Source organism: Lygodium microphyllum, chromosome 15, assembly GCF_053477565.2.
Source record: "Lygodium microphyllum isolate KBCC chromosome 15, Lygodium_microphyllum_v1.1.10, whole genome shotgun sequence".
NCBI classification, from domain to species: Eukaryota; Viridiplantae; Streptophyta; class Polypodiopsida; order Schizaeales; family Lygodiaceae; genus Lygodium; species Lygodium microphyllum.
The window spans coordinates 26,893,908-26,965,996 of NC_141149.1; the positions used below are offsets into that span (position 1 = coordinate 26,893,908).

The 72,089-nt window shown below is 39.8% G+C and overlaps 1 protein-coding gene across 1 annotated transcript; it reads left to right on the forward strand.

The window, feature by feature from the left end:
* Nucleotides 1–4,246: 4,246 nt before the first annotated feature.
* On the forward strand, nucleotides 4,247–35,427 carry LOC148024371 (heterogeneous nuclear ribonucleoprotein Q-like). Its single transcript, XM_087694001.1, has 8 exons — nucleotides 4,247–4,916; nucleotides 5,215–5,331; nucleotides 5,417–5,557; nucleotides 33,129–33,305; nucleotides 34,356–34,563; nucleotides 34,661–34,848; nucleotides 34,942–35,027; nucleotides 35,135–35,427. Exons 1-8 carry the CDS (start codon nucleotides 4,395–4,397, stop codon nucleotides 35,256–35,258), a joined length of 1,563 nt encoding a protein of 520 aa, XP_087550127.1. The 5' UTR covers nucleotides 4,247–4,394; the 3' UTR covers nucleotides 35,259–35,427.
* The last annotated feature ends 36,662 nt before the right edge of the window (nucleotides 35,428–72,089 follow it).

Here is a 72,089-nt window from a genome sequence, read left to right on the forward strand (position 1 = left end):
TGATGAGATCCTCTCACCAATAGTAAAGATGACCACTCTTTGCAATCTTTAGGGCTATTACTCTTAAGCTTAGCTCCTTCATTGATCTTGGCTTTTCCCTTTGGTTCACCGATCAAACTTGATGTTGCATGTGTAGAGGCAACATATCTTATTATTTGTAGATGTAATGTCCCCCCCCCCCTCTGACCCCCGTACTATTCCCAATTTTTAATTCCCCCTCTCTCTCCTCGCCGACAGCACGTCAGGGAGAGAGAGAGGGAGTGATGTGATAGTTAAGGGGGCATGCAGCCCCCAGCAGGTGGGAGAGGTGGCAGCCATGCCACCCACCTCCTCCCCCTCCTATAAAAGGAGTTTTCCCCCCTACTACAACACGGCCCCCCCTTCGTCTTCTGTGCAGGCGCCGCCCCCCTGGCTGTGACGTACAACGCCCCCCCCTCCGTTGTGGACTGCAACAGCGCCCCTCCTGGGCTCCGACAGAGAAACCCCCCCCCCCCCCCCCCCTCTTTGTCATCTGAAACCCCCCCGGCATCCTGATTGACAGCCCCCCGTGGATCATCGTGAAGGAGAGGAAGAGAGAACAGAGAGAAGGAGAAAAAGAGGGAGAGAGAGAAGGAGAAGAAGGGGAGAGAGAGAGAGAGAGAGAGAGAGAGAGAGAGAGAGAGAGAGAGAGAAGGAGAGGAGGAAGAGGAAGAAGGAGAGAAGAGAGGGAAGGAGAGGAAGAGGAGAGAGAGTAGGAGAAGGAGAGAAGAAAAGAAGAAGAGGAAGAAGAAGAAGAAGAAGAAGAAGAAGAAGAGGAAGAAGGAGAGAAGAGAAAGAAGGAGAGAAGAGAGGGAAGGAGAGGAAGAGGAGAAGAGAGAGAAGAAGAGAAGGAGAGGGAGAGGGAGAGGGAGTAGGAGAAGAAGAAGAAGAGGGAGAGAGAGAATAGGAGAAGGAGAGAAGAAAAGAAGAGGAAGAAGAGAGAGAGAAGGAGAGGAGGAAGAAGAAGAAGAAGAAGAGGAGAGAAAGTGAAGGAGAAGAAGGGTAGAAGAAGAAGAAGAGGAAGGGAGAGAGAGAAGGAGAAGAAGAGGGAGGGAGAGGAGAAGAAGAAGAAGGTGAGAAAGAAGAGAACTTGAAGGGAAATCAGAAGACGACATTGACCACTCCCCCTCGAAAATGGTGTCCTCTAACCCTCCTACTATTCTTGTTGCTTATTGTTCATGGTTTCTCTTCTATACTTAAAGTGCATGATTATGAAAACTCAAGTGTGTGAGTTGCATGAAATATTGACTAGCCTAGTACATGAAATATTGTTACACGAAATCTTGCAAATACGGGATGATTGCATGGGAGTCAAGGGGACAAATAGAATGGAATCTGCATGGATTGACGCACATGAAATGATAAAGTTTCCATAAAATTTTACGTAAATTGATAGACCTTCGCGTAGAGCAATTCCTAAATTAACCAATAAAAATCACAATTTGCATCTGCATAAAAATTAAACACATGGAATGTTAGTTTCCGTTCATAGGATTCAATTGCACCGATGGATAAAAACCTAGACCTTCATGAGATCTGGTGCATTAGGAATAAGTATAATTGCCTATGAATTGTTTTATCGATCTTGCTATGGACTGTCGCAAATGGATACACTCCTAGCTTAATTGAAGCTGGTGACCTAACCCTAAATGGATTGTTGACCCAAGTTATGCTTGGTTGTTTAAAAAGGTTGTAAATCCCTTGAGCAAGTGTTTTGATACATCCAAGTTAAATTTTGGTTGTGCATGCAATGGGATTGTGATGCCTTGAAGCAAGAGGTTGTGCATTCAACTGTTTGTTAATGTGGTTTTGGATGTTAACCCAAGTAGGGTGTGGTTGATGATTTCATGGCCGGGTCTGTGATGATTGATTGCCATGGGAACAAAAGGATGTTTTTCTAGTTAAAGGATGCTAGGCTGGTTGTTCCAGCTTGATTATTCCCGAAAGGATACTTAAGGATTGGTTGTGGTTTTGGATGAATATCCAAGTGATTATATTTTCATGGCGGGAATTGTAATGATAAATTGCCATGGGAACAAAAGGGATGTTTTCCCTAGTAAATGTTATTAGGCTGGTTGCTTGAGCTGTGGTTGATTTCCTAAAGGGTTAATTAAGGAAGGATGGCGCTAGCTACCCCCCGGGAACCACCAAACCCTAACCAAGGGGGTTATGAAATTGTGTCGAGAATGTGGACCGAACCCACAGCGAGAGGTCTCTCCATGGAAATTACTTGGTATAGGAGGACGCTTGGGTACTAGTGGGGGCTCTGGCCGTAAATCCCGATGCCTCCGGACCCTACACAAGTGTTCTACATGACTTGAGATGGGATCTCGAGGCCTTGATACTAGTTACAAGGCGGAATCTTGGTAGGATAAACCTTCGGGTTTTATTGCCGGGAGACGGAATGATTTTTCTGTGGAGGGAGAAAGGAACACTTAATTCTCCTGTATGGGCGGGAGACAAACATTAATCTGAAGATAAGTTAAGGAAGTGTTTGATCTTGTTATCTTGTCTTCTTGTCAGTGCCCTAAATTACGTAAACGAACCTGTGATTAACGGGTTAATTAAGGAAGCTACTTTTATGTTTCAAATATAATGTGGTAGGTAATTAGATAACTAAAACAACCCCTGTGGGAAGTGTGGTGGATGTGACCAATGGGTCTATCCTACGGAAGGGTGGTCTCGGTTAGCCGAGAGCTTTTCTCAATGGAATTTATTTGAAGCGAACGTTAGTTAGACAAGGACCTTGGAACTTGTAAGTTGAAACCTTGATTCATACTGTTTTAGGGGACCGGAATGGAACTATGCCCTATGGGCAGAGAGGTTGAGCGATGCCTCCCTCTCGTTTCCCATTCTCTTTGAACCAAGTGTGGTATGAGTTTGCTTGGGTCCAGTTGTATCTACGCAAAGTGGAGCGGCTGTTGATGACTGACGCTAGAAGGTTGTTAGGAAGACTTGACTGCTAGGAACCCGGACTTCAGGTCGATCCTAGTGGGAACGGCCGGATAAGTTCTGTTGCGAGGCAGACTCGAGAGACCCTAGTTGGCAAACCCCATGTCATTCCTTGCGAGTGCCATGCAGCGTCTTCTAGATTGATCTCTCGATGGGCTGCTAAGACGTGTCCCGCAATTTGAGGAGTGGACACATTACAATAGAAGTTTCCCATGGTTCCTTTTTAAATTGCACAAAGAGAGAAATCCAAATGCACTTGCCTCGTTATTTAGTTCTATAGATGGATACTTATTTGTTAGGCCTTTCATAGGCTACAGCAAGTTAAACATACAGGCTGAGATGTGAGCAAACCATGTTCTCCTTCTTTTACCTTAAACATCTAGTCTCCTGCCCATTATTGGGGTATTTGTAATGTACGACCAAAAGCCACCAGGACATTGATAAGGAGACTTTAGAGCACATGGAAAAGAAAATCTGTAAGAGATGAAGGCAAGAAGTAGTAGAAATCCAAGAGACAAACAAAATCCAATTATAGAGTATATTTATCATGTAAGAGCTTGTGGTGGTCAATCCCTATACAATAGATACATCCACATAAAGACCATAAAATCGAGGCTATGGCTTAGTGAAAAACCAATTTAATTTAGCTCGTATGATTTAATGTTTTCCATACATGAGATCAAGCATCAAACAATATGTTTGAGGCTCAAAAACATGCCTAAACATGCATTAGAATAGTTCGGTATGTAGCCCACATAGACCCCCTATCAATTACACCTCGTTGTTGTAGGTGCCTAATTCTGCCCCCAATTTGCGTGCAAAAAGTGGGTGCGTAGCTTAGAGTATTTAGACAGTCAAAGCACTCCAAAATCTAATCGAGGCTCACTAGTTTGGCCACATTGTTGTCAAAGAACAAGTGCTTGACACTTTGCATACAAAGGGAGGTTTAAAATCAACTCCAGCTTCATGATATAGATGACCATATATGGTATAAATTCAGCATAGACATCGATAGAGCAATCCCATAGGCATAGAAGGAAAATATTGTCTCTATCAGATTTCTTGTAAGTTTTCAATTGCTGGGAATAGAACGACACGACACTGTGTGGAGAAGCTACATCTTTGTGTATTTGCTTGTTTAGAAAAGGGCCCATGAGAAGCCTCGCTTGGACCTTTAAAAATTATTAGCTAGGCCACTATGTTTTCCAGTTCATCGTGTATTTCCTCAAATGCCCTTGTGATCGAATGACTTAAAAATACTTCCTCGTTTAAGAATTCGTACTTTTAGACCACTCTTTGTTGTCCATGTATTTCAACATCAGATGAGCTGTCGTTTGCTGCAGAAGAGCAAGTAAGTCTTTGGGAGGGAGTGTGAGCTTTCTGGAGGTGCGGGGCGTGTATATTCTAGCAGATTTGCAATTGCAATGTCAGAGTCAGGGACATCACCGGAGGTCTCACATGAAGATCAGGATGAAGAGCAGCACAGTGACGATGAGCAGGTGGAGCAGGAGCCCCTTCACATTGCAGACGACGAACCTGAAGATGCCGCAGCAGAAGAAGTTGAAGCTGAAGAGGACGTCGAAGTGGAGGAGAAGGCGCACGGCCAAGAAGGCCTTGATCTAGACATGGCCGATGAAGATGGCATCGGCTATCAGGACGAACCAGATAATGAGCCGGATGGTAAGCTTGCTGAAGGGGATGAAGAAGTTTACATGGGAGATGAAAATGATCCAAAACCAGGCGATGGTAAAGAAGCTGCTGCCTCGCAAGAGGAGGAGAGTCCTTCTGAACAAAAGGAAGAGAGGGAGGACAAAGGTGCAGAGAAGAAGGAAGATCCCTTCTCTCTTCCTCCCCATGGTTCCGAAGTTTTCGTCGGGGGGATTACCAGGGATACAGTGGAAGACGATTTGAAAGAAATGTGTTCATCTTGCGGTGAGATCTTTGAGGTCAGTTTTGCTCTTCAAGCTGCCATGATTGCTACGTTTCTCGACATATAAAGAAAAAAAATATCATTTTCCTTCTCTCAATAGAAATGAGAGGGTGGAAATGGTTCAAATTTTTGATTTAAAAACAGTTTTCAATTTTCTGGTTGCATTTACTGGCTCCGGAAAATCACTTAGTTTATTATATATCAGGATTAGGCACCTAATACATACCTTTGCCATATGTTTCGTGGATTATTCAGTAGACCAGTTGGAAATGTTCTCTCAGCAACAGTTTGTGCAATATCTGCAACTTGTGCAGGTCCGTATCATGAGGGACAAGGACAAAGGTGAGAACAAGGGTTTTGCCTTTGTGACCTTCGCAAACAAGGAAAGTGCAGATAAGGCAATTGAAACATTGAATGAACACGAACTGAAGGTAAAATTTGATACGCAGTGTTCTCCATTAGTATCTCTAGCCATAACAGGGCTGATCTCAGTATTGCAGGTTTGCTGGTTTGTAGGGAAGGAAACTTCGCTTTTCAGCATCACAGTCAAAAAATAAACTTTTCGTAGGCAATATTCCTAAAGTTTGGGACAAGGATGAACTTCAAAACACTCTAGCAGAAAGGGGATCAGGAATAGTAAACATTGAGTTACTGAAGGTATGTGACAACCCAGGCCTGTCAGTACTATTTATATTGCACTTGGCGTGTTGTGTGCAGTAATATGAACCTTGGCCAGATATCTAGACTGTGCATTGATTTTATGTGTATAGGAAAAATTAAAGTCTGCTACACGTAGCTTTTCATAACGGTTCATATAATTACTGAGCTAGAGCTACTAATACGATAAGTACTGTAGCTGCAGCTATGTTCACGATAAGTATCTAGCTGCAGATAAGCAAGTTCTGCTTTGTGTCAGTTATCTGGTTATATAACTAGACTACTGTAGTCTGTGACCACCAGACTTACTGGGTAGTCTTGGTATCAGCTAAGTAAGGGGACATTATGTGCTTCTTTCATAAGTGCAATTGATGTGGAAACCAGTTCTGGCTGCCCATGGTGGGGCTAATACATTCTTCCAGTTGAACAATATAAACACTCAGCCCCAGGAATCCATATTATTAAGAAATCTCTATAGTAAAGAAAGAATAGCTGGAACTACTGCTGTATTCTTTATTGCAAACCTCAATAAATGCAGCTGTGCACGTGCGAGACTGTTTCATGCATACCAAATAGTCAAAAGCAAAAATTAAGGTCTATTCTGGGTGAAAGCCCGGCCTTCTTCCTCACATGCAAGTTAAATTTGATGACAACAGTAAGTAGGGAACAGCTAGATCAGGTAATCACTCCAGCCTTATTGCAGATGTTTTTAAACTCCTGCACTATTCAAAATAGACTAGGGTCTGCACAACTTTTGAATTGCTTGACTTGCTTTATCTTGCCATGTTGGTTTTTGAGGTTGTGTCTTCTGTTGTTTGTATAAATTCTTAACATTTGGAATTTGGACAATTGTGTATTTCTGCATTTAGCAGTTCATGGTAAAACTATCAATGTGATCAAAGTAATGTAATCACTATTATGTGTTTGAGTATTTTGTTTGTTTATAACTTTTCATGTCCCTTGATTTTTTCTCACAGCATCTTCCAGGTGGCACCACTGGTGGAGATTGTGCCCCGAATTTGGAGAGCATCTATTTAAATGGTCCCTGTTGTTGCTCGGCTGTGCCAATCATAGAAATTACCTTGCTAGCTTTGAATATCCAGAATTTCCAAATCCAATCCACATCTTGCAGCATCCAAGCTTCTGTATCATCACTTAGATGAAATCCTCTATGCATGTTTTTCTTCATTACCTTTCCAGTCAATTGATCGCATTGAATCCTTCTCTATACAATCTTTTATCAGAGTACCTGATTTCTTTGAAACTGTTTTTCCTTCAAGGTTCTCCATAATCAAGGCAACATAGCATTTATCACTGCCCTTTACCGTTTCTATCACCAGACCTGTAAGTAGTGGCTGTCCAGCAGTTCTGGTGATGATACCTTCATTGTTAAAATATACAATCATTTACAGCAAATGGCACCCTGAATACAGCGGAGGGGAAGGTGTCAAGGCAAGCCATCATTATCAAAAGTCCAGTCATGGCAACAGAGTTCTGAGACAGAAGTTGCGTTTCTGCTGCGATGAATACAGGAGACTCGAATCTGATTTATCCTTACCTTATGCGGTAGGTTCCAATCTATTTTGGATACAGGGAAAATCAGAAATATTTCGAGTCTGCGGGAAATTTTTTATCTGGCCATGGTCTCAGGGAACTTGTGTTGGATATTGAACATATGGGATGCTGTTTATCGCTTCTTAATTGCTTGCAAAGAGTTCTTATTGCTGCTTCTTAATTGGCTTGCAAAGAGTTCATATTGTGGGCTGTGACATGACATTGCATACTCTGGGTCCTGTTTATGCTAACATGCCTAGTTTGGCATGCCTATTAGGAATTTCTTCCCATCATCAAGCTACAACTGCCTGGCTTGTTTCAGAGGGTTCTTCCTAAATTTCCTCCTCAAAGATGTCATCTGTCAGTTCCTTCAGATTTCAGAAGGCAATTCCCATTGTCATGCCAAGTCTTGAACTTAGCATGCTCTCAAGTTACGTTTCTTGAATTCCTTTGCCAGAATCCAATTAATCACCAATATTAGCCTAAAGTGGCTTTCCCCCAAATTTCCATCATCAGAGTCTTCATGCTAGTGCTATCCATAAACGATCATTTAGCTTCTCTCTCTTCCTTTCAAGGAAGCTCCTGTAGCATTTTCCTCTGATGTCCTTTCTTATCCTAGGTTGCCATATGGCAACTCACTTGATGAGCACCTTCTCCAGGTTTGTTGTATGTGGTGCACCATGAACTCTCTGTGTGTTAAATCCTGTTGCATGCTTGCTTATGTCTGTGTATCAATTTTAATCATCTCATGCATGAGATGAAATGAATAATGATATTACTCCTTACAAGGGATTGCTTGTTTAGTAATCTGAGAGCAATTGTTGCACTAATTATTTGATTGTGAAATTTGTCAACCTTGTGAAATAATAAAGTAAGTGTTGTGACTCATGAAAAGTTTTTATGGCATATTGATTGTATTGCTTGTACTGCTTGTATAACCATAGAAGCTAAACCAGGATATCACCACACTGTGGTCTGAATCACCACCTTCCATGTAGAACGTTTTTATTACTTAATTGAATCAAGAGAGCTCCATCTTTTTGACACACTAAAGCACTGTCTAATGAGGTGTCAAATTTTGTGTGCATTGGTTAACTGGATGGTGCAAGCCATACAAGGACACTGACTGACTCTAGAAAGTTGCATACATATGCAGTTTGTAAACTAGTGCAAGGAACGGGAACCAAATCTGCCACTGACATGGGTTTTGGTGCTAGATTAAATGAACAGTGTGAGTGGAATGTTAACTAATGAGCACAGTGTGGTCCATGAATTTGAATTAGCTACACCATTTCATGCTCTTAGAACTTCAAGGTGATGGCTGAAGGTGATGGGTACACTAGTTCTAAGCTAGTTTGTCTGCATGGCTGGGAGAATAAAAATGGCTAAGTGTTTGGACTGTTTTTAAGCATGTGGATATGTGTAAATGTGATGGAGTGATTCAACTCTAAACATTAAGATGCTCTATCATGTTGAGCCGTCTAAATCTGGGAGTTGGTCTAATACGAGTAAGAAATGTATCGTTCTAAATGCTCCATTTAGCAGTCTTCATGTGGACACTAGAATTTATATTAATATCTGCTGTACTTAGAAAGAAAAGTGGCACTCTCAATCCTAGCCATTGTTAGCATGAACCTTTTGAATGCCATAGGTGCCTCCTAACTTGCAGTTTAGGTTCTGGTAGGAAATGTAAGGTACCTGCGTGGTAGCAAATGCAAGCTACCTGCTGATGTATACTTAGTGCACAGCAAATCTGTTAGGACTCTATATACTGCATCCTCGCTTCACCATGAGATGCAGATATGGAGAGAGATGAGCTAGGATGATGCCTTTTCTCTTATATATAGGCTTCCATCAATATACTCTAGCAGTTGCTCATGTGATTCTGCTAGAGCTTTTATATGTATTCAGGTTAATGCCCAGGAGCTCTGTGTAGATTTCTTTGTCACCAGGTTAGTGGGTTGTCTAGTTTGGGGTTTTAGAAAGGATGAGCATGGGTGCTGCATGTTTGAGCTCCCACCAATGCACTTCCAAGACTCAAGTTCATTGGGATCTCTTTGACCCCTTCACATTGCAGCTTCCAACATCACATACATGACATTGACACTCGAATTGATCAATGGAGTGAATACGTGCAAAATAGTAAGAAGTCAAGTGAGTTGTAACAAGTTTCTACTCAAATTCTATACTTTTGTGTACAAGGAGAGAGTGCAAGCAATCGACCAACTGTTTGATTGCACCTGCCTGACTTCATTTTTGTCAGCTGCCATAAGGCAAACTGGTATTGTTGCCACGACTGTTGACCAATCCACCTAGTTCTGGTGCCAGGTTATACTATATAGCAAGTTCCCAATATTTCCAATCCAAAGTCTCCTAGTATATGCTCTCCAAGGCCAAATGGCATAGCTAACACTTCTTGGCTTCTAACCCTTTGTCTTCTGGTCTGTCCAAACACTCTTCTCTAGCATATTCAATGCCTTTAGTTGAATGTTTCACATGTTGTGTGAAGCATTTTGTTGAGTGTTAGGGTCAACATGCTACATCTTCTGTTTGGCAGGCTGGACTTGCCAATAGGATTAATCTCAAGACCAAGCTATAACTAGCTCTCTATGGTAAATTCCTTGAACATAAAGGATCACAATGCACATCGTGTAAATGAAGGAAATCCAAGATGAGCTTGTATCCCTTGATTAGCAAGGTGCATTAAATGACAACTCTTTTGTTACATTTACTTCTTTGAAATACATGGTCTTTTGACTTCTCATTTGTGATACTAACACCTACACGGAGATATTCCCTATGGCACTTGAGCAAGATGCATGGCCTCAAGAGACGCAGTCAAGTGGAGCAAGATTCACTAGCCCTGCTTCAATGGTTGGCACACCATTAGAAAAGGACAAAAGAAGAAGAAGAAGAAAGGGAAGAAAATCAAATCGAAGTCTTCTTCTCACTTTAAATGTACCTAATGTCAATCTGATGGTCAAAGATGGCGCAAAGGCACTTGGGAATGAAAGTTGCCTAGTCAATTTAATTATTGGCTAGACAGATGATTTTTTTGGGTACCAAAATAATTATTAGATTAATTTTGAGTATTTAAAGATTGACAATTAATATTTAATTGATTAGATAATGCTAAAAATGAGATTAGAAAAGCAAGCTATTAGAGAGCAATGAGAGGTTGCTGATGTGATTTGTAGCACTAGAGATCAGTCCTACAGCATGTGATAGTAGTTTGGAGCCTTCTAGAAGCTAGTGATAGCAGCCCATGTCCTTTTGGTGGAGATCATAGCATATAGTGGTCCTAAGTTGTAGGTGACATCTTCCATGCTGTTTGATAGGGTGACAGCAGTAAATGACTGATCTTCTATAGTTCTTTGCGAAGAAAGTTTGAAGTTTCTCTCTCCTCAGCATTCTCTTTCATCTCCCAACCTTTCTACAGCCTTGTTCCGAAGATTACAACATTGAGATCACCAAAGGCTGAGAAATTTCAGATTTCTCTGTTGTAGATTCTAATTTGTAGCAGAAATTAGGGTTAGTAGCAGCCTTGAGAAGCATGCTAGAAATTGGAAGCTCCAAGAATTGGATTCAACAAGGCTAAAGCTGTTTTGAGTCAAATTCAAGTGGAGGGACCAACAAATCATTGAATTTGGAGCATTTTCCATCTCCATCAAAGTGAGTGAAGGCCCAAATGACTATATGAATCAAGGTGCAAATCAGATTGAAGACTTGCTGGTCATTTTGGACAGCAAGGGGAGTTGGAATACCGAAAGGGATTGGAAAAATCCCATCATACATCAATTTTTCTTAATTAAGTTAAAGAAATGCCGAAAGGGTTGTCAGTTTTGGGGCCAATAAGGTATCCGTTGTCCAAGATTGAGTTAATTTGCATTTCTTAGTTTTTTAATAAATGTTGTTGCTGTAACTATGTTGTGATCGAGGAATTACCACCCATCCATAGAAGGAAGGTTGGTTTTAGGAAGGATGAATGGATGGTGTATGGGAGGGAGCTATTCTTGTCCTGCAGCTTGATCGGCTCAGAAACTCTCGGTCTTTGCATTGATCCTTGTGATCCATTTTGACTACGATGATGTGTGTGATGATGCTTGGTAATCTTTGTGAGGATCCACATCATAACGGTCAGAATACCAGTTTTTACGGTCTTAATTGTCACTTTTGTGGTCCTTATAGTCTTCAACAAAATCCTTGTCTATCCCATCTTGCTAGTCATTGGTCTGCTATGATTATTCTTAAAAAAACCAGCAAAAAATCGATAAAAGAGACCTCATTTTGATGTGGATTGCCTTTGGGAGTGGAAAGTGTCAAAAGATGACGTACCGGCGAGACAGTGGGGTTGGCGGGGAGGAACACGGAGTGAACTCGGCAAACATGGAGAGGAGAAGAGAAGAGAAAAGAAACTTTGATGAATGGAATGATGAAGTTTTGATTCATGGAGTGAATGTGATACAAGGGAACAAGGGTGCCATAGCACAAGGAAGATGATGAAGACACCTACGAACCATGAACCACAATGTCCTCCTGAAGGAGTGTGAGGGTAGTGGAGAGGCTAGAGAGAAGAGGTGACGGATTGAATGAATTAGCCATGAGGAATGAATGAGAGAGTGGCCTATAAATAGGCAAAGTCAATCTAGGATGGCCCCTCTTTTTGGGGCTGCAAACCCTAAGTGCAAAACACAGAAACACAAAAACGCAAACTGTAGGTGAAGGGTTTCTCAACACACCCTCTCAGGCCCAAAAAGGGAAACAAGAGAAGAGTGAGGTGGAGATGCAATGCTACATGGTGAAGAATGCTCATGCAGCAGGTGCTATTTAGATAGTGTTCCTCGTGGAAAAATTGTTCACTTGCCCAAGCGCCCTAGTACAAAGATGATGAAAACATGCAATGTATAGGAGGAATATCGGACTTTGTGTGGTGCTGAGAACCATAAGAATATGCCCGTACTCGATCTCAGGAGGTGGCTCCATGCTAACCAAGTGACCAAGGCAAGAAGAGAAGAGGAGAAAGAAGATATAGAGGATCCTTAAGATCCAAGATTTCCACCGGAAAGGGAATTTGCAGTAAAGAATAGTAGACAAAGTGAATTGGAGAACCCGAAACTCAACCTCGGGAGAGAAGCCACTAGCTCCGTGCATCCATGTTGAAAGGAATATGAAGGCCTCGTCACCAAGTCGTGGTTGAACCTCCGAGGTCTCGATCTAGGTGGTACCTGAAGATCCCGGGTATCAGTAGAAGAGATGACTGGTTGAAGACAGCCACCCCACCCCAAGAAAGTAGAGGATAGGTGAAAAACTTCACGTGGAGTAGGTTTCCCCTATGAGGTGGGAGGTGGAGGGGCCCCTGTTGAAGTCAAAGAAGAAGTAGATGTCCCCTCTAAGGGCAAAGAAATAACATTCCTCTCTGAATCCCTCGCTAAAGTAGATAGGGAATCCAAAAACTCATGGATCACGGACTTCGAAATGTCTGATGACGAAAGAAGTGCCGCTAGTTGTGTATTTAGGGTGCCAAAGAGCTCCCAGAGGTAGCCTCTCGAACTTGAGTAGTCGAGGGTGGGGCTCAAAATGAGCAAGAGGTGGGCAACAGTCGCTGTCTCTTAGTGGAGCAAACTGGGTAGCCGAAGAAGAGGAAGGAGTCGAGCAGCCAGTGTCTCTCGAAGAAGCAGACTGACGAGGAGACGGTATCGAACAATCACTGTCTCTTGATGGAGCGGACTGTAAAACTGCGGGCCGTGGTAGCCACTGTACTAAAAAATAGGTGGGAGAAGACTGTTGCTGGCATTGCGACGATCTCCAAGAGGTCGTAGCGCCAATCGATCCTCCATGTGCTTGAAAGGACTTAGTGCGCATCGGATGCGTCTTGTTGCCTTGAGCATAGTACCGTGATAGCCGATGCAGAACGCTTTCTGTAGCCCAAAAAGGAGAGGTGGCACAAGGAGTGCCTAGGGAGCAAAGGTCGAAGTTGGCAAGCATCGGTGGTGTGTCCGGTGATGCCACAGTAGGAGCACCCAGTAGTCTGGTCATCTGTTGGTAAAGAAGCCATGGATACCAGTGTGCCTTGCTGAAGAAGGAAGAGGTCAGCCACCATGAACCACAAACCGCAATGTCCGCCCCAAGGGGTGTGAGGGCAGTGTGAAGCATAAACCGCCATGTCCGCCTCAAGGGGTGGGAGGGTAGTGGAAGGGCTGGAAGTGAGCGGCTAGTGGGAGGAGGATGTGACCAGTAGTAAGAGATTGCAACTAGTAGAAAAATGCAGGTGAGGAGAGAGAGAGGCTAAAAACGCAGGCAATAGGTGAGAGAAAGACTAAAAACGTAGGTAGGACAGCCTACAGGAGAGAGAAAGACTAAAAACGCGGGCATCAGGATTGTGATGACGTGGCAGGTTGTACGGCAACAGGTCTGCACAGGAACAGCAGTTGCCTGGCTGGAATCAGCTCCAAATCGGGTGAAGAGGGTTGCAAATCAGGTGCCAACTGATGGAGATAGCAATGGACAGCTTTTTTGAGATGTCCTCCGCGCACGGGGTGTGGGCAGCAAGCTGAAACACCTGAAATTTGCAAAAACGAGATTTTGATGCAGCGGAAGAAGAAGAGAAGTGGATGCTGAACCCGTCACCAGTCTTTGCCTTCACTGGAGTGGAGGATCTTCTCTGCTAGGTGAGGAGATCCAACTTTGATACCATGTCAAAAGATGACGTACCAGCGAGACAGTAGGGTTGGCGGGGAGGAACACGGAGTGAACTCGGCAAACATGGAGAGGAGAAGAGAAGAGAAGAGAGAAGAAACTCTGATGAATGGAATGATGAAGTTTTGAATCATGGAGTGAATGTGATACAAGGGAACAAGGGTGCCGTAGCACAAGGAAGATGATGAAGACAGCCACAAACCACGAACCACAATGTCCTCTTGAAGTGGTGACGAACTAAATGAATCAGCCGTGAGGAATGAATGAGAGAGTGGCCTATAAATAGGCATAGTCAGTCTAGGATGGTGTCTCTTTTTGGGGCTGCAAATCCTAAACACAAACCCTAAATGCAAAACACAGAAATGCAAAAGCGCAAACTGCAGGTGAAGGGTTTCTCAACAGAAAGTGACCTTTTCCTCGCTGCGTTTTGACATCAGCTGTCTCTTGGAGACAAAAAGACCTGTTGCCTGCTGCAAAAATTTTGTTTTGATGACAAGTGGCCCTTATGGATGAAGGCAACCTGCTGTATGGGAAGAAAGACTGCTGCAGATACCATTTTGATGAGGATATCCTGCTGGATGCTGAATGCTGATGCTTGCGTTTGGAGGAGAGATGACAGCTCCAAGGGCTTCAATATCAAGTCACCAAGCTGCAGGAGGTTAAAAGGCAGCAATTTGAGAGAAAAAACTCTGGGAGATTTAGGGCTCTTTGTGATTGCTTATGGTGATGATACCATGTGAAAGTGCGCAATGGTAGCAAATGGATATGAAGAGAAGAGGGAAACAGATGAAACACAAAATACAGACAAGGGAAACAGTTCGATCTGAATTTAATACAAGGCTGTGAACAGTTAGCCCTTGCACGTGTGTGATTCAGGTTAGTGAGTGTGCTGGTGTTGGCAGAAGTTGAGAATTTTACTGAGGATGCTGAAGAAGAATGATGGCTGGAGGAATGTCTTGGGGAGGCATGCAAGTGGCTACCTATTTATATCTATCATGCGTAAAACAACCGGACCTGACCAGCCAAATATGATATGCTGGTGGCATGTCAAATTGGCTCGCCATGAGAGTAATGCTTCCCAAGCTGCTTATGTTGCTATAATAAAGAATATACTCCACTAGTGTGATGTGAACAGGCTCAAAGTGATAGCGGGTGAAATGATCAATGCCTAGGGTTGATGGTTGGTTTTGATGGGGGTGAGGCCATTACCTTAGAGAAGCTTGTTCTGGTTGCCATCTCGGTTTGTGGGTGGGGGTAAATATAAAACTGTAGGGCTATTACTCCTGTTCCATGTTGGCCTTCTAAGGGACAACTCCTTGTGCTTAGGTGGCAAGGATTGCTTCAACTTGTTGTGGTTGAATTGGTGGATGTGTGGATTTAGGGCTGGTTGGGCTGGCAGGTGTGGGATGGAAAGCTAGGCAGATGAACAAGGGTAGGTCCAAGGAGTCTTGGGGTAGGTCAGAGGTGGGGTCGATAGGGAGAGGTATGTTGTAGAGGGCAGACAGACAAGTCTCTAAAGAAATGGTGGGGTTTGCAGGGAGAAAACACACAGTGCATGGCAAACACTGTGAGAATGAAACTCAAAGACACAACAGAAGAAGAAGAAGAAGAGTGAATGAACATTGAATCATGTTGATACAATGGAGCAAAGCTCTAAGATGACTGCATTTTCTTGGCTGATCCAGCGGCAGCACCTAAAGTGAATTTGCACAATGAAGGGAGCAAAATACAGTTTTCAGCAGGATATTGAATGCTGTAGAAGGAAGGACAGCCAGCTGTAGAGGGAGCGAAATGAAGTCCTCAGGGGCTGTCGGAGTGGAGAAGAGGATGATCAACGACCTAAATCAGATCCGAACAAATGTCAAACATCAGGGCAGCCTGTTGGGATGCAAAATGCTGATATGGCTGATGCAGATGGTCTATTGGCAGCAAAAATGCAGATACTGCTGATGAAAATGGCATCTCCAGGAGCAACGCTGCCAGTCCAAACAGAAACGCAGATGAAGGTTCCAAACAGAAACGCAGATGAAGGTGTGGCAGATGATGCAAACGCAGGTGGGAAGCAGTCCCTGACAGTGTTGCAGGCTTGCTAATAGATGATGGCAGCAGCTAGCTGAAGGAAGAGTGGATCTAATGGAGAGACACGAATGGAAGTGTGTGTAGAGTGTGCTAATGAATGAAGTTTGTGCCCTATTTATACGCAATGGATTGTCTAGGATAGAACCCCAAACTATTAGTGCCTAGTCTTTCTGGGATTGTAGGTGTGAAATCAAATGAGAATCAAGGAAAAGAAATGCACTTAATGAGTGTGATTTCTTGACACCATTCTTAGGCCCAAAAAGATGCCCTGGGAGGAGGGAGTGTGATGATCTATGCTATTATTTGAGTATTCCACCAGAAAGGTTTGTAATGAAGAAAAATAGATAGGATGTTTTGATGATGCCCAAAACTCGACTTGGGGAGAGAAGCCACAAGCCTCATGTCTCCATGCTGGTAAGAATGTGAAGGCCTAGTCATTGAGTCATGGCTAAAACATCCAAGGTCTCGAACTAGGAAGAACTTGCAGATCCTAGGTAAAAACCATGAACAAGGCTTTGGCAAGTTGTAACTTATTGCACAATAGTAGTTTATGCTATAACGCAATTGCTCTATCATTTGGCCATTTCAAAACCATACTTTGTGCAAATATGCAATTGCCAACATTGCAAATAGAAGCAACATCCTCAAGTGCATTCCATAAAGCATATCAATGGTCCACGAGCAAGAAACCCTCATACAGTCTGTTCTACGACAAGCTGTATGTGAGGTGACTCCCGATGTTGTAACAAAAGCCAAACGTATGGGTGGACAAGTGTCACATTAGAGTGACTTAAACCAAAGAGAAAACCATGCATGAAACCACATGCCACGCTAAGCACTATGCTTGACTAGATGTCTTAAGCACCTATAGTGGTTGACAAGATTATGCCCATAGCCATGGTTGCTTCAAAAGACTTAGGCCCTTAGCTATCCCTAGAGATCCATGCTACTTGACAAGACTTACAGTCATGGCCATCCTTAGAGATCCACATTGGTGACACATCTTAAGCATAAAAGCATTCCATTCAAGGTAAACAAACATGCATTTCATACCTTGCACTTTGTATATCAATCAAATACATTGACATGTAACAAAGAGTGGCATGAAGCAACATGTGCACTATTCTTGCCATATACATGTCCACAAGTTTAGTACAAATGATAGGTAAAAAGTATGAAACTCAGTGCCATTGTAAGCATCCATACGCAACTATTTAACAACATATGTAGAGTGTAGAACACTGTCACACCAATCATAGTAGGTCCCAAAGCAGATATACTGTTAGCATACAATGCTTGAGATATACTTAGTGCCATGGTAAGCAGGCCTACACAATTGCATAACAATACATAGTGTCTCTAGAACACCAATCATAATAGGTCCCAAAGCAAATATATTGTCAGCGTACAGTACCTTGGATGAACATAAAGAACACCAAGCGACCACTAGATATTTGAGCATATTTGGCCAAAAGGGTGGAAGCTTCACCTCCCTCTCGAGCAGAAGAAGCAATGCTCCAGATTTGCGCTTTGTTGAGATTGATGAAACTACAACCTAGGCTGGCTCTAATGCCTCGAGGTAAAGCTGCAACAACTAAGTTGACTTTGCTAAGTCACCCTCTTTCATCCACTTTGCATTCAATGGTGCATAGGTATTAAGCTTCATGAATAGACAATGGGAAAACTTCACCTTTAACCTTCCTTTCAATCACTCTTGCATTTGTATCAGCTACACCCATGTTTAGGTTATTAGGTCCAACCCCTAAACTTTGCATTTCATATTGCTTTGCAAGATTTCCCACATGTCCATACAAACCTAATTGCAACCTTGGTTGCATGCTAGTATCCATACACTCCATGTTGCACTAGTGGTTATGCACCACTAAAAATATTACCATGTAATTGCTGCAAACGAGACTGCAAACTAGCAACATAAGTTCCTTGCATGTTAGGATCATCAATGCATTGCCATCCATGGCCTAGAACATTGAATCACCCCCAAAGTAACCTGATGTGCAGATAGTTGTTTCATAGTTGGTTGCCTAAATGCATGCCGAAAATTATTCCCTTGTGCATGTATACTAGCACCATGCCAAGAGCTAGGGATACCAAAATTTTAAATTCATTTTAATTAAAAATCTTCATGAAGTTTAATTAAATCATTAAGTTCATTTCTCATTCGAGTGATAGGTGTCATGCTCTATAGAGTGTGGCTACCTAATTTGTTGTGACATTGGATGGTGTGGTGGTACTATTGTAGTGGTAGCTAAAAGGCGCGAGAGGAAGCACTTAGGTAGTGTGTGTGTCAATCGAGGTGTAATCAGTAGTGTAGTGCAGAGAGAGAGAGTGGAGAGTTGAGAGGTGGGTGTGTATCAGTGTGGTACACACAAAGAATAAAAGAATGTAATTATACTTAGGGTATGATACACTTATACCCGCAAGGGTGTGCTCACATGTCTAAATAAGTATATACACGGGAGTAGCGTAAGGGCCTTTACATCCAACAACCTCCCACTTAAAGGTCCTAAGCGAACCTTTAACCAACTCCAACTAGTCGAATGCAATGCTCATGTTGAGCCTTTGCAAGACTTTTAGTGAGAATATTTGTAGGGTTATCTTGTGTTTTGATCTTAGTCAGTGTGACTAGACCATCATCCAGGACTTATTTGATAAAGTGATACCGCACATCAATATGTTTCGTATGTGTATGAAACATGGCATTCTGAGCCAAGCGTACAACACTCTGGCTATCACATCCAAGTACAAGTGTTTTGTTGGGCAGCCCAAAATCCTTGATCAAATGACAAAGTCAAACAACTTCTTTCGAAGCTTCAATGGTGGAAATATATTCAATCTTAGTGATAGAAAGTGCTACTATCTTTTGCAATTTAGAGCACCAAGAAATCGCGCCACTAGACAAGGTAAATATATACCCGCTAGTAGACTTGCTAGTATCAAAGTCACCTGCTACGTCTGCATCACAATATCCCTGCAGATCTAACGTACTCTTTCCATAGCAAATACATTTTCTTTGTGTGGCCTTAAGGTACCAAAAGATGCATTTGACTGCTTTCCAATGTGCTTTGCTAGGATTTGACATAAACCTGCTCATAACTCCCATTGCATGAGCAATGCCAGGTCTAGTGGCAACCAAAGCATACATGAGTGATCCACAAGCTGAAGCATAAGGAACACCCTTCACAGAGTCGGTTGCCTTATCATCTTTTGGGCAATTTGCTTTGCTAAGCTTAAGGTATGGTGGTAAAGGAACACCAAGTGGCTTAGCATCTACCATAGAGAAAGGATTAAGTACTTCGTTGATGTATTTTTTTGTGAGAGAAATAAGAGCTGTTGCTCTCCATCTCTTGTCACATGCATGCCCAAAATATGTTTAGTTGCATCTAAGTTCTTCATGGAAAGGGTTGAATTGAGCTATTTTTCCAGTGCATTAACCTCGCTTTTATGCTTACTGGCAATAAGCATATCATCCACATAAAGCACAAGTATTATAAGGCTTCCATCATCAGCCTTCTTTATATATAAGCAGTGATATGCATTGCTTCTTTTAAACCCATGTGAGAGCATGAAGGTATCAAACTTTTTATGCCATTGTCTAAGAGCCTGTTTTAAACCATACAAGCTTCTCTTAAGCCTACGCACCGAGTGCTTCTTTCTTGGCATAACAAAGCCTTCTAGCTATTTCATATACAACTTTTTTTCTAAATCACTATGCAGAAATGAAGTTCTAACATCTATTTGATGAAGTTCAAGATCCATAGATGCTACGATAGCAAACAATACCCTTAGAGTGGTCATTTTAACAACAGGTGAAAAGACTTCTTGAAAGTCAATCCCCTCTTTCTGTGTATAGCCCTTAGCCACAAGCCTAGCTTTGTATTTGGGATTGCTATCCACACACTTGATTTTATAGACTCATTTTTGGTACAATGACTCACATGATAATGCCTCTTTATATGTGAGAGGTGCATCTGCATTTGTGAGTAAAATGCAGTCCAAAGAGGGATCAAACCTTTGTATAGGTCTCCTGACACGTGTAGACCTTCTCACCCAATGATTTGTGTTATCAAGTAATGGATCCACATCCAAAGGGATGTCAATGACCTCATTATTTGGCTGTTGAATTGCATTTTTAGGTTGTTGTAATACATGTTCAGTTTGCTATAGTTCATTTTCAGCATGCTGATTTTGTTGCCCAAGTTGATTTTCAGTCTCTTTGCTGCCCAATGCCATGTGGCTCAATGATGGTAGGCTGATTATCATAACCAACATCAAATGGAGCTGATTTTTCAATGGTTGATGATTGTTCAAGTAGCTGATTATGTTGAAATTTCACTTTCTTTTTGTTCAAATCACTAGATGTGGCATTTTAAGAAACTTTGACTCATTAAATACCACATCTCGGCTATGTAGCACCTTTTTCATGCTTGGAACCCAAACTCTATAGCCCATGAAGGTGCCTTTGTGGGATTTCATGTCAAGTTTGGTTTTGCTATCAATAGGTACATGTACATAGCATTCACAACCAAAGATCCTTAAGTGGTCATATGAAGCAGGTTTGCCAAACCAAACCTCTTTAGGGATGCTACTTTCAAGTACTTGATGTGGAGATCGGTTGCAAATATGCACCGCGGTTTTAAGTGCCTCTTCCCCAAACAATTGTGGGAGATTAGCTGTGGACAATATGCATTTAATCTTCTCACATAAAGTGTGATTCATTCACTCAGCCACACCATTAGATGACGGATTATAAGGAGTTGTAATCTCTTGTTTAATCCCATCGACATCACAAAATTTAGTGAATCCTTTAGATACATACTCTCCTCCACACATTGGAATGGACTAAATCCAAGATACATGCCTTACTAGAGGTTCCATGAGAGTATGAATGTTTTTCCAAAACACAGTCATCACAAAAGTCAAGCTTTGAGTTTTTCACATTAACTCTTCCAAGTGAAGAAAGTGCATGTAAACCCTTTTGGCTCATGTGTCCAAGACGCTTGTGCTATAACTCCATGTGTGACTGCACTTGTGTAACTGCAACAAACTTTTCAGGAAGTGCCTTGCAGTGAAGATAATATAGAGTTTCCTTTTTACCGCATCTAGTGACTAGCATAGATCCTTTCTATATCTTTCACATTCCACCGCAAAAGGTAGTGAAGTAACCCTTGTTGTCTAGCTATTCGATAGAAAGCAAGCTTTACTTAGTGCCAGGTATACACCCAACATCATGAAGACTCAATTCTTGACCAATTTCAAGAGCCAGGTGTATGGTGTCCATTCCTTCAATATCACATGCATGGTTATTCCCTAGGTGAACTTTTCCAAGGTTACCTACTGCATAAGAAGAAAAACACTCCAAAGATGGAGTTACATGAAATTAAGCACCACTGTCAACTATCCATGATTGTGACAAACCATCATGAGTAGACAATTAGGCATTTATCACATCCCTTTTAGTGATATACATATCTTCCATTGTCATAGCATGTGGATCTGAAGATGCAATGGGCAAATCAATATCTTTATCTTCTTCTATCTCCTCAATAACATCATTAGATACCACATTTGCCTTTTTTGCTTCTTTAGGGATAGAGATGCCGTCTTTCTCATTCTTTTTGCCTTTTGCATTAGTCTACTTCTTGTGTTCTTGCTTCTTTTCATAGTACTTGCAATTGGGCTTTTTATGCCCTTTGCATCCACACTGATAGCAAGTGACATCTTGCTGTTTTTTCTTGCTTTTGTTGCGATTTTTGTTTTAATTTGTAGCATTTGTTCTCTTTCAATTCTTGCTCTTACATTATAGGTTGATCCATAGTTTTTCCCACTTGCCTTACGTTTAATCTCCTTGAGAATAGAACCACGCACACCATCAAATGTCAAGTTGGGATTGTTGCTCAATGACACAACCAATGCTTCCCATGAAATTGACAAAGTCATGAGCAAGCAAGCTTGCATCCTGTAATTGACTCAAAATACTAGTGAAAGCATTTAAATACTCTAAGGTGGGCTTAGACTCATTAAGCTTCAAGTTGACTAACTTTCACATGAGATGTACCTGATTGACAAGAGTTGTATTTTCATACGTAGCCTTGAGTTTCTCCCAAACTGCATAAGTAGTGGTAAGTCCCTTGATATCAACTAAGATATCATCTTGTCAATATGACTAAGTGATCAGAGAGACAATAGGGTTTGTGAGGGAAAACACAGTGTGTACGGAAAACATTGAGAGAGAAAAGAAACACAAAAGATGATGAAAGATGAATCATGGTGATGAAGTGAATCTGATACAAGGGTGCGGTAGCACAAAGGAAGCCTTGGAGTGTAGGAAGATTGCCGAAGAAGCCTTTGAGTCAGTAAACCTAGGATGAGGTGTTGCCTGGAGCAGGGAGACTGTTGTCGAAGGGTGAGAAGCCTTTGAATCTGCAAACACAGGGATGAAGAGTGGTACCTATGAGTGGGGAGACAACTGATGAAGCCTCTGTCTGCAAATACAAGACTGATGAGGTGACACCGGTTGTTGGGAGTGACGCCAGGTGGTGAGGATGAGTGTGATGCTGAAAACACAGATGAAGACAGCCTTTGGGAGTGAAACGCCAGTTGTGGAGTGACGTTAGAAGGGTGGGAAGCAACCAAGAACCAAACGCAAGGTGCAATTGCCTTTGATGAAGGTGACGCTTGCTAGAGAGAGACACCAGATGGTGAGGAACCTCCCTAGTAGCCAAAATGCAAGAAGGTGGAGCCATGAGAAGGGTGGAGGATGACGCCAGATAGGGTGGATGTTGACGCCAGGAGAGTGTGGACTCCAAACGCAAGGTGTAGGAGCACAAAAGATGTTGCCAACAATGGAGGATGGATGCCGACTAAAGAGGAGTACACCGCTACCATAAATGCAGCCAACTAGAGATGAAGGATGTCGCTAGGAGAGTGTGGAGATGGTGGTAGGAGAGGAGAGAATGAATGAGAGAGTGGCCTATAAATAGGCACAATCAGTCTAGGGTGGCGCCCCAAAAACCTAAACACAAAACCCAGAAATGCAAAATGCAAACTGCGGGTGAAGGGTTTCTCAACACGTGTGATAGCCAGTTTAATGTAAGTAATGGCTTTCTTATGCATTTTAGCCCAATCCTTTGTTAGAGTGTAGCGATGCGGAAGCGTAGGACAAAGATTGAGAGAGAGTGAACACAGAGAGGAGAGAGAGAGAGAGAAAAGGAGATAATGTAAACGCAGAAAATCTGCAGTGTAGTATGCTGTATAAGAGTGCAGAAATACACAAGGGGACAGAGGAAATATTCTGCGTATATCTCGGACTTGATGACCTCGATCTCTGTCAGCCCGAGCTCAGTCTGTCTCAGCCAACAGATCTCAAGATCAGAATCTGAAATCACTGAATAATATATCAACAATGTGCTGGATGACTGCTATATAAAGCAGAAATAAAAAGCCATAAAATAACAGGTCGGCTGTAGCGACTGCAATAAAATAATGCCTAAAAACTGTCCAACTGCACTGCAGTCTGCCATGTGGCACCTGTGCAGTCTGCTGACGTGGCTGGCTGCTGATGTGGCACTGTATTATGTCTGCTGTCCGACTGCTGACGTGTCCTTTGTAATCTATCTGCTGTACCAAACCCTAACTCAGCCTGTCTAGGGGATGACTCAAATGCTAACATCCTCATCTGGCAAAGCAATAGGCTTATGCTCTGCCAAAGCATCATCACAATCCTTTAGAAAATGTATACCTTGCATACGATCTTTCCAAAGATCAAAGCCATTGCTATCAAGTTTACAGATCTCAAAAAGATTCGTTGTGTCAGATGTAGATGCACTACCAGCCATCGTCAACACTAAAAGACTGCAATTAAATGTTGAATACTTTCAGCCAATGGCAAGGTTGCTAAATCTAACAGCAAGTACACATACTTGTACTTCCAAGTGTCCAAGAAGCATATATTTTTCTGCAATTGCAGTCTCAAGAGCCGATTACAGCATGTATATGAATCAAATCTGATACATATGCATAAATGACAGCGCCCACTTCAATAATACATCACCATAATGCCCAAATGCAATAACCCAGTGCTGTATGTACCATTGTTTCACTTCATAATGAGCATTCAACAATACATGTACCAAGGGAAGCTGCCTTTTTACAACATTTGATACATCCCAAGTCCAAATTTCTCCCATTCAGCAGTGGATCTACTATAATTTCACAGTCAAAGCAGAAACCGGCTCAAAATGCATCACCAATGTGAAAAGGCTCCAAAAATTTTGCAATAAATCTACCCCACTTGCATTAATTCATCATCTTGAGTATCAAATCTGGGCAAATGTTGCAGAAATTTCACAAATTCTGCAAAACCCCCAAATTTCGAGATTCAAATGTGCATAAATGACAATGAAATTGGCTCAACTGTGCAAAATTTCACTTGTGTGAGAAAAGCCCCAAAATTTTGAAGCCCTTGCGCACAATGTCTACAATTTTTAGGTAAGATGTCACTGTTTTGCATGATTAGTATCAAATCTGGGAAAAGCCCCAAATTTTTAGGCATAAATTTGCATAGATTTGAGCCTTGTGCTTGCGTGTGTGAACTGCCCTTAAGGAAAGGGGGCTTGATTGTTGGAAGAAATTAAAAAATGTAAAAAAGATTAAAAAGAAATGTCAAACGGCCTAGCCGTTGATCTGTGATGTGTCACTTGCTGTTCGTGCTTGTTGGTTGCTCTTGACAACTGTTACCTATCTCACATGCATGTCACGACTGCGCCTGGCGTTCAATGTTGTTACCTAGTCAAAAGACACGTCTTGTGATTCACGCTAGTTGCGTCAATTGTGCCATTTGGTCAAACTAACCATTGACTGAGCTTGATTACCTGTCAGCCCACACTTACACACAGAGATCTGTCCAGTCCTCCAAGAATGCGGACACTCTTGCCGGATCTTTGATATCTGTTTGAAGGGTGTGACAGGAAGCACTCACGTAGTGTGCACGTCAATCAAGGTGTAGTCAATAGTGGAGTGTAGAGAGTGGAGAGTTGAGAGATGGGGGTGTGTACCGGTGTGGTACGCACACATGTGTAAATGTGTAAATAAATATATACACGGGAGTAGCGAAGGGCCTTTACACCCAATGGTAGCATTTGTAATATTAGCATGTAGAGTGCTAGCTCTAAAGCTAGTACGAAAAACTTTGTAAGAACCTCTTGGCTCGCTAACTTTGCCTTTATCTTTATCTTGCTCCTTAGAAGCTTCTCTTTATATGGTTGGATCTCAATTAAGAATAGTTCTAGTCTTTGTACTCCATCAACTTGTAGAGACTCGAGAGGCCCAAAGTGTCATGATGACGCATATTTTTAATGCTTAGCGTTGGCATTATTAAGTTGTGCACATATGAGATACACATGTAAAATGCAAGTCAATTAAGTGACATTGAGACCCTAGTAAAATTGATGATCAGCGGGGCGACATCGACAAAAGTTATAATAAGTTATGCTTGATAGATACCAGGTGCTAACCAGTGTCAAAACTTGGCCTAGAACATTTAATTGGCCATTAGTTATGCTTGATAGATACTAGGTGCTAACTAGTGTCAAAACTTGACCTAGAACATTTAATTGGCCATTAGTTTTTGTGGTGACACTAGGGAATCGACATCAATTGATTAATGCCAATTCTTGGCTAATGAGTGCTCCTGACCCCTTCTAATAAATTGTCCTAGAAAATTTAATTGGTTTTCCAAGTCTTTCCTTGTTGTTTTTGCCTCTTCTCAACTCTATTTTCAGTTCTGCCCCTCTTTTTAGCCTTTAAAAACTTCTTTGACGGCTCCTCATCATCATCTTGGAAGTCTAAACCCTTTCCACATAACAAAGCATCGGCTGCACTTGCCATATCTATGAGTTGTGACATGCTGGTCACATTGGTCTTTGTGCAAAAATCCCTAATTCCTTTAGGCAGCCCACAACAATAATTCTCCACTTGTTAATGAAGAGAGACAGCTTCATAAGTAATGGGCGACAATCCATCCTAAAACTTCTTATTGTATTGCTCTAAATTTTTGCATTGTGATGTATCCAACTTATTCCAAGCAATCATAATATCCACTTCAAAGGTGCTTTTCAACCAATTAGAAGCAGACATTTGCTTAAATTGTACCCATGTTGATAGTGCTCTATCCTGCATTAGAAGAGTAAACCACCACCTCAATGCATTTCTCTTCAAGAAAATGATTGCCTTTTGAATCTTAGAGGGTTTCATGAGGTTACCTCTCGAATTGTCTACATCAAATTGTTGAATGAAGGTCAAAGCTTTCAGACTATCTTATGCACCACTCAAGGCCTAAACTTCACCTCTTTTCAACCCTCATCATAGTCCTTTGCTGACCCCTTGGGATTCAAATTATCATTAACTTGCTACTACAAAAAGGATGCACTTATTGTCTTTGCATCATAACCAACACCATAAGAAGCATTTGCATGACCGGCATTCATTCCTTGAGGCCCCATATACACTAGAGGATGCAGATGCAATACCCTACGTGCCATTTTGTGCCCCAGGCATCATGCTAATACTATCATACATAGGGTTTTGCATTCCACTTGCTATACGGAATACTTTGGGCCTTGCATTCCATGAATTGGTTGTTGCATACCATAAGCAGTTGTACCATGCATCCCCATATGCGGTTCGTAACCCACCATAGCATAAAATATAGTACCATCCACAAAGCCCATACTTGCATGCGTCCCTTGCTGTCCAAAATCTATTGCATTGGCACTATCAAAATGGCCTTGCATTTGTGTGTTTTGCCCCACTGGCACTAATTACTCTTGCTCATTGTTGACAACATAAAGAGCAACTTGAGACGGTTTTGGCATTTCCTTCGGTACATCCTACTCTCCCAAAGCTCTAAAGGATGACTTTCTATTTTTACCCTTGCCATCCTCCTTGCAAGGATACAAAAACTGAGTAAATTGAGGATCTTTTGCCAATCATGCAAGTATATCAATTGCTCTCCTCAAATGATCTTTAAGCTGGTCATCAAATTCTCCATTTTATTGCCGATCGTCAACATTTAATGGCCTAGAGAGACCCACATCATGTCGTGAACCCACACTTTCTCCTTGCTGTGCACGTTGTGTGCCCATTCCAAGACTAGGCATTGCATTTCCTCCATTGCTTTGGGTACCTTCCGATCATGAAGCATCATCGTGACTTGAAACCAAACCATCATATGATGACATGCTTGCTTCTCGAAGAGGGTAGTAATTATCTCATTAATCAACAATTACAACAAGCATAGGATTCACATAAATTGAAAATACAAATCTTACCACTTAATCCTGGACAATGGATAGCTTGTTGGCCCCAAAACTAGTGCCCTTCGTAGTATTTCTTTATCTTTAATTGCAAATGAATGAAGTACAATTGAGATTCTCTAATCTCCTCTACTAATCCAAGTGCCTCTAGCTTTCATAAATGATCAGCTAGCTTTCAAACCAAATTTCCCCTTGGTTTGCTCAAGGATTGGCTTAAAGTTGTGCTCCTTGGGTGACAAATTCAGCCCCGAATGTTTGCTGGCTGCATGGCCACTTGAATCCCTTGAAATTCCTCCAATTTCAATGACTAAAACAATGGCTAACTTTACTGAAAATTGTTGAGGGAGAATGAGAATCGGCAAGAGGATGAAAGAGAATAAGAATTCAAACTTCCATCACAAAAAAATAGAAGAAATCAATTGCTATCCTGTTTAGACAGCCATGAAAGCTGTCTCCACCGATGGAACATCCCAAATATAATGTTGCTTAGCTGAAACATCCTCAAACTGTTGTCAGCTACTATTGCTATAGTCTCTTCTAGGCATGTCATCAGGTCTTGGAAGATCTCTTGCTAGCTGCGGATGGCATGTCAACTGTTGTAGCAACAATGGCAACCAGTTTTCCCCCCTCCTTCCCCCCCCCCCTCTCTCTCTCCATCTCAAAAACGTTTTCCCACTTGCACAGGAAAGTTTTGCCAACTGGCAGCCTTCCGAAACAATTTCCAACATCATCTAGCTTCATTAAAATACTTTTCAAATATTAATTTTGAAAATTAATTTAATAATTATTTATAGCTTAGAAAAATAATCTAATTGGCCAACTTGCACAATGCAAGGAGTTAATGATTTGCAAATAAATGTTTTGTATGTGAACAGGAGAGACACATAGGAATGGATTGTCCCAATAGGCAGCAAGTTGAAAAGAAGGAAGATTAGAGGTAAAGTTTCTAGGAGATACTTGGTGGAATTTCAGAATTATTCACCTCTAGTGATGGGCAGCTCTAGGATATAGGAGATCTTTATTGTATTCAACATGCATCCAGGGTACTTTTTGTTGACAATATGTTTGCTAGGAGATCACTATTCAATGTGCTAGTCACTGTAGTTGGTATGGTATGGTTTTCACAGTTCACAGTAGCTTTGAAATTGTACATTTGGATCTATGTATGATCATTAGAGATTGATTATCAATCGTAGTCACTAGAAACGTTTCATGTGTTTCATATTTTGAGGCTTCGTTTCACGTTTCGTTTCATTGGCCACCTCAAGGTTTCGAGGTCTTGAAAAATATTAATTATATTAATGATTCACAAATCATAGACTGCAATGTTCATACTACATGATTTGTGAATCTCAATATATGATAACGCGTGTATAATACATTTAAGGCAATGGAAAGTTCAAAGTAAATATGAAAATATCAAACGATAAAAGCACAATTTTGGTTTAGATGTTTCATGGCGGTGGAAGAACAATGTATGATCCCAAACATCTTGGATAAAATCCTTGTGAGGTGCCATGAAGTTCAGGCCTTAAGGTGGAGGATAATGAGATGGAGAAGCACAAAGCCGCAAGAAGAGTGTGGAGAACGATGAGAGAGAAAGAGAGAGAACTTGGAAGTGGACTTGGAAGAGAGAGAGATAGAGGAGGAGAAAGAGTAGAAAGAGGAAAAAGAGTAGAAAGCAATGGATTAGGAGGAGAAAAGAATGGAGTAAGAGTAAGAAGAAAATGATGGAGGAGGAGACAACTGTAGCCGAAACAGGGTTGGACAAGGTCATAAGGTGCTATCAAAACGGGTAATTGATGGGGGTTAGATGGGTGTAGGGTAACCCGAGAGAGAAGGAGATGCGATGGAAGCAAAACAAAGTGAAACATGCTTTGGATAGAACTGCAAGATGGTTCGGGACAAAATGTATCCCCATAAATGCCTTTTTTAAATTAAAAAGTCTTACCTTAGAAGTTTCGTTTTGTGACCCCGTTTTGCAAAACAAAACAAAATGTTTTGTTTGTTTCGGAGTTTCATGTTTTGCCAAGAGGAAATGTCTTCTTTGGTTACTATGTTATCAATTGCTGGTTTTCACTGCATGTTTATTTGTTTTCAATGGTATTGAGTTGGTTTTCATGGACAGTAGCATGTGAAGTAATGCCATTGATAGTGCATTGTTTATACTTAGTTTATGCCTTACTATGGTTGTTTCATTAGAACACTTTTGAGATAAAGTTAATGGATGCATCCACAATGGTTTTGACAGTAGTTGGAGTTTCTTTTTGGTTAGTTACAACTTACTTATGAGGGCTTGAAATTTCAGCATGAGTTGGGTAGTAGCATAGTAGAACAAAAGCATCCAATGTTCTTTGACTATGGTGCCCATTGCCTATACTTTTTCTAGGTCAGTATTAGTTTGCTTTTGTCACATGACAATGCAATTGAGGATGATTGCAAGGACATCAAGGGGGAGGTATGCCACGAGGACATATATTTTTAATGCTTAGGTTTGGTATTATTAAGTTGTTTACATGTGAGGTACATGTGAAATGCAAGTCAGTTAAGTGATAGTGAGACCTTAGTAACTTCGTTGATCAATTGGTGACATTGGCAAAAGTTGTAATTAGCCATTAGTGTCATTGTTGTGACACTAGGGAATTGCCATTAATTAATTAATTAATGTGAGTTTTGGGCTAATGAGTGCTCAAGATCCGTTGGGTGATAAATTGGCCTAGCCAATTTAATTGTTGGCTAGTTAGATTATTTTTTTGAGTCATAAATAAATTTATAATTAATTTTAGAATATATATTTTGAAAATTAATTTAATAAATCTTGATAATGTTGGAAATTGGTTTGGAAGATTTCCATGTGGTAAAACTTGTCTATGAAAGTGGAAAAAACGTCTTAGAAAGAAGAAAGATATATTAATGTCTTTTGAGGCCTGGAACAAGATGGGTTTTGGAGAGAGAGAGAGAGAGAGAGAGAGAGAGAGAGAGAGAGAGAGAGTTTCTCTGATGACCTGATGGTTCCCTATCAAGGAAAAGTCTTCTTGTGGAGACTATTGATTGGTGGTCTTCCAACTGGAGAGGTGCTGCGTGCTCGAAAGATCTCTGTTGGTCGTTGTGCATTCTGCACTACGTGTGATGAAACATTGCTTCATCTTTTTGCCTCTTGTCCAGTTGCGTGACAGATCTGGGGTTTTATTTCTCGTGTGTGGCTCTTGGCGACTCAGCTCCGGATAACAGCCCGGCCATGGATTATGGGAAAGCTGCCCTTTGTGCCTTTTTTGCATTCTGATTATTCCTGCTTGTTCCAGTTCCTCAGATGGATTGCCTTGTGGCATATTTGGCGTACTCGGAATGCCTTTATTTTTGATGCGGTCTCCGGCATCCATGGTCATGTGGCCCGTATTCGAGGTTTAGTGCTATGGCAGATTTCTTCTATGATATCAGCTGAGCTAGTTCTTCCTAACATTGCTGCCCCTTGGTTGGCTATTGTTCACTCTACACCAGTAGTGTGATTTTCTCTTTGTGATAAACTCCTAATAGTCTTTCGCTACTTTCTTTGAGGACCTGGTGGTTTGATGTAACAAAGTTTAAAGAGAGAGAGAGAGAGAGAAAGAGAGAGAGAGAGAGAGAGAGAGAGAGAGAGAGAGAGAGAGAGAGAGTTTCTTTGATGACCTGACAGTCTGATGTAATAGAAAGTAAGAGATATAGAGAGAATGATGACTTGATGGTCTGATGTAAATATTTACTACTTAATTCAATTATCTTCACACACACACACAGAGCTGTCATTGTTGCTGCAACAATTGATAGGCCATTTCTAGCCAACAAGAGACCCTTCAAGAGTTCGTGACATGCTCAGAAGAGACTACAGCATTAGGTGATAGTAGGTTGAGAGTTGTTTCAACATTCAGCCAAGCACAAGATCATATTTGGATGTTCCATCAGTGGAGATAGCTTCCATGGATGTTTAGATAAGGCAGTGTTGATTTTCTCCCAATGGAAGTTTGAATTTTCTCTCTCCTTAGCATTCTCTTTTACCTCCAGCTGGTTCTCATCCTTTGTCAGCAATTTTCAGTAAAATCAGGTATTGGAGGTGAAGATTTTGACTAATGTTTGCAATAAACCCTAATTTACAATAGAAATTAGGGTTTGATAGCCACCTCAAGAAGCATGCTCAAAAATTGAAGGCCAAGAGACTTGAATTTTGTCATTGAAATTGGGGCAAATTGAGAAGATTCAAGTGGCCATTTAGCTATTAACATTTGGGGTTGAATTTGTCGCTCAAAGAGCACAATCGAAGGTTAATCCAAACCAAGGGGTAAATTGGTTTGAAGGCTTGCTGGTCATCTATGAAAGCAAAATGCACTTCAGTTAGTGGAGGGGATTAGAGAATTTTAGTTGTACTCCATCCATTTGCAACTAATGATAAAGAAATACCATGATAGGTGTTAGTTTTGGGGCCAATAGGCTGTCCATTATCCAAGATTAAGTGGTAAATTGTGCATTTTAGTTTATGTGAGTATTTGCTTGCTGTAATTGTTGATTAATCAAGTCATTATGACCCTCTTGGAGAAGGAAGGCTGGTTATACAAGGCCCTCCTGAAAAAAGCAATGAAATCTCCGTCTGATATCATAATATATAATACATCTATTAATAAAGTGCTCCTTAGACTCAGCCTCCTAGATGAATGTTGCTCAATGCTCCTTGTTGTATGCTCCATGTATGACATACTAGAGCTCCTCATACCTGCTGGGTGGGTGTAGCTGTAGACTAGTTAGCATGATTGTTCATCTCTAGTATGTTGGCTCTAGATTGTACTACTTGACATAGTCAGCCATTTTCCATGTTACTTCTACACAGATTTGTCTCAGCAGAGGATTTAGCCAGTGCCTGTGCACCGTGGTGGAGCAAAAGTGCTATCTTCTCTTTATGTGATACAGTAGGGGAAGTCTGCTGCCATGTAGTCTCTATCACCTTGTGGCTCTGATCTCTGAGGATCTTTGTACTATGAGTCATGAAGCAGGATTATTCATTCTATGATAAGTTGCCTTAGCCTTCACCAGTGCCTGCTTACGAGCTTCCGATCTGGCCTTTTGAAATGTCCAAGATAGAAGGATTTGTAGTTGAGTTTGAGGTAAAGCAGACTGGAGTCTTCACCTGTCTGTAGGAGCTAGATTGACAATGTAGTACACTATATTTGTTGCATCATTTTTGAGTTTTCACTTATGTACAGTATGAATGCACCCAATGCCTAGATTTAGCTTCTCAGATGGTCAGTTGATTGACACTGATCTCTGAGGATCTTTGTACTGCTACTCATGAAGCATGATTATTCATTCTATGATAGGTTGCTTTAGCCTTCACCAGTGCTTCCACATCAGCTTCTGATGTGGCCATTTGAAACGTCCCAGGTAGAAGGATTTGTAGTTGAGTTTGAGGTAAAGCAGAATCAAGTCTTCACCTGTCTCAAATATGTAGGAGCTAGATAAAAATGTTGTACTACGTCTGTTGCATCATTTTTGAGTTTTCATTAATGCAAGTACATACCTAGCAACAGAAATCAGAGTGCCCAATGATTACATTTTACTTCTCAGATTGTTGGACATGGATCTAGGACTTGCAGTCCTCGTAGCTAAGATGAGCAAGTCCTACAAAATCATGAGCTCAAAGCTGACCATTAAAACTCTCACCGTCTGCAAAATTCAGAACAATTTTTATGTTTAATTATTTTAAATATACCTATTTTCATAAATGCTGGCATCTGTAGAATCCTAAATGTTTAGCGGCTTGTATCTGAAGTTCCAAGTGCATTTCTGGTTAAGTGAGTATTAGATTGGTTGTGTACTGCTACTTGCTTTCAGAGTGGAATAGTTTTTTAAGAGCACTTATGAAGGTCATTTTATTTTGGCTACAGGATCCTCAAAACCCAGAGAGGAATCGTGGATTTGCTTTTGTTGAGTATTACAACCATGCATGTGCGGATAATGCTAGGCGAAATTTGTCATTGCCAGGGTTTAAGTTGGGACCAAATGCTCCAACTATCAACTGGGCTGATTCCCGGAGTGTGTCTGATAATACTGCATTGTCTCAGGTACAATAGGCACATGAGCATTTGCAGTCTTTCTGATGATGCTATAGCAACTCATTTGTGAATAAATCTGAAAGTGGTCAATTTTATTTAATAAGGCCTTATCCCAGTCTTGTAATGGAGCAGTCTGAAAGATAATAGATGTGGTCTCCATCAGAGAAAATGTAACCATTTGCCCTCTCTGTGCCAGCCAGGTGTTTTAACTGTGATGTGTCAAGATTGGACAGAAGTCCCTCTGTACAGTGACTTTTTTGAGCTATCCAGGTTCTAGGCACAGTCAGATAGGACCGAAATTGTCTATACATACATATCGGCGCGTGTGCGCATGCACACACACAGATGCGTGTATAGGTCGAGTCTGCTTGATCATGCCTGCTTATTTTCAAATTTCACTACTGTACACTGTTGATCAATACTTTTTTGTATGCGTACTGTTTGAGTGTCTTATTTGCCACTCTTAGGTATCTGAAGTACAAGATATCATTGGTCAAAGGATACAAGTTTTACAAATTTTGATAATCTATAACTCATCACATGATTTGCAAATCAATTATTCTTCATTTGCTGTTGTTGTGCCTAAATTCCCAATTCAAACGATCTTTGCAAAGTAGCAGCATACCATTGCTAAATTAGACATGAGACATCTATAGAAGCTTTGCTTAGCTACAAAAAAATAGGCTCATTCACAAGAAAACTCCTGTACAGGTAGTTTTATCTGTTGTGGTACTATCAAACTGCACCTCCAATCTAGATAGCTCAAGATAGTCACAATATAAGCAATGCTCATTCAGAGGGGTTCTGAAAATTTTGACATCCCCTTGAAGGCACTGAACCATCAAGTTGTGAATGAGTTGCCATTTTCATTGATTACATGTAAATAATAAAAACACAAACACTTTGTACTGGAAAGAAAACAAGAGCAATTTTTTTGTTAAATGGACTTAAGTTTTATGCGATGAGTAGAATTTCAGAAATAATATCAATTCTTAAAAAGTAAATTTGCGGCCTTTTCTAAAGGGTTCCAACTTGGCAATGGTATGCCATAACATTTAGGTGAAGGTGGTGTACGTTCGGAATCTGCCAGACAATGCAACAGAGGAAGAGCTCTACAAGCTTTTTGAACATCATGGGGAAATTGAAAAGGTCGTGCTGCCTCTGGCAAAACCAGGGCAGTCTAAACGTGACTTTGGATTTGTTCACTTTGCTGATAGGAGTAGTGCTCTAAAAGCTATTGAGAAAACAGAAAAGTATGAGCTTCAAGGTACCAAGAAACGTGTTGAGGCTGGGGTTTACTTGATGTGTGCTTACTCCAGAGTTTGAATGTTTAGCTTATTGATTTGGAAATTATTGTCTAACAGGTCGACAATTGGAAGCAAGTTTGGCGAAGCCGCCTGCTGAAAAAAGGCCAGTTGGTCTGGCTAATACATCTTTCAGGGCAGGGATTCTGCCTCCGTTCTACCAACCAAGGGCTGGATTTGGATATCCAGAGGGCGACTTATATGGAGGTCTGGGCTTGGGTTACGGTGCAAACAGAGGTTATGGCCAGGTACATGTTTAATTGCATGGTATCTATCTGTAAGTTAGCTTAGCTTGTAGTTCTTGGGAATATTCTGATCAAGGAAATCATCCACTGCTGCAGCCTGTCATCTATGGCAGAGGGCCTGCCCCCCCTGGCATGGCAATGGTTCCAATGATGCTGCCAGATGGGCGGATGGGTTATGTGTTGTAAGTTTTTTCTTGAGTTTATGGTTATATCTGCTCTCTGTGGCTTAAGTGGTATAGGATTTGAAGAGTATTTTTATGCTCCTTAAAGAAGTTTGGTATGTATGTAGGCAACAGCCAGGTGGGCAAGGAATTGCAACACCACCTCGAGATGGCAGAGGGGGCCGTGGACAACAGTCTCAACGACAAACTGGTGCAGGGGGTGGTGGCTCACGACGGTACCGCCCATATTAAGCTGCTTATGCTGTAACATATCCTGTATCAAATTTCATAATTCTGCAGCTTTTCATGTTTCTGGAAGCAGAGTCCCAGCATTTCAAAGGAAGACTCTGCTTCCTTGAAAGCTGAAGTGGCCTTGGAATGGGCAAGATAGTGTATTAATAGCATAAACTCGATTCCTTCATGTATGAATTGTTTTGAATCTTAGTGCCTGACGTAGGTATTTTTACAAGTTAAATTAGAGTGGTAATCAAGTTTTGACTAGGCATGCAATTGGAACATGGGTTTTATGACTGTCAGTTGACACATGACTGACATCTCAGAGGTATGATGGTTAAAACTAAGAAGGGCAAGTTGTCAGGTCTCTTGACCCACAAATAACAATGATGATAGTAACACTACTAATACGACCATTGTAATTATGGGCTTTGAAGGTAGGGATATTAGGCCTTTGCAAGAATCTGTGTCCAAAATTATGTTGTGCAGACTTTAATTTAAAACCTGAAAGGGATCCAATTGATAATTGTAGTGGATCTGTAATATGTGACATTTCTGGAGGATTTTTCTGAGTAAGTCAATATATTGTTACCCTAATTTATAACAAGATACCAATGTCCTGCCTGCTTTTGGTTTCGTGGCATCTCTTCCAGCTTAGTGCAGAAGGCATGGAACGATTTAAACAAGTTAATCATCAAGCACTCGAAGCATTAGTATTCTGAGCTTTTTAATGTGCACGTTTAAGCATGACATGTGACATGTTGTGGGTTCTTATATGAGGGCTTTTGTGTTGTATGAAATGAACTGGAAAGCATGTGATTGATATTGTAGATGCTTGTAGTGCTAGTCTTTGGGTGCTTAATGGCTGGCAACATAATTTGAGCAATGCTAACATTATCATGATTTTCCTAACTTTTGTTGTCCATATGTGCATGAATGTTTATACTTAGTCGATGTCCTTTTGTTCAATGACATGAGAACAGGTATGACATTGTGTTACTTGTCAGGTATGCGCGAGCTCTTTGTTCAGAGCTCATCTGGCTTGTGTGCAGAGTCTTTCTGATTCTGTTATGGGTTGTGTACAAGGCTTGTGTATTTGGCTTTATTTGAGATTGAGCTTTTTGGATTGAATCGGTTTTTGTGTATAGTGGCTGGTGTTATTTTGTGTAGTTTTGCTAGTTCTAGAAACAGAAGGATTTAATCTTATTTGCAATATAGGATTGAGTCAAGTAATTTGCCATATAGATCACTAGGTGGAATGGCACCAATACATGTTTATTGGATATAGGTCTTTGAAACAGGGTTAAAAAAATGCCAAAGGTTGTGTATCGGAGATTTACAAGCAAAGATATGTTCATACAAATATTCCATAATATGGTTACCAAGTTTTCATGACTTGCTTAACACGTAACAAGACATGCATGCCATTATTGATCTTGTTAACAGTCATCTGTTCCAACAAAGCGCCTGAATAATAGTAAAGAATGCTCCTAATGATACAAGTTGCTACTTGGCCTCAATCTAGTTCAAATACATTGATTTGGGAAATGGCCACACTTTCTACTAGTTGTGCAAAGTAATAGTAAAAATGAATGTTGTTTGTGAAAGTAGTTGGTCATGTGATCGCCAATAATACATTGATTTGGGAAATGGCCACACTTTCTACTAGTTGTGCAAAGTAATAGTAAAAATGAATGTTGTTTGTGAAAGTAGTTGGTCATGTGATTGCTAATCAATTGAAACCTAGTATTGATGAGATTTGGGCTACCATCTTATCATCTCATTTTTCATAGCTTCCAATGTGTTAGGGGCAAGTTAAATTTTCCTAGATGTTACTAGTGGTCTGCTAACATACCCCAAACTCTCCTAGATACGGGCAAAGTGTCACCAATGAGGTGGTAGAGAAAAGATGCCATTGTTGAGGTGGTTTATTGACAATTGCTAGAACTATGGAATCATGAACCTTGATTCTTCAATGTCACATCAAGCTTTCTATGATACTTTCCTTTGATATGTTAAGAGGTAACTTTTTGCCTTTACACAAACGTCCACATAACTTTGTCATTCTATGGACATTTGTGATTCTTTGCAAGTCTTGCAAGGGAGAATCAATCGTTATTGTGTCAATGTGAATCCCACTCATAATTTTCTAGCCTCGTGTGTGAATGAGCTTTCATGTGAAAGGCTTTTAATCTTACGAAATTTCTTTCAATTTGGTTTTTTCTCTTTTGGATCATCATTTGTTGTGTTGCTTGGTCTTTATTGTGAGCATCTTCGTGGGAGGGGGAGATAGAGTTGAGGGAGGGAGGGGGTCATAGGAGTGGGAGGGGCTATGGTGACAACCATGATGTTCCCCCCCCCCCCCCCCCCCCCCCCCCCCCCCCTTCCATGTATATTGGCCCTTAAGAGGTGGTTGCCTTGAATGGGAGTGCGAGGGGAAGTGGAGTGGAAGTGATAATGGAATTGTTACCTTCCTTCATAGGGAGCAATAATGGTTTTAGTTACAACCCACTTTGGGATACCATTGGGGAAAAAAAAGAAAGAAACCCATGTTAGTAGCACTAGCACCAAAGAACCCACCTTATGGCACCATTGGCACAAAAAGAAAACCAAATGTTAATTAATACATGAAGATCCAAAATTAATTAGTACTTAGGCTTTTTGAACTCCTTGTCGATGGTTTTGTCACCTCAATGGCGTGTCCATTTACCATCCTTTCTAGTTGTCTCATGTTAGCAATTTCACTTGGTCCTAAGACCACTAGCGCAAAAAAGAAATCCATCTCATGGTGCCATTGCTACATAAGCAAAGCCACTTATGAGGACTAAAAGAGTTTCTAAATACATCATGACCCAAAATTAGCTTAGTGCTTTTGAGCTTCTCCATGATGGCTTTGCCACTTCAATGAATTGCCCATTAACCATCCTTTCTAGATGCCTTCGTCTTTGCGGTTTCACTAGGTCATGGTTTGAGTTGTGTTGGTTAAATCCCATTTGTAGCTTATACTTTGGGTCCTTTGAACATTTTGATTGCTTTAGTACTTTGACTTTATCTTCCATTACTTCCAAAATCTAAAGTTGCTTGGTTTTTCATTATTTGATGATTATCCATGGTATCATCTACTTAAGCCCATTTTCCTCTAAAGTTGGCCTTAGTTTGGTTTTTGACTTGTGTGTCTATAAATGTCTTTGGCAACATTTATCATCCAATTCCTCGTGTTTCTTCATGTTATCCATCAAGGATGCCTCTAAATGTGCATGATTTGCAAGCTTCTTTGGCAATGTAGCTTCATTAACTATTGAAAAGATTGTGTTTGTCATACCTTTCTTGTGTACATTTTTCATTGTTTCAATGCCCTTTTACCATTATTTTCTTGACTCCAATCTTCTTATAAGTTGTAATTGCATATGTTGCTAACTTTTCCTCTATCTTTGATAAGTGTGTAAGAACTTTAGTAAGAAAGTCCTTCAAAGCCACATTCTTTGCTTTCAAGTTGCAAGCTCGTTGATGTTTGGTTTGTGTCATGATACCAAGACCAATGAGAACCTCTTTGGGTATATCTTGTTGTTAGGGCAAGAGCTAATGTTTAACCTTAATTCTTAGATGTTGCCCGTGCATTGTAGGGGGAGGTGATTAGGGAGGTTTAAAAGCCTACATGTGTGAACAAAACCTTGTTTAAAAAAGTTGGGAGTAGAAAAAAGAATGTTGAAATGCAAGGGTTGTGGACTATGATAAAAGAGAGTTGTGGACTATGACGATGAGATAGAGTTGTGATACTTGGTTGTTATGGATTATAAGAGGAGTTTTGACTTTATTGATTGTAAGATTGGTGGAGAGATGAAGCCATGATGACACATAAATAACCAAACTAACTAAATAAATAAACATCTCTTTAGATGGCTCTAGGGTATATAAGACAAAGAGACGTATTTAGATTTTGGTTACAACCCACTTTGAGAGAGAGAGAGAGAGAGAGAGAGAGAGAGAGAGAGAGAGAGAGAGAGAGAGAGAGAGAGAGAGAGAGAGAGAGAGAGAGAGAGAGAGAGAGAGAGAATCTATTAGAAGCCAAAATAGTCGATGATGCAAAAGTATTGATATGTCCAAAAGGATGCATAAGGAATCTTGGCCATTTTAGCCTTCTGCTCATTTGACTTGGGGTGGTCCTCTTGGTTAAGTTTAAAATATGGAGGCAATGGAATCTGAGGTTGAACTTGTGGAGTACAAGAGGGTTGATGGAAGCTCACAAGAGTGTTTTGTGGGTACAACGAATGGTACCTCTATATAGATGATTAGGTATCCTTATACAAGGGTATCCACTTGATTATTGGCCATTGGTCTTTACCCCAACACAAGTCACATAGCTAGTAGATCCGGCCCTCAAGGTTGAGGAGGGTAGCTTTATACCAACTAGTCTATTTTCACTTTGGGTGAAGATGTACAAATTTGGTGATAACACATTTGATTAAATTCAAAAGGTAGGTGTCCATCTATGTCAACTAAACAATAAAATGAAGCATGTGCACATAGATCTAGTGTCGTTCAAGTTTTGCATGATACTCTTTAATACCTCTCAACGCTTCTTGCCAAGGTTCGCCATATGCTTGTTAACTACTCCTATAAATTCAATATCTAGACTACCAATTGTAGATGCATAAGGAACCTTGGCCATTTTGACATTTTATTCATCTGACTTGGGGCTATGTTCTTGGCTAGGTTTTAGATATGGAGGCAATGGAACAATGCTAGGCTTCTGCCTCTCCATATTGAAATGCTCAAATGCCTTCCCAATGTATTTCTTATGAGACAAATAGAGTATCTTTTTATCCCATCTCGCATAATGCACATACCAAGAATGTGACCATAGTATTTCCCAAGTCCATGTCATAGATTTAATGCAACCTTTTCTTTAAAGCATCCACATCCATAATGGACTTTTCAACAATTAGCACGTCATCCACATTAAGAATTAAGATCATAAGGTTGCTATCTCTAACCTTCATGGTATATAGGAAATAATAAGTTTTAGTGTATCCTTGAGGCCTCATAAAGGTATAGAATTTATGCTACCATTCCTTGGGAGCTTGTTTCAAACCATATAAGCTCTTATGTAGCTTACACACTAATTGTTCCTTGCCATCCACAACAAACACCTCAAACCGCTACATGTAAATATCCTCATGAAGTCCCCATGCAAGAAAGTTGCCTATGTCTATCTGAACCAACTCCATATCCTCTTTGCCAACTAAAGCTAGGACCATATGAAGCATAGTTATTTTGATTACTAGTGAGAAGATCTCATCCTCATCAAAGTAATCTTCTTCTCTTGTTTAAATCCATTGGCAACCAATCTTCACTTGTAGTTAAGTAATGCATCAGATGGAGATACCTTTAGCTTCTAAACCCACTTAAATATGGCAGTGCAGGTTTGCCCTTAGGCAAAGAAGCCCTTATGCAATGAAATTAATTCTAGGTAGGATTGCTTTCCAAAGAATCCATCTCCGATCGCATACCCCTTTGGCACTTATGACTATCATCCCTAGTAAAAAGCATTTGCATAACAAGAAGACTCACCATAAACCATGACCATGACATAGTTTAAAGATAGAGTATATCTATCTCATGATTTGGAAACCCCTATAGACCTACGTAAAACTAGCTCAATAAGAGTCTCTTGTTGTCCCACTTGTCTATCTTGTAAAACATGAGACTTTCCACCATCCCATAACACTCCCACCTTTGCATTTACTAGCTATCCAAGCCTTGCACATGATGGTGCATACTACCTTCTTTGATTGAAGGTCCCACAAGTGTTGGCCCATTCACTTGACTCTCCATAGCCAATAAAGATAGATTTCCTAGGCTTAGGATCAAGCTTACTTTGCCTGTTTCTATGTATATACATAAATGCGTCACAACCAAAGAAACACAAGTGATCATAATTAGGTGTCTTGATAAACCATAACTCCTATTGTACTTTACCATCCAATGGCATGGTAGGAGACATGCCGATCAAATGCATTGATCACTTTACAACTTCGGCCCAAAATCCATTAGTGAGACAAGCAGTACAAAGCATACTATGGACCCTTTCCTAAATGGTAATATTCATATTCTTAACCACACCATTTTAAGCAAGATTCTTAGGAGCTACCAACTTTCTCTTGATATTAGGGCTTGGACAAAATTTTGTAAATGGAAGGTGTTATTTTCACCATTATCACTTCTCATGCACTTAAGCTTCTTGCTTGAGTGATTCTCTATAAATAAAAAGACCTTTTGAAATGCATCCAATGCATTAGTCTTCTTGCAAAGAGGATAAGCCCAAATGTTTCTTATGGTATCATCTATAAAAGCAACAAAATACCATACTCTGTCGAAAAAAATTGTGGGCATTGGTTCACATAAATCACTATTAAATAAATTAAGACATTCTAATCTTCCACTCCCACTACCTTTCTTATGTGACATTTTAGTCTACTTTCCAAAGAGATAATGTGCACAAAAATGAAGATCACAAAAATTTAGAGATGGAAGATAATGAAAATAGCACAAAGCTTTCATTTTAACGATTGGTATATGCCACAAATGATGATGCCATAAAAAACCAAATGGCAATTTAGTGACAACTACAACATGGTCTTTAACATTAGAAACATGTAAATGACATAAGTTCTATATTTCAGGCCACAATGAGAGATCTGCAAATCTTCCACACATATCATCAAAGATTACTCTATAGCCACAATCATCAAATTGTCCTACATTGATCAAAATTTTTCTTAAGTTTGGAACATGCTTTACATTTTGCAAGAAAAAAGAGGAACCACTTGGAAGTAACAAGTGTATATACCCAATGCCAACAATGTTGCATGCATAGTTTTTTCCAAGATGGATGCATCCTCTCTTTTCAACATCATAGGTAGCAAACCACTCTCTCCCTTGAGTGACATGAAATGATGCTCTAGAATCCAAGAGCCATTCTTGATACATGCCATTATCCATGGCAACCAAGAATGCATAACCTAAAGCATTAATATTCTCTATCATCACATTACTTTTTTCTTCCTATTTTTCATCATCCTCATTTTCCTTTTTACTTTTTTTGCTTGTTCTTCCTCTTGTAACAGTTCATTTTGATGTATCCCTTCTTATTACAAAAGAAGCATTCTACATTCCTTTTACTTTGTGACTTGCTCCTTGACTTGTCTCTCTCATGAGAGTTTCCCTCGACATTTGACCTTCCTCTTATCGTAATTGTGCTAAAGCTCTTTAACCTTGCATTGTTCTTTTTGTTCACCTCCTTGATGAACGAACAACTCTCAACATTATGACTTGTAAGCCCACCTATAGGGGTAGAGTTACTAATGGCTATCCTGAAAGTACTCCAACAAGAACATGGCCTTCATTGAATCATGAAAGACAATATTCTGAGATGTCATTTGGCTAAAAATAGTATTGAGCTCATTGAGGTGATTAGATATCAGATTCCCCTCTCTATCTAGATATCAAAGACTTCTTTCAACCACCAATAAACCTATGAGACTATACTTTCTTTTACTTACAGGTAACCAAGCTTTTTCCAGGCATCATATGGACACTTTGTGTTTTCCACATAAAAACACACAGACTTTGAGAGTATGAGCATAATATTAGAGCATACTAGCTCATCCAATTTCATCCATACACCTGGATTCATGTCCTCATGCTTAATCCCACTACATTTTGTTGGCTTTAGTTGCTTCTTCTGGATTAATATATTGTATATTTACTCATTCCAATATGAAAAGTTTATTCCATTAAGCTTTTCAATATTAAATGATGCATTCTGTAAACCTAATGAAGAAGCTATAATGACAATAATATGACTTGCATACCAAAAATAGCATATTCAACTTCAAGCTTAAAATAGACTAAGGGACTGCAAATGAGTGTCCCCTAAAGCCAAAAAATGGCTAAATAGCATAAAAAGTACAAAATTGAGACAAAAATACACTAAGCAACCAAGATATGGTTAAGTGCAAGACTAAAAAAATGCAAAATCAAGTGTTTATTGCAATGCCAAAGGCAATATCACAATAGCCCATACACTCTTCAGTACATCTTTTTGTAACTATTTTTGGAACTTTTCAGCTATTGATTTGAGGTAAAATAACCTCCAAAATACATGTGTTTGATTTTTATAATGTGAAATCAACTCCTACCTCAATTGACCTTAATCCAAAGGTTGTAAAAAAGGTTTTTTGGGATAAGATACACGCCTTGTAGCTTTCAAAAGATGAAAAAATGTGGGAAAATGATGTGAATAGATTGATTGACCAAGATGCATCAACACATGTCATTTTTAGCATAAATAGCCCCTTGGAGCATCTAGATAAATAGTAGTGTAGCCCATTGACATCATGATTTCGACAAATCATCAAGTGTCTCTCTCTTTCATTTCCTTTGTTATACAAACTATATCAGGGGGCCCTTGCTTAGATGCCCTGTTTAAGCCTTGGTGCTTTTGATGACAAGTAGGCCCCATGCTTCTAAATGACAAGCTATTCATCTGCTTAAGCAAGCATGAGCCTGTAATCAACCATACACCAAGGTGTCTTCTTGAGCATCCAAAAGCCAAGCTCAAATCCTCGAGCTTCATGACAAAGCTTTGCTTCTCATGCTTCTTGCTCCAAGCACAAGCTCCCATGAACATTGAACATTGCTCTAACACCAATTAAGAGAGAAGAAATGGTGGGATGCAAGGTAGAAGTTATGAAGTGAAAGAGGGTTGAAAGAGGGAAGAACACAAGAGAGCTATTTGGGTGTAAAATAAGTACTACCCTTATTCTTTGTTATCTTTACTTATATATGATTGTACATTGTGTATGTATACAAAGGGTGCATGCCCCAACTATTGGACATTGGTCCAAAAAAGTGGCTAGCCTTACTTCATGCCAATGGTGCTAGTGATCTCCTCTAGCATGCCACATGAATCTTAGATTCCGTTTGTAATTGAATTATGCAAAGATAAATTTTCCCATCTCATCTCCTGTGGTACCTCGATGAGATACATTAAACTCTCTTGTGGTGCCATGTTTAAAGCTTTGCAAAAATTTATAAAGAAGCAATGCTTTGTTCTCCCATTCACTTTGCTCATGTCAATGATGGCTCAAAGTGTGACAATATGGTCCAAGATGGAGTAATCTATCGAAAAACTTACCTCTCCACATGCATGATCTTAATGTATACTAGTCCACTTTTACTAAGCTCTGATCTAATGCCAATACATAAAACATGGCTAGTACATGGCCAACCACGATGGCTCTATAGCCTCTCGCATTTGTAGGATCACCCACTTTTGAGATCAATATTTTAGTATTAGCTAATTAGTTGGTCAGAGTCTCACAAAGGGATTGGTTGATTAGATGGGCAAGGAGTGTGTGAGCATATCTTGTTGATGAGAGAGATGCTTTAGCACTAGTTCATTATGGCCTTGTGTCCAACCATTCTACAACATGTCTATGGTGTCTTGAATCATGCTAGGGCTCAAGAACGTAGAGTAGATAGGCCATCCCTTTGATGGCTAAGGTAGAGGTGGTTGCCCAACTATGGTAGACCTCCATTGATGTAATAGGTGCTTGAACTTAAGAGATACATAAAATCTATAAACCTCTTTTCTATTCTATCTTGATAAAAATTTGATACAATTTCAACACGTATTTCTTTAAACAAAGTGGTGATAGGCCACATGTACTTGGTGATGTGTATAGTTCCCTTGTGCTTCCTCTTGTATGAGGCAAGAAAGAGTTCTCTAGACATTCATAGTTGTAACAAATTTTCTTTGGGACATTATTGCTTAAATGTGTAATGGATGCTCTCATTCAGAGGAAATACATGGTAGTTGATGAATGTAATGAACTATGTCATGAAGTCTTCTAGTGTCACATGGGGATCCATATCTTGTAGAATAAGGCTAGACATGTTCAAACTAGGGCATATATGAATTGGTCATTTCAAAATCATTTTCACTAGAGAACTGTGGAACTAGCTATTTTGCTAAATTAGTTCATAGTTCTGTGTTCACATTGTGCAATGGAAAGAACTAGTTGTTTCAAGGATTGAAAGGCTGGTTTTTATGCAACTTTTGGCAGTCAATTTGAAGGGAAAAAATTATTTAAAAAATTCCAAAAGAATTAATGTGGTCTGTACAACAATCGTAATGTTAGAAATGACACAAATTACTCAAGTTATTGGTGACAAGTTGACAAAAGACAACTATAGTGTGTGGTCCTATCGTATGGAAAGTTTTTTGATGTGGGGAAAGATTTGTGGGACCTTATAACATGTGAGGATACATGCCTTAAAATTTAGATACATTGATCTCGTACATAAAAAAGGCTAGCACATGTAAAGATGCTTGAAAGATCATTGAAAAATATATGGCAGTTGCACAAAGACAAGTATGATAGAAAAGGAGAAATTGCATGGTGCATGGCATGGGAATTGAAGCATTAGTGATGATGTTGCAAAGATAAAGTAGATTGCAGAGGACCTAACTTTGATTAATTCACCTATGGAGGATGATGATGATGATTTGGTTTTTGTTACTTTGAAAATGAACTCGGCCCTGCATATAGGTCCTTTGACACTTCTATTCTATGAGAGATGGCTCTATGGCTAACTTTGAGGAGTTGGTTACTTTGTTGCTTATTCAAGAAATAAAATTGGTCCTTAAATGTATCTATGGTGGGGAAAATGCTAGTCAGGACACTATTTCTATCATTGAAGAGGTCATGGTAGCTCATCTAGAGTTAGAGTATCTTTATATGGTCATGGAGAAATTTTTTTCTTATGGTTGTAGATATTTTGGTCATCAAGACTTTATGCCTAGAGGTAGGGGAATATCTTTTCTAGAGATAGAGGTCAATCTAGTCCTCATAGAGATGGGGATTATCATTGTTACTTTGGAAAGTTTGACCATTTTGAGAAGGAATGCTATCATAAGCAGAATGTTATGTCTAGAGGTTGTGGAAGGACATAGTATGGTCATTGTTTAGGTGGTTATGGAGGCATAGACTATGGTTCTAGAGGTGATTTATCACCTAGAGGTTTTATTTTTGCTATGGAGCATGTGTAGCATGGCATATCCCCCTAGAGAGGATGATTGGTTTTTAGATTCAAGAGCTACAAACCATACAATACATCATATAGAATGGTTTGATAGGAAGCAACAAATGCAAACTGAAGAGTATGTGGCTACAAGAGATGATACCTTGCATAAGATAACTCACATTGGCAGTGTTCAATTAGTGACTAGAGATGGGATATAGAATAAGCTTGGAGATGTTTTGTATGTAGCTACAATCACTAAGAATTTGGCTTTAGTTGGACAAATTTCTAATCAAAGGCTGCAAGTAAGTTCCAATAAATACGGTTGCTCCACTAAAGGGTTTAGAAATGGAAAACCAAGCAGGTTTTTTACTTTGGATATAGGTACTCTTATAATACAAAGTTGTATGTATATGGAGACTAGATATGGAAAAGATAAGGATGTTCAGTTATGGCATAGAAGAATTGGGTATGTTAACTTGCAAAGTATGAAACAAATATAGTCTAGACAAGTTGTTTGTGGTCTCCCATATTTTGTTGGCTATATCAACCATGATTGTGTATGTGAGGTATGTTAGTTTGGCAAGTAGTCTAGGCTCCCATTTCCAAAGAGGGGGAAATTAGCACCTATCCTTTAGAAATGGTATAGTTGGATATATGGGATCTATGTTAGAATGTTTCATTGAGTGGGAGATGTAGGTTTTACATTACATTCATTGATGATTTCAGTAGGATGACATGGGTTTATTTCTTGCAATACAAAAGTGAGGCATTTGAAAAGTTTTTATGATTGAAAAACAATTTGGAACTTACATAAAGTGCTCGAGATGAGATAATGGAGGTGAGTACATGTGACATGAGTTTTCTACTTACCTAAGAGATCATGGGATTAAGAGACATGTTACAAGCAGATATACACCATATAATAGAATGGTGCTATAGAAAGAAAGAAAAGGATCATTGCTGAAGTTTCAAGAGCTATGATGAACCAAATGCATATGCCTTTGACTAATAGGGCTAAGGTAATACATATATTGCAATTCATATTATGAAAAGGAATCCTATAGCATTGACTCATCACATGTCACAATATGAGAAATGTATAGAAGAACACCTATAGTTGCATATTTCAAGGTGTTTGATTATGTATGCTATGTTCATGTCCCTAATGATTTGAGGAGGAAAATGGAACCAAAGGTTGTCAAATGTATTTTCCTTGGCTATTTGAATGAGAAGAAGGGTTATAAATACCACAATTTGATTATCAGAGAGACCTACATAAAGTAGGGATGCAAGTTTTGGTGAGTATGAGTCATGATATAGATCTAAAGCTGCAGTTGAGATGGATGCTTATGTGAGCAGTGATGATTATAGTTATGGGAAGAAAATTATAGAAAACAATTGTCAAATAAATCAACATATCAAGGACATGTTTAGTCCTCAAAATCATGAAGAAAGTAGTTGGAGTTATAGCCCATGGAGTAGTAGGTTGAGAAGTGCACAAAAGAAGGTAGAAATAGCACAACGAAAGAAACTTATGTGTGAGAGTTCAAAGAATGAGTCTATGGATGATGAGTTTGGAATGCCTCATGTTAGAACTTTAGGTATAAAGTGCAAGGAAATATGTACCACCACATGTAAAAATGATTGAGACATTGTCTAGCATACCTTAGTTTTACGAAGATTGGAAAGAGTAAGGCATCCAATTGACAGGTCGACATACAATGGCTTTATAAAGATGCATTATGCGTATAATATCTTATGTGTAATATGTAAAGCCTACTCTCTTTGAATAAGCAATTGAAAGCAAAGATTGGAAGAATGCAATGGATGAGGAAATGGATGCTTTGACTAAAAACAAAACTTGGGATCTAGTAGAGTTGCCTTATGGCAAGAAAGTAATTGTCTATAAGTGGGTTTATAAATTCAAGTGCAAGTCCTAGAAATATGCAAATCAAGACTGCTTGCAAAGGGTTATACATAGATATATGGATTGGACTATGAGGAGACATTTAGTCTAGTTGCAAAGATGACTATAGTTATATCAGTGATTGCCTTTGGCTTTGAGTTATGGCTAGAGCTTATATTAAATGGATGTCAAAAATCCTTTCTTGAATAATGGAACTAGTTAGGTACACTTCTTGACTCCATCTCTAACCCCCTAGATCTTGTCAGCTGGAATTTGTATCAAATGGATGTTAAAAATGCTTTCTTGAATGGAACCAATTAGATACACTTGTCGGCTCCATCTCTAAGCTCCTAGCCCTTCATTCAATTCCCCCACACTTATTTAGTTAGAGGGAAGGAATGATGGGATGTGAGATAGAAGTTAAGAGAGTTGAGAGAGAGAAGCATATAAGAGATTCTGGTGGGTACACTAAATGGTACATTATTCTTTGTTATCTTCACTTATATATATGTACAACATGTACAGATACAAGGGGTACATGCCTAGCTATTGGCAATTGGCCCTTACCCCAACAACCTCTCAATTAAAGGCCAATGTGCCTTTATGGGAGTATAAAATGAAAGTTTGAGTATACTATCCAATACCCATTAGTACTTTGTAGTGTGCAAAGTGCTTAAGAAGAATTTTTTTTGTGAAAGGTCCTTTAAGATTTTCATGTGTATGGACCTTGACAAGCTCAATGTACTTGTTCTCAATCACCTTCCTACTAATGAAGTGATAATATAACTCAATGTGCTTCATCTTTGCATGAAAGGCAAGGTTCCATATGCTAAGTGAATGGCACTCTCTTTGACTACCATGGTGCAATGTATATACCTCTCTTGAAACGCCCAAGTCTTCGATTAGAGGAATACGCTATCTAGATTCCTTATAGGCCTCAATGGTTGAAACATACTCACTCTTAGTGGTAGATAAAGCTATACAAGGTTGCAACAGAGAGACCCAAGCTATTGTACTACTCATGAAAGTAAAGAAAAAACCAATAGTAGACCTCCTAGAGTCTATACTCTCTAAAAATTAGCATAATACATATCCAAGAACATATGCATCTCCAGAAGAAGCTAATATATTTTGGCCTTTAGTGGACATTTGAATAGGGATTATTAATTCTTTTTGATTATGTGGAAGAGTGTTGTCCCATGTGACACGTGGGTTGGAGGTCTTATGAAGAGGGAAACGGAAAGATAAGATGCAAGACCTAGAATTTGATGTGTGATTGGAAAGGGATGAGAGGGAAATGCAATATAAGATGCAAGACCTAGAATTTGATGTGTGATTGGCAAGGCATGAGCTAGAAGATGTTGTTTCAAAGGGTGTAATTGGATAGAGAGTAAGATATTGAGAATTTGTGGTGGTTGAGAAGGTTGAGAAGATGCTAGATCGTGAAAGATAGCACTCCTACCATAGATAAAGACTTTGTTCTTTGGGTTGTAAAATCTATAAGCTTTGTGGCCATAAGGCTCACCATATCAAGTGAAGACAAGCTGTGTGGCTATTGGTGAGAATTTTGATTTGTGGACCATGGTGACTAGAAAGGCAGTGCATCAAAATATCTTTAGATGTGATAAGTCAGGAGGGTGGCCAAAACATAATTTATAGGGAGTGTGATTGTGAAGAGAGGTAGAATACAACCTGTTTTGGAGATAGGTTGTTGTAGCAATTACTTCTTCCCAATATTCTTTGTCAAGATAGGCCATTGATAGCACAGCTCTTGCAGCATTTAGCAAAGTGTAGTTCTTACATTTAGCAACTCCATTTTGTTGTGGATGATACGATATGGTAAGCTCATGATGAATGCCAAAGGCTTTGCAGTAGTAGTGGATGTGCACTCTCCTCCATTATCCATTTGTAGAGCCTTGATTCGTAACTCATGCTTATTCTCCAATACTCCTTTGTACTCTTGAAAATTTGAAAATATTTGTGACTTCAATGTGAGAAAATATACAATAGTATATCTAGAATAATCATCAACTAGTACCATGATGTATTTTTCTCTAGTGAGTGATGCAGGATTGATAGGACCACAAATGTTGGAATGTACTAGTTGAAGGGGTTGAGTTTTAATCAAATGATATTTAGAGTAGGTAAGGTGTGTGGCTTTGCTTAGAGCACAATCTTGAAAAAATGGAAGTTGAGAGAGAGAAGGTGGGATACCTAGGACAAGTTGCTTGTCAGCAAGTTATTGGAGAACATGTTGAGAGGCATGACCAAGTCAAAAATGCCATAGGAGAGAGTCTTGAGGTGAGCTAGAGAGTCAAGGGGAATTAATTGAAGCATTGGTAGGAGATTTAGGAATTGAGTAACCGAATGTGTAAAGCGTCTGCCTAATTTTGGACAAGTGAGTTTGAGAGAAGGTGAAAGTAGTTACAAGGTGCAATGGTCCTTAAAGAAGTGAGTTGTGGTGAGAGAGGCTTGAGAAGTGAGCTCATTGATGTCAAGAAGATTTTCTTGAGATTTGAAACATAATAGGCTTTGTGTACCTTGATAATGTCATTGGATGGAAGCCCCACTTGAATGATACTATAGCCTTTATCTTGTTAGATGCTATTGTCACCCATGGCTACACTAAGTGGAGTAGACATTAAAATTTACCAACCATTCTTTGTGGAAGTTCATATGATGAGTAGCTCAAGAGTCTAGGAACTAGGTCTTTAGAGTCTTGATGAGGTACCAAACACTTGTAGCTAAGCTGATGACAATGTATGATTGATCTTTTTTTGCAGTGGGTATTATTCTTACTAGTTTCATTTGTCAATCTCCACAATGGATAAGAATTTCCATCCTTGTAGTTGCATCTCTTTGCATCCAATCTTCCTTGTTTGCTCCTTCTTGTTCAAGGCATTCTTCCTTGCCATTGATGATGTTCCAGAGGTTAGATTGGGATAGATAAAGCTCCATCCTTAGCTTCCAAACTTGATAGTTGTTGCCATTGAGTTTGTCGATCTTGATGTGGTGGTTGTAAGAGGTAGTGGCATTGATGAGAGCCATTAGAGTAATGAGAGTAAAGGGAGATAAGTGATTTTTGATTTTGGAGATAGCAGTAGAGAAGATATGATAGGCTAGAAAGCTAGAACCTAGGCTTTGATACCATATGGTAAAAAACATAGACTAGAGGAGAAGTAGATGAGAAGACACTGTGCACAATGTATAAAATATAGAAATAGAGAAAGTATGGAAAGTGAAGTGAACAATAGTTGCTAATTTTATTGCTTGCAGTTGTGTGTGTGTGGTACATTAAATGAGGTAGGTGAGCTCCTATTCTAAATATCTAGGATATTTACAATGAGGATCACTATGGGATCCTTTTGTCCACATGTTGCATATCATTATCTTATCCAAACTTTATCCTAACATAGGGTAGAATAGGAAACTCATAAACAACCATAGTGCACTACCCTTGCACATGCACATAAGTGCATAGGCACTAGTGCAGTATTGTACCACCCTTGCACACATAACCTCCCATTCACACTATACCTAGCTTGCTGCACATACCTTAAGTCATTTTGCTTCATTGCATAATCATGTATCCACATTGTTACTCTAGTTTACTATCATAATGTGCTAGTGCACATCCCTAGTGCACATGTGCACTAGAGCTCCACCTTAAGACCCCCCTAGTTCACTTACTTCTTGCACATCTATTAGTGCACATAGGTAATAGCACTACAATTTCAAGAAGTCTCCTTATCTCAAGCCCCCTGACTCTCATCCTATTGACAAGGGTGAAGCTTATTAGGTATCGAGAACAAAGAAGGTAAGCACTAGTGCATTCACAGTCACACCACCCTTGCACAACGTCCTAGTGCACCATAATACTTGCACTAGCATACCTTGCATAACTTGCATTCATATAAGTTAGATCGAAGTAGTAATGTCGGCTTTCTCAACATATCATTAGCATAGAGTATGACAATTGCAATGAGTTTTGATGATTTAATTTGAAACTGCATATGCACTTGCAAGGTGATTTAGCCTGAGAGATCACATCTTATTGTGCATCTCTGACTATGTACAATATTTCACATGACACACCTTCTATGCAGTCCTTTTGTGATTGTCCTAGGTATTGAAATGAATGCATGATATGAAGCCAAGCCTCAATGTCTTGTTTGGTTAACTTATCGTAATGATGGACAAGGTTGAGCTTATTAACAATCGATGCCAACCATATGCTCTTTAAATCATTTGTTTGATGAAAACTTACTCAAAGATACACAGATAGATTAAAGTTTTGTGTAGCCTAGTATTTTATTAGATGCTAAAATCTCATTGTGTGATAGCAAAAGGGTATGCAATGAATGAGAAGGAGAGTACTAAAGTGTCTTAAGGGTGTGGCAAATCACCAAGAGTCGAGGGTTGAGTCATCGCTTGAAGAATGGTGTTGGTGTCATAGAGAGAGAGAGAGAGAGAGAGAGAGAGAGAGAGAGAGAGAGAGAGAGAGAGAGAGAGAGAGAGAGAGAGAGAGAGAGAGAGAGAGAGAGAGAGAGAGAGAGAGAGAGAGAGAGAGAGAGAGAGAGAGAGAGAATATCAAGGCTTGTGAATGTCTTTATTGCAAAACAATGATTCAATCCTTTGTTTTGTTTCATGTGTTGTCCTCATGTGCTTTTTAAAACAATTTCATTTTTCATCTCATGTATTGAATAAATGCACCTTTACTAGGGACATTTTTATTGGCCACTAGCAACATCATGGAGGAGTACCACTTTTTCCATCATTCTATAAGCCCTGATTTATAATATATTTGTGAGCACTTATCCCCCTCCTTTATTCTATCATATAGGCTAATTTCTTAGAAAAATACTACTACAGTGGGAGGGGATATGAGGGGAAGATGGTTAGTTCTTGTGTGGTGAATATTAGAGCACCTTTCCACCAAGCGTTTGGTGACACCCTAAGTGTCACCAAACACCTTCTTGTGTCATCATGGGAGCGTGTGCTATAATTGGTAGGGAGCTCATGTGTTCCCAAAAATTTTACTCTTGGGGAAAAATTTACGTTTGTTTTATGCTTCATCAAAAATATAGACCGGTTGTAAAGGTGAAGCAATGGGTATAAAATGATGGCTTCTTTTCATCGCCTTTGCGCTCATCCCTATTTGTCCATGTGTCACCCACTCGAAAATTACATACTATGCAGTGAGCCATTGCAAACTTGAGGAACCACACCACTTTGAATCACCTTGGAGTGGTGTTGGCCCATTGTCGCGTTGTACTTTGTGCTATCCATTTGCATCACCCTCTATAGCACCATGCCTCTATGTCACTGCAACCACGTAGCTCCTTGCCATCCTTTAGTGCCACCTTGCAACATTGTCTCTCTACATCACATTGTAGTGACAAGACATCACCCTATAGTCATGCAACTCCCTATCACCCTTCAACATCACCCTATAGTGACATGACCTCATGTCATTGTAGCATCGTCTTCCTTGTTATCCCTCCACACAACGTTGCATCAGTGCCATGCCATCCCTTCCCCTGGGGAGTCCACCTTATAGAATATATAAGATACCATGTGAATTCAAAAGAAATGGTATTATATTTAGTAAAATTTACAAGATTATATTTACAAAAGGGGTTTTTAAATTACAATTTGAAAAAAATCTATAAGTTTAGTAAAGTAAAAGGGGTCATTTTAAGGCCTTATAGCATGTAAAGAAAGGGCATTTCTTAATATCCTTTGAATGCAAAGTATATAGATAATTTCTTATAGGTGGACCCCGTGGGCCCTGCCCCCATCCCCATGTCATTCTATAGTAGTTGGCACTATCCTACCTTTTCATCCAACCAACATTCCCGTTGCTCCACCCACTATGCCATGAGCCTAAAAGTCTTGACCATCCATCATGCTCCACTATCTACCTACATTACTACCATCTACACATTCTGCGCACCACCATTATCATCCCCACCACCCTTGCATTTGGGCCACTGGTAAGGCATACGTGTGTGAAGCCACTATGTTGTTGCCCTGTCAACCCTCACCATGTCATCCATTTGTGCAAACAAGGTGATGAGGACACACACTCTTGCTTTCTCTCTCTCTCTCTCTCTCTCTCTCTCTACTATTCATATAACCATAAGCTTACATTAATCATATTAATCATAGCTTAAAATAATAGGATTTACCCTTTAATATGGGATTCTTTATTTTGAGCTATGAGAGATTCAATCTTCATGTATTAGGAGTTTAATACTTAAATTTATGTTTTGTAGTTCATGCCATTGTTTCATTAATGTTAGTTATTTTTATGTGTGAACACAAATGTTGATTATATGATTGGGTTTTAATAGCAAGGATCAAGCTAGATCAATGAATGAAAAGCTCTATAATTTCATATGCTCTTAATAATTTTAGTTAGGATAGGATAGGTGTATTAGGATTCATGTCTTAAATTCATGATTGACCAAGCATTTGGCAAAAGCATGTGGTATATGTACTATACTTGCACTCATTGAGGGTTATGGTAAGTTGCCTTCATACCACCAATAATAACTCTACATTTGGAATTAATTAGAAATGAAAAACTAGACAAATACTTTTCTTTTCCGAAATTTTTTGGATTAGTTTTTTTTTTTTTGGTACAAAATTTACATATCCTTGGAGAAAGTGGCTTTATCAAGTATACTATACATAGCATTAAGCAACTTAAGATACGAGTGAGTACTCTCCAAAGCTTATGTTACAAATTCTTTTTACACAAATTGAAAAGGTATAATGAAAGTCTATGTAAAATAATCAAAACCAAAGGGTTGGATTCAGAATATAAGTGGTAAGAAAGGAGCAAAATGTTTAAGTTTGTTTTAATGATGAGTTGATTTAAGTTGAGTGATGCCATTACATGTACTTCTACTTCCTTTAAGGAGTTCTACAAGCATATCACGAGAAAAAAATTCGAGGAATTTATGTGATCCATTTACTTCGATATGGTCCATGTGCACGCACGCACACACGCATGTGTGCGCGCGCGCACACACACAGACACACACACACACATGCACGCACGCACGCATGTACACACACACACACACACAAAATATTGTGGTAGTTAATTGAGTGTGAGCTTCATAGCTGACAATAGGCTAGGACGAAGGACATTGTACTAGTTTGATCCTCCATTGGCTAGTGCTTGTGGCTCGTGGTGGGTAGATGGTGGGGAAAGTGAAATGCCATCCCCATGACTTTGCATCGTAATTACCCACCCTTCCAAAATCATCAACCATGTTAGGAGGGGCCAAGATGGTTTGATGGAGTCCTACATGAAAATTGGTCCAAAAGCATCCCAATGATCACCTCTAGTACTTTAAGTACTTAATTAATTTTGAGACAACGATGTACCATATTTTTTTAATTTTTTTGCTTGTATATAATCAAGCAAAGGTGCCTTGAACTGAATTTAGTGGATTGTTTTTGCATGTCATGGGGAGAGATCTTATACTTGTATAATATTTGTTTGTAGCATGCATTTGACCTTAATGAGATAATCTAATTTGATGACAAGGAGGTGAAATGGTCCCCCAAATGTCACAAGTGTTGTCTTTGCAAAGCCCATTTGAGATTAGCATGTTGCAAACCATATCCTTTACCCAAATGTCCCTGCCTCTTACATCATTTGATTGTCTCATGTAAGTGGCCACTCAATCGTCCATGGCAACCGGACATGGAAATGATTTCCTCGTCCCTTCATGAACCATGTGTATGTCCACCCCCTCTTCCTCAGCCACCATGTCAATAACAATGTGCCCATCCATTCCTTCCTAGTTACTCAACATAAGGCAAAGAAGATGGATTGAAGTCTTATAAGAATTTGACTTCGAGGTCAAGTATAACCATGGTAGGGAAAATGTGGTGACTAATGCTCTTAGTCAAGCCATTTTAAACGCTCTAATATTCAAAGACCTTTCAAGGCAAGGAAGCCTTGCAAGTCTTGTTTCCATGCCTAGCAATCCCATTCTTGATGTTGTGGCCCCACTGAAGCTCCTAATATTCTAAAATACATTGAGATAAAGAAGATTAACTGACTAGAAAAGAATATCTCAAGGGATGAAGCCAAGTTCAAGAATTATCTCCTTCAAGAAGAACTTTTTTACTATCAATAAAGTCTATATATACCTAAAAATTGGAAGCTAAAAAAGAAGATCTTATGGTAAGCACATGATGAAAACCTAGTGACCGAACAACTTGGCTATGCAAAGACCCTAAATTGAATAAAAATGAAAATGGGCTACTTTTAGCTAGAAATAAAATCGACACTCTTAGATATGTGACCCAATGCTTGAAATTCTAGCTAGGAATAAAAGTTGACACTAGATAGTATGGATTTTATAATGGGCCTATGCATGATACAAGGAGGGTATGACATCATCCTAGTGATTGTGGATATGCTAACCAAAGTAGCTCATGCTATCCCTTTCAGAAAAATGCTTTGGATATCTCCAGGATATTCATAAAGGAGATATTTTGATTACATGGGCTTGTCAAAGAGTCATTAGTAATCATGACACCATTTTTATCTTTAAATTTTAGACTAGTCTCCTTCAAGCCATCAGAACTTGACTATGTTTCAACAAGACCTATCATCCCAAACTGATGGGCAAACAAAAAGAGTGGATCAAGTCTTGGAGATATGTTAAGAGTCTATTGTAGAAGGAAGCTAAAGGATTGATTGAAATCCTATAATACTTCACACCAACAAAGTGTCAAGATGACATCATTCTAAGCATTATATAGGTAAGAGTGCTTGTCACCTCCTAACTTTTTTGGCCCTACTCAAGATTATGCTATATGACATGTAAGATAAGGTCAAGGAAATTTGTTAAGGCATAAAGGAAACCCAAGACCAAAAGGAGATCTATATGGATCCCAAAGGGATAAACCAAATATTTAAGAAAGGAGATATGGACTTCTTAAGGGTTCAACACCAAAATAGTTCATTATCTCTTGGGAAATTCAAAAAGCTTGGTCCAAGATATTGTGGGCCATACAAAATCATAAAATACCTTGGTACACAAACTTGTAAGTTAATTCTACCTTCTTATCTAAACATTCATAATGTATTCATGTCAAACTATTAAAATCTTATGTCCCTAACCCTGACCATATCCTTGATGAAACGAATGAATTATGATGCCAATTCAAGAAATCCTTAAGGTCTAGCATGAGAGAATCTTGCAAGTTTGAGAAAAGCCTCTAAGAAATATCAATTTGGGGGAATATCTAACCAAATGGAAGGATTTCTCGAAAAAAGACACCACATGGATAGAGAAATTCATCCTCCCAAGGGATCGTCGAAGTTTCTCTCGAGATAAGAACATCTTAATTTCTCTAAGGGAAGAGAAGGTAACATACCCAAAGTTTCCTAATAAACACACATGGATGTACCAAAGTTCCTCTCTATCACATGCGAACTATCAAATTTTATGCATATACATGTGTTTGTATGTAAAAATACTCACGTATACTTATAGTGTAATTTATTATGCTCTATTATCTATTTATTTGATTTAAAATATTTTAAGTAACTATAATTTTTATTTTACTTTATTTACATTTATTTTAGTTTTATCCTAATTAATATGATTTATTTTAAAAATTTTAAAATGTATTTTGGATTTTATAAAAATTTTAAACTTATCTTCATTATTTATTATTTATTATTTATCAATTTATTACTTTTTATCTTATCTTGAAATTTTAAAAAAGTAACTTAGTTTAATGAGGTCTTGACAAAATTTTAATGTAAAATATTTTTTAAAAAGTAACCTAGTTTAATGAGGTTTAATAGGTCTTAAAGGCTTAAGAGGGAACCCCTTAAAAGGTGATATAGGCAACGTTGTTTCCCCCCCATCCCTCATACACACATAGACACAAAGATACATTAAGGGGTACAGAGACTTTTGAGAGTGAGAGGAAGAGGGAGAGGGAGTGAGGGGTAAAGAGAGAGAAAATGAGAGGCAACACGAAGGAGGTTACTTATAATTCATGCATAATTACCCGAGTGTTTACCTTTGACCAAAATGGCTCTAAAGAAGTGTAATAGAGTAAAAGTGCCTAAATGCCTTAGCCAATATTTAGCCTACTAGGGTTAAGTATAAAAGGCTAAGTTGTAACTAGCATAGGATATTTTTTGCCATTTTTACAACATTACATGTTTGAGGTCTCAACCTCTCACCATCTAAGAGGGTGAATACTCTTGGCCACCATAGCTTGGGGTGTATACCATGCTGCAACCTCTCATCATTTGATTCTCAACCAACAATGGTAATATCATTTCATGCCTAGCCACCTTGGCTAAGGTTTCTTGGTTAAATATTTTATTTCTTTGTATTTTCAGTTTAATGGCTTCTTGTGGGAATTAACTTCTTTACATTGGCATCAAAGCACATCTTTGATCCAATGGGAAGGTAATTTTCATGGTGAATCTGGTTACAGTTTTTAGACACAGAGTAATTGGAGGACAAGAATTAGTCACATGATTTGACTCAATTAAAATCGTGACTACTTAAGGTCTTTGCAGTAAGCCGTGACTAAATTTATAGTCTTGAAGAACGTCTGAAGAAATAATGGGGGATTCATGGTTATTTTGGTGGTTCATGGTCAATTTGGGACCATTTTGAAGAATCATGGACTTAACTGAAGCCTAAACATGGTTTAGAAGTGTTAAATCATGGTTACTTTTTGGAGCAAGCTTCTCTTTCCTCTTTCCAAGCTTCTTGTTGAAAACTGTCATGGAGATCTCTTCTCATTTATCTTTGCTATGATAATTTCTCTTCAAGCCACCTATTGGAGTTGATTCCTGATATCGTGAGCAACCTGTAGACTACCTATTGCTGAGTCTTCATCAAAATAATGATTACGTGGAGCAGGAAGAGGCCAAGACAGTTTGTGCCATTTTTCAGTCCTACTCTCCTTGGGACAATCAGCAATCTCCTTCATCATTGAAGCTTCTCCCTCATTTAAATGATTAATGGCAGCCTTGACATGAAGTGCTTGTCTTTTGATACTTGACCTTCCACTCTTCTTCATCCCTGAAGCTTCATTCACAACCCTAGCTATGGCGGCTAAAAATGGACATCATGAAGATTTCAGCAATTTCTTCAAGTTTTGAGTCAATCTTGGTGTCTTTTAGCTTCAAGAAGTGGAAAGCAATCATCTACAACCGACATTAGGGAGCTTCCAAGCAAGATTGAAGCGTTTTCCTCATCTTAGATTGGGGAAAAACAAGGCAACCATCAAGCTTCATCAAATTTTGCTTCCTTGAGGCTTCAATTCATGGGATTTTTGTTGTCTACAACCTCGGGAAGGTTTAATTGAAGGTATTCCATTAAGATTGGGCTTACATTGAAGAATTTCTTCAAGATTGAAGGCATTTTCAGCCTCTTGAACATGGCAATGTTTGAAAATTCTTTGAATCCTTGATTCTAATAAGAATCTACACTCTTCAAAGCTCAAAGGATCTTCTCCAACAAGCCATTGTAGACTTCTATCAAGTCATTGGATTATCTTGAAGCATTGGAGCAATCTTATTGATCGGAAGCTGAAATTACAAAGCTTTCTTGAAGTTGGTCTTATAATCTTCAATCTTGGTCCATTGATGGTGGTTTATGCTAAATATTGATTGGTTGGATTCATCTACTACTCTTTATCAACATTAAAAGGGCAATTCTATTGCTTTCATCTTAATCTCTCTTTTCATCCAATTGTTGAACCAGTCCTATTGTTCATAAGAGAGATTGAGTGTTATAGAACCTCTTAATTCCAATTGAAGGGCACGTAGAATTTAGCCTAGGATTGATTATGATTACTTGATGAATTTCTTTGCTACCCATTCAAATATTGATGCTGAATTGATTGCATAAATGCTACTCACTACCTACTTAACTTGGAATTTGTTTGATGATTGAAGATTGATGTTATAGGACTGAAATAATGATGAAAATGGTAAGTGGGAATACTGTAAAAGCAGTGAGTCATTGCAAAAGGTAATGTCCTAACCATAGCCCTTTCAATTCAGTCATTTCCCAATACCCACTTGCATTTCATTGAAGAATTTAAAGGCTTTTTCAGTCAATGCATAGCATCCTTGTTTGATTAGCCATTAGAATGTACTTGCCATGTTGATTCCCGTGAGAAAAAGCATATGGCAGGCGAGTTAGGAAGACAAAAGAGAGGTGACCCTCCCTTCCCAATTATGACCCTGAAGGGGTGCACAACCCGGCTTGAGGAGGAACTTTGCACACCCCTTTTGTCTCGTACCCCACACAATTCTCAAATTTAGGTGCATGTACATTCCCTATTGTCAGAGTTTGGCAGTAGTGTAGCAATGATCAACCCTATTCAGGGTACCACAAGCGGTTAAAGGTTCCATTGGAACAAGATTGGAAGAGGTGTAGGGCATCTCCTATTTTCAAGATACCTACAGGTGGTGGACACAAATTTTTACATGTCTTATAATAGTTTCTTCCATTTACATGGTCTTCCTTCATTGACTTATTTGGTCTTCTTCAGCATGGACTCCTATTTCAACATGACTTCATTTATTTCAAGCTATTCATGTACTCATCCTTGTATCTTGTTCCCAAATTCAGCTTTGAGGACAAAGCTCTTCTAGGCTGGGATGGCTTGCAATAGAGTAAAAGTGCTTAAATGCTTTAGCCAATATTTGGCCTACTAGGGTTAAGTATAAAAGACTAAGTTGTAACTAGCCTAGGATTATTTTTGCCATTTTTACAACATTACATGTTTAAGGTCTCAACCTCCCACCATCTAAGAGGGTGAATACTCTCGGTCACCATAGCTTGGGGTGCATATCATGCTGTAGCCTCTCATCATTTGATTCTTAGCCAAACAATAGTAATATCATTTCATGCCTAGCCACCTTGGCTATGGTTTCTTGGTTAAATAGTCTATTTCTTTGTAATTTTCAGTTTAGTGGCTTCCTGTGGAAATTAGCTTCTTTACAAGAAGCTCATTGAAGTTATGGGTCCCTCTTCCACTCATATTTCCAAAAATATGACACTCAACCCAACTTTGATTTATTACTTTTATTGAAAATTTTATTAAAGAAATAAATAAAAAATAATTCAACCCTAAAATTTTCATAAATTATAACTTAACCTTCCATTGGTTAATTCTTGATTATTATTAAAAAGTCAAGTAAACATTAAAATTGATAGTAAACAAATATGCCAAATATAAATAGTAATAATGTAAATATAAAATTTAATTTTAGCTTATGCAATCAAAATTAAATTATAAATAATAATATGAAAATGAAAAAAAAAACTCAGATAATTAAAATAAGTTTGAAGTAAATTAGATCATAGGTTAAATTCAAATTTCTCAAGTTATTAGCAAAAAGAACTAATGAAATGTTTTAAAATTAGAAAAAAAAAGTTAAATTATATAAATGTATCTAAAACTTTTTGAAGAATCATCTTTGGGATTATAAAACTCCTAGGATACTTTTTATTTAAACCATCATTAAAATAGCTAAGAAATGCTACATAGCAATTAGATTATAGTATGGTAATTATTTTGAAATTAATTCATTTAGAAATAGCATGTGTTCAATTCACTTTCACCATTGTTAGTCAATAAGTTAGCCAAAAGTAGTAAGCTAATCACCTAATTTTTCATTTCATAGTTCTCAACAATCAAAGTTAACTAAGTCTCCTTTGTATTTAAATATATATGTATATAACATGTAGATTAAACTCAAACCATGAGTTGATTGCAAAATTATTATTGAAATTTTATATTAGATTAAGGTAGACATTTGTTTGGAAATGACTGTTTTATTCCATTAATTTTCGTGATTGATTTTGGTTGGCACAAATTCTTGCAAAGGATACTAATGACATTTGTGATTCGGCAAAATCAAATAGGATTAGGGTGTCGTACATTCCCAAATGCCTCACCTAAAGCTCTTCACCTACAGTAAAATAAAACTACCTACGATTGGCTGGCCACTACTAATGTATATGAGGTCATCCTCCTTAGAGAAATGTTCTCCCTTACATTGGGAAAGTCTCAAATGATATAATCTTATACCTAGCCCTTTGATAGGGAAGGAAACATATATGAGCTCCATGTGGTTTAATGTCCAAAAACATTTTAAAGATGTTTGTGCTTGATATGCATTGGGAGTTTTGGTTTAGCTTTGTGAGATTTAAAGGGTGATGGAATTTTAGGATTCAAATCATCACTCCCCTCCACTTTTATTCAATATTGTCTATTGGGAGGGCATCAAAACTTATGTCCTTTTTATTATCAACCATGAGTACCTTAGAGGTGGGAATTAGGTCTACAAGTTGATATCCCATTCATTCATAATCTAATACCTCTCTAAATGCTCCATCCATTCTAACTTTGATTTAAGTTTATTAACTATACCTACATCAAAAAGTAAACCTTCTATCTATGAAGGCTTGGGATCTGCCAAGATTTACTCTATTGTTCAACCATCGATATCATAAACTAAGTTGGTGTTAGTGTTTTCTTCATCTTCATTGTCAATTTTTTTCATCCTTCTCAAGTTCACTTTCATCCTCGATGTCTATAGTCTCCTTATCAATTTGTGTAAGTGATTGCAAGTGTAATGTTGTGCACAATCAGCCTCTCCATTCTTTCAAAAATATTGTCTTAATGCAATGACCCTCGTGCTAATGATTCAAAGAGGCTATTCACTTTTCTAAATATATTTTTAATTATGCAATGAAGTTTTCATATTCTATCACAATTCTCACAGTCACTCATCAAACAATCGAGGCGTTCCTTCCTTACAATCCAATCACTTATCAAGTGTTATCATGGGCTATTTTTAGCAATGTCATGACCTTCTAGAGTTGGACACCCCTTTGATGTAGTTATGTGTACAAATAGGGTAGTCACTTTTGGTGATCTAGTTGCACAAGGGCCCAAGGACTTAACTCTTGCCACTAGCTAGCACATCTACTTTGTGGTCACAAAAGAGTAGTTCAATGCAAGCACATAAAAGACTTCAAGTTGGCTGCTCAAGTTCACTTCCTAAAGTATGTTATGGATGGTGTTTAAGAGCCTTTAACACTTTCTCCTTGAAAGCTAGTGAAGTAGATTTGCTTCTCAATTAGTGGTGTCTCTAGGAGCTTATCAATCCTTGGCTACATACAACATTATGGCTCTATAACACCATATTAGGGAATTTGGGAATTTCCCAAGTCCCACTTTCAAATAAGAGGTAAATATTTGACCATGAGACTAATTCTAAACCCACGTATGAAAGTGGGACTTGGGAAGGTAGCCTATATAGTACTTGGGGTAGACTCCACCTGCAAGTAAGGGAACAAAATTTGACCATGTGGTTAAATATTACCTATATTCACAATTCCCAAAGTGTATGAAAATTCCCAAATTCCCTAATAGAGTGTTCTATGATGGCTTGTTGTAGTTCCACTTCCACTAGGGCTTAGCAATTGCTTTTGCAAGATGTGTCACATGTCCAAGTCTAACTCCATGTCAAACGTGGAGGTGTAGCAAGTTAGAAGAAGGATGTCTATAGGCTCCTTGGTTTAGATGTTTATTGGAGTATGAGAAGGATTGAGCACAAGATGATTGTGTAGTTAACTCCAATGGTTGAGCTCACAATAGCGAGCCTTAGTCTCTTACTACTCTATGCACTTTGGATATAGTACTTTGGTTGGTAGATTGTTCTTCTCATGTCCCTTGGTAGACCTAGGAGTACCTTTCGATTCTTATTAAGGCGTATAACCTTAAACATTCTTTATAAACTACATGTGCATATTGGTAAGCTCAAGGTGTCTTTGCACAAGGTTGCTAACATGGAGCCTTAGCTTGTTACATCTAATGGAAATAACTACTACAACTAGGAGTTGTGTAGAAGTAAGATTATTGTGGTTACAACCTTTGAGATCAGACTTGTGCGGGAAATTGGTTGGTCATTGAGCCTTGCTACCCTACTATGGAATGAGCCAATGCAAACAACCGATCAAGAAGACTACTCCTAGGAAGCTTGGTTAGGTGTAACCTAGGATCATGCAAAACCTCTTGTAGGGCTTGTTGGCCTAGTCACTTGCTTTCACCCCACACTTTTAGAGTCCCATTGGTGATGTCCTCTTTGAGAAAAGTGTGCATGGCTCTTGGTTCTGAAAGACGTGTTTGGAGGCTATGTTGCAAAGGGTTTCTTCAACTACCCATGTATGTGAATTGGAGGTTGTGTTTAGCCTAGGATGGGGCTCAATTATTGTAGCTTTCTAAGTTCAAAAAAGAAATGATTTTCCTATATAATGGCAATGTTGTGGGTCTCTAGTTTGTGCCATAAAGCATCACTAGAGTGTAGTTGGGGTTAAGGCTATGGTTTGTGGTACTTAAGTTGGAGTTTTCTAGCTTTGGGGAAGCAGGTGTTTTGCATTCCCATTCAGGAGTTACTTAGTACCATCCAACATAGGAAACCGACTGTAAGGTGTTTGGTACTTGGATCAATTGTAGACTAGGCTACAATAGTTCTTGATAGGCATCACATGGAGCTTATGAGCACCGATTTGTAGTGATGCTTAGGTACAAGTTGAGTGTAAGAGTTGTCCCTTTGAAGCTAGACAATTTCATAGAGCTTATGAGCACTGATTTGTAGTGATGCTTAGGTACAAGTTGAGTGTAAGAGTTGTCCCTTTGAAGCTAGACAATTTCATAGTAAGAGTTGTCCCTTTGAAGCTAGACAATTTCATAGAGCTTATGAGCACCGATTTGTAGTGATGTTTAGGTACAAGTTGAGTGTAAGAGTTGTCCCTTTGAAGCTAGACAATTTCATAGAGTTTTGTCGATTGTGTCCAATCGAAATCATGAAGTTGCTTCTCAAGTGCATGGCTTCAAGCTTAAGAGTTTGAAACCTCTTGAACCTCAGTGGTACTTAATGAAGGCCTTTTCTTGCAATTAGAGGCACAAGGAGTGCGACAACCTAGTGCATCCTAAGCAAGTTTCTAGCTGTGCAATTCCTAGGTGGTTTTTGGCTTGCTTGTGTACATTCACCCAAGGTTAGTTCCTAATGTGTGAGTGTGCCCTATCTTTCTTGATTGCAAAACATGCTCTCTTGTGTCTAGGTGGCTATAGCATGTCATATGTGTGGAGGTCCCAACCTATGTGCCTTGGTGACACTAATCTCTTAAGGTTGGGCACCCTAATTTCCTCATGTTTGAATGATCTTGAATCAAGTGCATGATAGCCTACTTAATGTGTACGAGCATACCTAATGCAAGAGTGTAGTACACAGTTTCAAGTGTTTGGAACCAAGTGTTTTACTTAAGGAAGTGTGTGCCAAGCTATGCTAGGGTCAAGGGATTTGTTTGGGTGTGATCGATCACTTCTATACCATCATCATATCATTGTCATCCCCATTAGCATTAATGTTACCAACATCATAATGACCAAGATTGTCTCTCTACTTGTTGCATGGCCATGCTGGCTCTCTTATCACCCAATCAATCAATTCTCAAATGCAAATAGTGGGTGAGGGAATTGTGCATTAGGTCAAGGGTCAAGGAGTCTACATGTAGGTTTCCATCATGATGATGAGGGCAAGGCGGGATTGGGCAAGGTGGACATGGAAGAGATGTGCATTAGCCTACATGTAGGTTTCCATCATGATGATGAGGGCAAGGTGAGGTTGGGCAAGGTGGACATGGAAGAGCCTAGCCCATGTGCATTAGCTCAAGGGTTGAGGAGCCTACATGTACATTCCCATCATAACGATAAGGCCAAGGTGAGGTTGGGTAAGGTGGACATGGAAGAGTCTAGCCCATTTATGCCATATGACCAATCTTACTAAAGGAGATGGCCGAGTGTGCACCTCAGGGGCTAAGAAAGGAAAAGGGTGACATGGCTTAGTTAGAGCTTTTTCAAACAACATAGGTTGAGGTTTGAGACATTGTTTTTTTCCATCTTACCCCCTCCCCCCCATAGGAATGATGTGAATCCTTCCTAGGATTGGAGAATGAAGGGTTAAGGGCATTAAGCATAGGCTTGCAATGCTTCACGTTTGCATTAGCTAGGCAATAGAAGTGTGGGTTGTACTCCAAGTGAGCATGACAGTCCATGCCATGAGGTCTAATACCTACATGTGTAATGTTGGTCGGAACATTAGTTAGAAAGTCACCAGAGTTGATCCTCCTAGCAATGTGTAGCTCTTCCTTGATAAGGACTCGATCTAAATAGGGGTGGGCCATGTTATGATCTTTTAAGGGTCAATTACAAGTGATGGGAAATATTCGAAAGGAGGTAGGAGCTACATAAGTAGGGTCATACTCAGAGGTTTTGATGGCATGTCTCTACTTGGCATTGGTCATGATTGGGTAGCCCTCTTGTTTCCATTGAAGATGTAGATTGTACCCTTAACATAGAAAGGAGGAGTTAGTGACGGCCAACATTTTAAGTTCTTCTAGCTCTTGGTTTGTGGCAGAGACTTTGCTCTTGCTATAGGAGGTGATTAGCCTTTGTTTGCAAGCTTGCTCACGAAGAGATCTCAGTGCTGTGATCAATTCCTCAACTACTATAGGGACTTTAATAAACATGTGTTACAGAGTCATTTCCTAGACAACAGAGTGCCACATTAGCATTACGGACAATGCAGAGGAGCCACATCGGCAAGTGCAGGTGCAACATGGCACAGTAGTAGTCGATGGACATGATTTTTCTACAGTCGGCCAGGTTTTCTATGCAGTCAGTTGCATTAAATGCAGCCGGCCTGACTCTGCCTATTTTTCATGATATTTTCTGCTATTTATAGTAGACTGGTCTAGCACTTGGACACGTTCTAGATCTTGAGAGATCTAACAGAGATAGCCTGCTATGACTAACGACATGTGGGTTGATGGAGATCGAGGTCCTTAAGGCAGAGAAACACGTATATATTTTCTCTACACACGTGTATATTTTTGCACTCCTATTTACATCATACTACACTGCAGATTTTCTGCGCTTCATTGTCTCCTTCTCTCTCTCTCTCTCTCTCTCTCTCTCTCTCTCTCTCTCTCTTCTCTCTGTGTTCACTCTCTCTAAGTCTTTATCCTACGCTTCTGCATTGCTGCACTTTGACATGGTATCAGAGCGGTGAAATCGGACTGACTGATTGAAGAACCTACTTGAAGAGGAGATTTCAGTGCGACACAAGGCTACATTTTCAGCATTCGAGGGCGAGCAAGAGGGCTACACATCGAAACAAGACTGAAGCGAGTGTGGGTGTGCAGGAAAGGAGTCCAGCTGGTGAATTTGCTGCATGTTATTGTTGTTCGAAGGGGAGAAAGGTTGTATTTTAGGCCTTTGTAGATTTTACCTTTTCATCGCCTCCGATTGAAGAAGGTTCATGAAAGCGGAGGCAATAGCCCTAATAGGTTGCATTTACACAATCAGAGGGGGTTGATTTAGCATTTGTGCAGGCATTGCAGGTGAACATGTCTTCAAAGATTGATTCGGAGTTCGAGGCGATCATGGACAGGAAGGTGCCTATCCTACCGGCTCTTCCATTAGATCTAGAAGCTTGATGGTGACAATTACTGCATCTAGTGGGTGATGAAGTTGGCCATTCTGGAGTCTTATGATTTGGCGGAGCTTGTGATGGAGGATATTAACATGCCCTTGGTGAGAGATGAGTCCAAACTCTCTTCCAATGCTTGTGCGGAGTTGACCAAGGCCTAGTCTCATTGGGACAAACTGAATTCTAGGATTTGTTCTTTTCTTTTTCTATCTTGTACTACAATCATGATAGCTCACATCGAGCACTTGACGATGGCTCGAGAGATATGGTTGGAGCTCTTGACTAGATGTATAACTAGATGACCTTGATGAAGAGGGTTTCTTTGGAGGTGCAGATGCAGACCTTGTTCGTGAATAAGTTTTCTTCACTTTGAGAATACATCAATAAGCTTCGGCACCTTCAGATGCAGGCTCAAAAATCAGGGAAGCCTATTTCCTCCAAAGACATGGTGATCACTTTATTGTCCTAGTTGCCAACACGATTCAATAACTTTTATTCCACTCTTATTGCATCAGGGCAGGAGTCAACTCTTCGGTGGGAAGAGTTGGTTCCTATGGTCTTGGACCAAGAGGAACAATTGAAGGGATAGAATGCTTCCAAATCGGAGGCTTTGGTTGGTCAAGCTTCTCAAAAGAAGGGGAAGGACCACAAGAAGAAGAAGGACAACAAATCCAAGAAGAACAAGAAGAAGCAATCGACTTGGCATATTTGTGGTAAGACCGATCATTGGAAAAATGATTGCCCCAACAAAGACAAGATGGATACCAAGAAAAAGGACACGAAGGATTTTGGAGCGGTGGCTACACCCTCATCAACTGCTTTTCTACACTTAGCAGTCATTGAGGACTCTACACCAAAGACTTTAGATGCCATGATGACACCTCCCCAGACTCAAGAGTGGATCATGGATAGTGGTGCCTCACGGCACATGACTCCTTCTCCTGTTGGTGTTGTCCATTTGCGACCTTCGCGTGGGCGTATTCTCATTTTAGAGATAGCTCTTTTGTGTTTATTACTGCTCAGGGTGAGATGCAGCTGATTCTAGATGGACATGGTAGCACCTACACTTCCGAAGTGTTGCATGTGCCAGACTTAGGGTATAATTTGCTTTCGATCCATAAGATTTGTTCTCTTGGCCTCTTGGTGGAGTTTGACAGTGACGTTGTTCGAGTCCTTGATTGTGGATCAAGAAAGGTTCTCTCTACAGGTTATGACAAGAATGTCATCTAGAAATTGAAGTCTTCTAGAGCTCTTACCTCTCTTCTTCTTACCTCTTAGACATAGTCCGAGCTTTGGCATGCTCAGTTTGGTCACCTGAACTATGAGTACCTTCAGAAGGCGTTGCGAGGATCATTTGTCTGGACATAGTGGCGAGCCATCAGCCATGTGTCTCCTGTATTCATGGGCAACTGCATCAGGATGCGATTCCCAACAAAGCTTTGTGGTAGTCTACTTCACCTGTGGAGCTTGTATCTATGGATCTTTGTGGCTTGATGAGGACCAAGTACCTGAAGGGGAGCTTGTCCTTCATGTTGGTCGTAGATGACTACAGCAAGATAACTTGGGTCTATTTCTTGACATTGAAGTCGGTGGCTTTCTCTCACTTCAAGGATTGATTCTCTTCGAGGAGAACTGATCTGGCTGGCAACTGAAGACATTGCATTCAGACAAGCATGGTGAATTTATGTCTAATGAGTTTGCTCATTTTTGTGCGAATAGGGGCATTCACACACCAATACTCGTTAAGAGAATGTCATTTTGGAGCGGAAGAAGAGAAGTGTGATCGAGGTAGCGCACACCATGATGGAGCACCGACAGACACCTCAATTTCTGTGGGCCGAGGCCGTGGCTACTGCAGTTCACATTCTCAATCGATCTCCCACTTCGGCCGTTGATAGGATGACACCTTTTGAGGCTTACTTTGGGACTAAGCCAAATGTCTTTTACTTGAGGATCTTTGGGTGTGACGCTTATGTGCACATCCCGAAGATGCAGCATGACAAGTTCAAGGCGGCTTCCAAACGACAGGTTTTTGTTTGCTACATCTCCCAGTCCCAAGGTTATCGTCCGTTTGATCCTGTCAAGAGGTATGTCTACAAGAGCCAAGATGTGCGGTTCGTGGAAGTTCTAGCCATAGAGGGGGGTGAGGAGCACCCTGTCCTTGGAGATATAGGGGAGAGTTGGGCTCTCGAGACAACTCCTTTGGAGGCAGAGCCTCTTGATGGAGATTCTTCATATGATTTAGAGTCTTCCCTTTCACCATCGGCCACCCCAGTGGAGCTTCTGCTGTGGTGGATGTTCCCAAGTCTTCAGCGGATGGAGAGTGACAGTGGTCTCCTCCTCGTTGGGCCCGTGACACACTCTAAGATTCAGGGATAGAGGGGGTCCCTGAGGAGTGGGAAAACCGCAGGATGCACCGTGAAGGTCACAAAGGAATCAGGCACATTCTACGGAACTTGTTTGCACTAACTATTGTTTGATGAACCATGTTATGTAGGATTGAGAACCCACTTCCATGAAGGAGGCATTGTAGCCTAATCATTTGTGAAAGGCTATGGAAGCCGAGTTGGAGGCTATTGAGAGGAATGGAACTTGGTCCCTTGTGCCTCATCCCTCTCACAAGAAGGTGATTGGCATCAAGTGGGTCTTCAAGACTAAGTACCTTAGCGATGGTTCTTTGGACAAGCACAAGGCTTGCCTTGTTGCTAAAGGTTTTGCTCAGTGCCTAGGCATTGACTTCCATGATACTTTTTCCCCCACGGCTCATATGGTGACTATTCGAGCTGTTCTTGCCTTGGCTGGCCATAGGAGATGGCATGTCTATCAATTGGATGTGAAGTGGATGTGAAGTCAACCTTTCTCAATGGTGACTTACACGAGGAGATCTACGTTGAGTAGCGTCCTAGCTTTGGATCCTCGGATGGGAAAGTTTACGGGTTAAAGAAGGCCTTGTATGGCCTCAAGCAGGCTCCATGTGCATGGAACAAGAAGATTAACTCGTTTCTTCAATCAAAGTTGGGATATCAGTGCTCCAAGGCCGGTCCACAGCTTTATGCGCACACTTCCAAGGCTGGTCATGTGTTGTTTGTGTTATATGTTGATTATTTGATTCTGAAAGGGGATCATGTGCGCTGAAGGCCCAAGCGACCATGACAGCTTTACATCAGACGTTCGAGATGACGGATTTGGGGCTTCTTCATTTCTTCTTGGGTCATGAGATTTATCAGTCTCAAAGGGGGATTTTCCTCTCTCAATAGCGATACATTTAGGAGCTCTTGGTGACTTTTGAGATGGAGACTTTGGACTTGTCTGACCATTTCTACTCCTATGGATTCGAACTGGAAGGCCACTTCACACTCAGATTCTCCCTTGACGGATGCTTCCCACTACTGTTAGTTGATTGGATCCTTGATTTGGGTACTCAACACTCGTGTTGATCTTTGTTTTGCTGTGGGTCTTTTGGCAAGGTTCATGAGTGAACCCAAACATGTGCATTGGAAAGTTTCCCTGAGGATTCTTCAGTATTTGAGGGGGACCTTTGACTTAGGGATTTCGTATCCTGCAAGGACATACGCTTCAAATCTTGTTCTTGCAGGTTGGATCTGGGTTGGCAATATGGACCATTGGAGGTCTCCTACAAGCTATTATTTTACCTTAGGTACAGTTGTTATATCTTGGAGTAGCAAGAAGCAACCCACGGTAGGCCTTTCTTCTATTGAGGTTGAGTATCAGACCACATCTTCCACCACATATGAGGTTGTGTGGCTTCGAAGATTGTTGGAAGAGCTTGGCTGCCCCCAAAATCGTCCTACTCTTCTGCGATGCGACAATGAGTGTTGCATTGCCTTAGTGTACGAAATCCTGTATTCCATGCCTAGATGAAGCACATTGAGATCCATTATCACTTCATTCGGGAGAGAAGCTTTTGGATGCGACTATTGATGTGGAGTACTACAAGACGAAGGATAATCTTGCAAATTTGTTCACAAAGGCGCTTCCCCAGGCTCTTCTTTGGAGACATGCCAAATCCCTTAGTCTTTTGACATGTCCAGGATCTGACAGGGAGTGTTGGAGAGTCATTTTCTGGATAACAGAGTGCCATGTCAGCAGTACGGACAATGCAGAGGAGCCACGTCAACAGGTGCAAGTGCCATGTGACACAATAGTAGTCGGATAGGATTTTTCTATAGTTAGCCATGTTTTCTATGCAATCGGTTACATTAAATGCATTCGACATGATTCCACCTATTTTCATGATATTTTCTGC

What these genes read in the sequence shown, in the direction of transcription:
- LOC148024371 (XM_087694001.1), top strand. Translation starts at nt 4,395, where the DNA reads ATGTCAGAGTCAGGGACATCACCGGAGGTCTCACATGAAGATCAGGAT. An exon ending in AGAAAAGTATGAGCTTCAAG is followed by an intron (nt 34,564 to 34,660) that starts GTACCAAGAAAC and finishes ATTGTCTAACAG; the next exon opens with GTCGACAATTGGAAGCAAGT. An exon ending in CAAACAGAGGTTATGGCCAG is followed by an intron (nt 34,849 to 34,941) that starts GTACATGTTTAA and finishes CCACTGCTGCAG; the next exon opens with CCTGTCATCTATGGCAGAGG.